The following is a 72,089-nucleotide window of genomic DNA, read 5'->3' as shown; positions in this document are numbered from 1 at the left end:
CATCATAAATAGCTTGTTATAATCTGTTTCCACTGGAAGTAGACTACTGAGCAAAGTTCAAGTGAAAAGTGATAAGCATATTTGCAAGAATTCCAATTGGTCATAAATCAACCTCCATCCTCTTGAAAATATGCCTTACGGCCTTCAGAACTGAAACTAGGACTGCCTTTTTGTTAGATAAGGATAAAATATAATATATTTTTATTATAAAATTTATTGCATAATGCATCCAGATCAGAAGAACCTTAAAATTCATGCCTTTCATATAATTCATGATGACTAATGAGAAATGATACCTGATACATCCATGGTTCACCTTTTTCTCTTTTGCTGCCTCTGCTAGCTAGTAAAATGTGCTTTGTGCAAGGAGACTAAATTTGTTTGGCCTCTAAAATTACTATTAACACATTTGCTAATTATTACTTATTGGTCAACAGGTGTAAATCACCAATGCACAACCAATGCACAATGTGTAAATCACAACTGCACACTGTGCAGTTTTCATTGCAAACAGAAGTGGAGGAAAATATGTTTTTATTTAGAAATAAAAGATATTTCTGTAAATAGGAGAATACTCAATTTAATTTATTCAGATGAAATACACTGAAGAGTTGAAATATCTTAGCATGTGCAGTATAAGATTTACATACAGATAGGAATTTTCTATGGCTGAAATTCTGGCTTTGAAAAAATGTGTCAGAACAATAAAGAGAAAATCCAGAGCTCAATAGTTTTCTGTCAGCCCTTTTCACTAAGGTGATGCTACTCTAAAGGAGCAAATGCCTTTCTTGAAACCAGTATCTTTTTCAGTAATTTTTAGTAGCTGTTGTGTAACGTTTGGATCTTATTAGAAAACAAGTCAAAATTATTGTCAGGGGTTTACAGTGGATTGTGTTCTAAATGACAGAAAAAGAAAAAAGTTGCAGAAAATAAGTACAGCATATGAACACAAATTATTTAATTGAGAATTAAATCCACAAATCTCTAATTTTAACCCTTCCATTTCTTTTAACAAAATAAGTAACCAGCTAGAGATGAGTCAGGAGCAAAGAAAACTTGTTTCTCAGTATGTCAAGGAAAAACTTCATAAATATAAGGCACTTCAACAACAGAACAAGAAATAGAAATGCTCTGAAATCACTGTCTTTGGAGTTGCTTATGGCAAGACAAGAAACCCCATCAGCAATACAGAAGAATTCACTAAAAAAACCAACCCGTTGTAAATCCTTTTAACCTGAATATTCTGTGACTCTAGAAAAATCTCAGAAGTTAAAATTATATATTGAAAAACAGGAGCTATACACACAGTTGGATAAATTTGATTTTTCAATTTTCTCAGTTTTGAAGTGAGTTCTGTTTAAGGAAAGCTTAAGTTAACAATAAACTCCCTTGACTTATTTCTCCCAGTCCTGCACAGAGGCCTGCAGAGTCCTGTTCAGATGAAACATGAAAAAATATATTTTCCTCTCATGATTTGGAATTAAATTGGACTTTAATGAAGATGAAAATTACAGATTAATGGAATCTTTTATAAGTTCAGTTTCATCCTTATTTCCCATTTTACTTACTGACAAAAAGACAAAAATAGCACAAAAATATATTTGGCTGTTAGTATTTGGCTAGTATTTTGGCTTAACTGATCAATAAAAGTCTGACAGCTGTGAAAGAGGTGTGAACATTCTGGGTAAATATCTTAGCTTATTTTATAACTGCATTACTTCTCCATGTCGAGGTAAAAATTCCACTGACTTCAGCACAGCTACAGTAGTGCAGAAACGGGCTAAAATAATCGGTCCATTGAAAGTCTGACTACTTATGCAACTAGACAATTTTACAGATTTCCATTCACCAGTTACAGGTACCTCTAAAACCTAAATCTGCAAATATGAATGGCTTTATTAATCTGAGCTTCCATTTCTAACTAGAATAGATTAGACACACATAAAAATATTGTGTCAGGACTTTTGAGTAATGTTTTCCAAATCTAATTTCTTCATTACAAGTGCTTCATTACAAGGAAAACCACTTTGATCAGTGGTGTGGACTACAAAGGATGGACTACAGAGGAGCTGGGAAAAAAAGAAATGTTTCAGAACAGACCCTCCTGTTCCTCCTCAAGATGTCTGATTCACACTGACCAGTTGTCGTGGTTCAGCCCCAGTCAGGAACTAAACACCACACAGCCACTCGCTCACTCCCCCCACCCCTGTAGAAGAGCAAAAGCAAAAAAAAACCCAACTTGTAGGTTAAGAACAGTTTAATAACTATAATAAAACAATAATGATAATAATATTGATTATGATAATAATAACAATAATGATAATATAATAAAAAGGAAAAGGGAAAAAGGGAAAAAAACAGAAAACACAAGCGATACAACCGCTCACCACCCACCGACTGACACTGCTGCTCCCCGAGCCGCAATTGCTGCTTCCCTCCCCCAGCCAGCTCTTCCCAGGTAACATACTGGGCATGACATTACATGATACGGAATATCCTTTTGGCCAGTTTAAATCCACTCTCTTGGCTGTGCCCCCTCCCCTCCCGGCTTCTTGTGCACCTGGCAGAGCATGGGAAGCTGGAAAAGCCCTTGACTAGTACAAGCACTACCCAGCAACAACCAAGACATCTGTGTTATCAACATTGTTTCATACTAAGTCCAGAACACAGCACTGTGCCGGCTGCAGTGAAATTAACTCTGTCCCAGCTAAAACCATGACACCAGTCAAAGCAGTACAGTTGTTGTCCACTTTTGGCTTCCATTTCATAGTCATTTCATTATTCAGGGCTGGAGGATGAGGAGAGGCACAGTTTCTTGCTAGTTTGTGATCTTCCATCAGGTTATAGGGCCATAGCCTAAAGATACTGGTGGTGTGACTATTTATTTGGGTTAAGAAATATTTTTTTTCCTACTGGGATCAAACTGGTTGTTGCGTTAATGGTAGGATTCTGAGGAGTGGCTAGTGAGATACTCTACCGTTGAGTCACGAGGTTCAGACAGGACACCCTGGCTTTCTAAACAGCTTCTCCAAGAGGAGTCTAGATATGTCTAAGTCCAGTCTTAGTTTCAGACTTGGTCAATGGTTTATTTTCTAAGTGTTGTAGAAGTAACCACTCATCAGAGTACTTGTTGTTAGTAACCAATCTGGCAGATGCCCAGGACGGTGGCGTTCAGTGAGAATGATCATGGCTAGATTAACAAATAGTACAATTTATTAAAGCAGCAGATACACAGGTTCTTTGGATTACCAGTGATAAGGTTGCTCGTTACAAGACACACATAAATACCAAAGATATGAGTACACTGCTAAGCTGCAAGTGTGCTAAACAAATATGAAGAGACTCTAATATGAAGCAAAGCAACTCTAATATGTTAGGAATTTAAAGTGACTCTATAGAGGTTTCCAATCTTACCCAAAGGCGTCCCAGTGGGGGAAGAGAGGCTCAACCCGTCAAGTGGTCCCAGGAGTCAGAGTGGTACGCGATGGTATCTTCCCCAACACCCTCTTTCTCTTCACACGTTTCATACTACTTTTTATCTTTCAGGTGGAGCTTGAGTGACTCTAGTCATACATACCTTTATTACAATTGGTGTAAAATTCCCTTGCTTTACTTTTACCAGTGTAGACTAGAAGAAATTCAAAGCGCATTACCAGTGAGGGGCGGTCGCACCTTAGAAATAGGTAACTTTTGGAATGGAGGTGTGTTTTGGTATTATAATGATATTATAATGAGCAAAGTTCAAGAAAAGGACAGCATTTTGTCAAAAGTATGACGGACTGTTGACCCAGAGTAGCAAATATGCATCGTACTAGCTTGATGGCACCTCAAGTTCCCATTTATCACAGAGCCTGGCTGCGATGCCTCCACACCGCTCCACCCTCCAGACAACTCCTCTTAGGGCCAGTACGCCAAGTTCTCCTGGCATTGCCGACATTTAAGGTTACTAGAGGACTTCGTGGAATGGATTCCTCACATAGCAGCTGCACTTCACCCTGAAAGCTTCAATGCTGTACTTTTTCTAAAAACATATGTTTAATTTCCAAGTCACCTCCAGCGGTTATTCTACACTGGTAAAAACTTAATAGTTTGTGTCTTTTCACCTCAATTTCATCACTATTTATTCAATTAGGATTAAAATTAGATAGGCTTGTTAGTCTTTATAATGTGTATCTAATGCTCTGTGTGGACAAAGGAGCTATGTCATATAAATGTAAGAGCCCTAAAGAATCAGCTAATGACACAGGAATGATACGACTAGAGACTGATAATCCCCTATAATGCACTTAAATGCCTTGTATGTGAAGGAGAGAAGAATGAAGAGCAGATCATTCTCTTCTCCATTGTTGAGTGCCGTAAAATAATTTTCCTAATTACCTCTCTTTGTCTATATAAATTCCCATGCACATCTTGATGCTAGCCTTTTAATTTCTGATTCTTGGAAATAGGTTATTGACTTCAGTCAAAAATGCACAAATAGAGCATGAAGACCAAAACAGTAGAAATAACAATCACTAGTGAGAACGTGCCACACAGCGATGCCCTTTCTACTGCAACATGACATGTTCTTAAGGTACCTCCAAGCCATCGCAGTCCCAGTCTCATTTCAGACTTCAGAGGATATTAGTGCAGATTGCACTTGCAAGTGAACTCTTTCCTAAGCTCTTCTACTTGTCTGCTTCATGCACTACTGCCTTCACCTTGTTGCAGTTCAAAAATAGCTCATAGCAGAGGTGGCACATTGCATTTTTCGCTATAATAGACTTAATTCTTGTAAGTTTGGATGAAGAATGAAGAATTAACATGCATTGTTTAAAATACAATTATAACACTCATGGAACATGCATTCCTGCTTACCGGAAGAAGCAAGGTTTATTCACCTATAAAGTATTTTTATTACAAATACCCACTCCTTCCTTCTTTATTTACTGTGACCATGAACACTTACTGCAGCAAACACATGCACACTTACTGCAACTAACTAAGAAGCAGTTCTGACACAGTGCAGTTCTGGCACAGAATATTGAGAAATAGCCGTGCCTTTCTTACGTGATCTTAATCCCCAGCTGTCATAATGACAGTGACAAATGTCATGGCTTAGTGGAATGGATTAAAAAAATGCCTTTTTGAGTTCTTTGCACAGAGATGTTTCACAATTGTGATATTTATAAAATGTCATTAAATAACTCTCAGTCTTTGCATGGATTGATCTTTTAAATTTAATAAACGGCACAAAGTATCACTGTTTCCTCATTATTTAAGGTTTTTATTTTACACTATATTTTCATGATTTTGGAACTCGGAGACTGCAAAGAATCCAGTTACTCAAAATTATTGCTCAGTTGACTAGATCTACTGTACTGCAAATATAACATAATGTATAATACACATTCATATATGTGTCATCCCTCCTCAGTAAGAAATTGTTTAAACTACTATGATTATATTGTCTAATGTAATCTTTATTTATCTAACAGCTGTAGATAGTACTTTTGCATTCTTGTCCCCACCTCTCTCTAACCCAAACATTAATATTGTTTACTGTATTTATTTCAGAAATATATTTCTGAGAATTATTTTTGTGGTGTTTTCCTATTTTTCAGCTAAACAATAAAAATATGCTCTTGTGTTTCAAAAGAGGTCTAAGGCTCAGAAATCTCTTTCTTGACTTTTCACTTTGACAACTTTATCAGGAAATTTAAGCTTCTTAGTTCTTTGATTCTGAAAGTTCATATAATACAAATTATATGCTCTGTTTTATAGTCTTACTTGGAGCTTGTAAATTATAATTCCTGAGAGACACATTAATGAATATTTTTTGTCAAAAAAGGAGAAAATTATTAATGTCAATAAAATAATAAACTAAACTTAAAAAAAAAAAAAAACAACACACCAAAATTAATCAGAAAATGTGAAGGTTTATTAAAGCTGAAAAAAAACCAACCAGAAAAAAAGAGGCATTTTCAACATAGAACATTTCTTTTTCATCAAAATACTAATGGGAATGACTCAAACACACTTGTAGTACATATATATATAACACAAATAAATAAGAAGTTCAAATATCTCAATCAGATGCATTCTTCCCATATATGTAAATTCCCCAGTCTCCTACTTCATCTTTGCAGTGAATATTTCAAGTGAAGGTACACCAGTCTTCCAGATATGAAGAGCCCTAAGGTGCTGCTCTGTTCATAGTTTGTTTTAAAACATCTCTTCACCTTTTGGTTCTTGTTTCATTCCCAGAGGTGGCTCCAGTTCTGTGCTTCTGTAAATATTTGAGCTGAATATTCCTGCAAAATTTGCCTAACTACAAAATGTGTTATTTTCAAAGTGAAAGTGACAAAATTGTATATGTTGAATGAGGTATATGATATAAACATAAGGGATGTGAGTACAACTGTGAAAGGACATTTACCTCCTGCTTTCAGGACAGCAATAACCATACTTTCTCTGAATCGGATAGTTTTATAATAAAACCTTTTTGAACTGGTTTTAGCACCATGTATCTAAGAAATGAGTTAGCTGTTAAACAGAGATGATGTAAAGTTTTGTAGTGAAGAACCTTTATTTGAGTGGTCCTGTTGGTTGGTTATGTGAAGCAAACTTGGGTTTTGACTTGTGACAGAAGTCAGAAAGTCAAAGACTTGTGACAGAAGTCAAAAAGAAGTGCTATTAGCTTAAACAAAGATAATATTAATATTGCTTAAACAAAAATTATATTAATATTTCCTTGCTATTTGGCTTATTAACCCTAGGTCCATAAAATGCTATTAGTTGTACAGCTCTTTTTTTAACAGAAATTAGAATAACAGTGTTTGAAACAAACACCAGCTCAAGAACAAAAGAAGAAAAGATTACAATCAAGTGCTGGGAAAACTGTTTCTCAGAAAAAGAAAAAAGCAGTGTCGCATTTAGATGAAAGTAATACAAAACATATATTTTTAAAAGTGTATTTCTGTGGAAGAGCATTCCCTGTGTTTATACCAAAACCAACTTTATACTTAGTTTTCATACTAAAGAAAAATATAACTTCAAATAATTAAATAACAGCATCACTATGAATCTGTGCATGTGTTCCATCTCACCTGACTTCAGATGCTTATATAGGGAGGAAAAAGGCAAAATTATGCATACATGGTTGTCTAGTATTATGTTTGGCTCGTTAGCATATTCTACCTGGGCTCAGTCCCATCCTGAAGTCTTTGGTACCAACGCTAAGCTCACAGGCTTAGGCTACAGAATCACTTCTTCAGATGCCTGCATCATAGGGATAGGATTCAACTTGAGAACAGACACCCCAATTTAAGCGTGTGTAGGAAGGTGTCAACTGATAAGCCAAGTGTCTAAGCTCTGTATCAATGTATATGTAGTTAAAACAGGTAATGTAATCTAGAGAGCTATCAGATAACACTAAAACAATTACCTACTACTCAATTTGACCTCCTAAACATAGGGTTTTAGTAATATTTGAAGTGACCTAATGCATCCTGTCTGACCTTGGTATTACTGGTCTCTCATACGTATTGTGTTACTTCTGCTATACTGATATCCTGGATACAACATGGTATTGCAAGAATCATTAGATTCTTCTGCTTTGGGAGTTGAACCAAACTTTGTAAGTTTATTAAGGTAATCTATCTGGATTGATAGCAGAACATCATGCCATTTAACCTGTGGATTCTTAACTCTACTCTCCCTTGTTTGGACAGTGAGGTAGTTAACAAAAGAAGGGATATGCTTCATAAGAAGATGAGCTATTACTTCAGGTGAGATACTTTGCTGTGCCCTCTTACTCTTAATATACAAGCATTATCTCTTATATGTTTGAGAATACTGAAGGACAGCTCACAGAGCTTTGAGCTTGCATTTACTGCATACATTATTGGTTATTAATAAACTATCCAAGACATTATTCAGTCATCATTGAAATACTAAACTCATTTCTGTACAGAAAACATTTCTGATTCATTCCATATCTTTTCCTTATTTTGTATAAACTATAGTTTCCACCTCACAGTGGACCTGTTTACAAATTGTTACCAGTAGTCACATTGTCTAGGTGTTGGCTCCTTTCAGCCAACCAAGTTGAAATTTCTGTTAATTAGCTGGCTGCGATTGACTATGACTCTCAGTTTGATCTGTTTAAATAATTAAGCTCACTGTCTTGCTCTCTCTAAAGACAAACATGGGAATGCCACAATGCAATTTATTCTACCTTATCTTAAAAAACCAGGGTAAATTAAATTAAGAGTAACATCATTCCCTATGTTTATCTTAAAATTGCAGAAATCAAGATACTATTTATTTCTGTAGTGCCTGACACATACTCTAGCTCTACTTGGTCTTAAAGTTCCAAAAATTTGCATCTAGGCAGAGGATAAATTAATTTTGGTTAAAAGGGAACCAAGGGAATAGCCTAAGTTGTAACTACAGAGGAACTTCTTACAGAAGACTTAAGTCAGGTGAATAAGATTTTACTCTGGAGATTCACGCAGGTATTTATTCCCCTGTTGTAACAGTGAAGAATACTCAGGCCTTTCCTTTAAAAGGTGTACTTCTGTGGAGATCCAGCATTTGAGTTCAGATATCTGCATAATAAAGATGCCTTATTAGTAAAAACTAAGCTAGATTAGACTGAGATGAATCACATTCTAAAAACCTTGGAGTTTGTAGGCCTGGTGTTTTTTTTGTAACTAACTAATTAAAATTAATACTTTTTGTTAGCTTCATATTTGTTTGCCCAATATAAAATGCTATTTCTGGTATTTTATATAGGTACATACCACAGATCATCAACTGCATAAACTTGTCTGTGGTCGTGTGGTCTACATATTTTCAAGGGTAATTGAGGACATACTCTTTGAAAGTCAGCATACATACCTTCAATTCCTGGCTACTTTTAAAATTTCACTGATAATACAGATGGAAACAAATGTTTCTTTCTGTCTTGAAGAGCTATGACACTTTACAGTGATGTTCAGCAAACTTTATAAAACCTTCAAATGACTAGTACAGATGCAACACCTTCAGAAAATTCAGAAGACACAGCGAAGCTCAGAATCTCCTAACTCCTAGCAGCTGCTCTTTATAAATTTTGAAAATTCCATTGCTGGAGACCACAGGGATCACAATCTCCAGATACTCTAGACATGGTTTAAGGAACATCATAGACGATGTGGGCAGAGCAAGCAAACTTTGTAGGCTAAATATCTGTGATTTAAGGAACTCCAAAGTTTTAGCCACCTTTCACTAAAAACCTCCATAAAATACATCATTTAAATAGCTTAAGGCTTCTGGGGAAATTCCACAGCCCAAACACTTTTGCTTTCAAGGAGCTACAGGTGATGAATGGGAACCATAGTTTCACCATTTGAAGTGTTCAGTGGCAACACTTTGTCACAGTGCCTACCACTTGGCTTCTCACTCCTACATTATTGTGTGACACCTCCCAGTTTTGCCAAAGCAACTGCTTCTGAGTTCAACTAGAGAGACAGGCAGGGGCTGATACATTTTAAAAAGAGATTTTCCACTTCAACCTCTCTTTCAAAAAGGTTTTCTTTTTTTTTTTTTTTTTAAGAAAAATCAGTTACTGGTGTCAGTATGACTGAGAAGTGGTGCTTCATGACTGGCAACAAGGAGACAAGGGTTGACAGGGGGGGTGGGAACCCCTTGCATGGGAACTTTAACAGGCATCCCTTGTTGTAGATAGAAGGTCTGAGACTGATGGTCCAAGGCCTTGCTCTTCTGGGACTTGGACCAATTGACCTGAAGGCAAAACTAACATTTCTTTCAAACCACAGACTGATCCACAAAACCTTCTGAAAAATGTCATTCAGATTTCCAGATCACTCAGAAATAACTCCAATACTTAATACTGTTCAAAGGATCTTATAGTGGTGAAATCTAGTCATAAGACATTCCCAAGGCTATATTGGCAAAAAATATACCTCCACCTGGCACTTGTAAGTGTTCTTGACTTGCTGAGGGGCAAAAAAAAGAAGATTCATGTCCATGCTCTTCAAGAATGCCCTAGTCACTGAAGACCAGACACACAGCAACTTAGACCCGCATGCAGCCGGTACTGCCTCCAGGTGGGCAGCAAACAGCCAGCAGCAAGGCTGAGGAACAGCATGCCCAAAGTGCACATGCCTGGGTGCAGGAGGGACAAGATCAAATCCAGGCTAAGGGTAAAACTTTAATCTTGTAGAGCCATGTAATGAACTCACAGCCAGGTATAAAGGCAAAAAAAAGTGACTGATCACTTTTGGTCAGAGAAGAATAGCACCCTGACAACTCCAGGCAGAGCTGCCAGATGGGAGAGCACGCCACTGCTGCCAGAGCCAGGCTGTCCTCAAGCAGCTGACAGGCTGAGAATTACTTACAGAAATTTCTGAATGAATAAAGCTCATCTACAAATGCATGGAATAAAGCAACAAATGGCAGCCCTTAGTTCAGGAAGATGGGTAGGATTGATTCTAGGAGGTTGTCATCACAAATTAGGCCCAAGGAAAATCCGTCAGTGTAAACACCTGAATCTCATTTCCACCCCTACTAAGCTTAGACTGTCAAGGCAAATATACTTCAGTGGAACATGCAGCTCAGAAAAGGGATCAATAGTAAACCAATATAGATTCACTTCCCTGTAAGGAAGTTATTAGGAACAATTTGTTGGATGAAATTCGGAAATATCTTAGGAGGAGTGATTTGGCTAGAAATAGTCAACAAGATTTTATGAGAAAATAGAGGGGCTGGATTTCTTTTACTTAACATGTAGGACTTCTCAGAGAAATTACTACTACCGTCAACACAGAAGATAGAATATATGTAAAGTTTTTATGTTTTTTAAAAATCATTTCAGCTGTCTGTGTGGAGAGGTGTACTGGTTCTGGCTGGGATGGAGTTAATTTTCTTCAGAGCAGTATTTATAGGCCTGTTTTAGATTGGTGACCAAAGCCAATGCTGATAACACACTCATGTTTAGCTGTCAGTGAGCAGAGCTTGCACAGGGTCAGTGCTTTCTCTGATTGTTACTCTGTTCCCCAGTGTATAAATGGGTGGGTGAGTGTGTGTGTGGGTGTGTGCACAGAGGCTGGGAGGGCACACAACCAGGCAGATGACTCAAACTAACCAAAGAGGTATTCCTTTACATATAACATCGTGCTCAGCAATAAAAAGGGAAAGAGGGGTTTTTAGGGAGGTTAGCCATCTTTTCCTTGGGAACTGGCTGGGCATCAGTCTGCCTGCTGGAGGTGGTGAGTGATTGCCTTTGCATTGCTTGTTTTGTTTTGTTTTCTTTCTCTCTTCTTCCATTTCTCTGATCAACCCACAAGTTTTCTTGCTTTTACTCTTCCTTTCTTCTTTAGGAAGACAATCCTGAAGGGCAATGGGATCCAGAAAGGGTGGTCATTCTTCAAGAAGGAAGTCTTAAAGGCGCAGGAGCAGGCCGTCCCTGTGTGCCATAAGACAAACTGGTGGGGAAGACGACTGGCTTGGCTGAACAGGGACCTTTGGCTGGGACTCAGGAAAAAAGGAGAGTCTACCACTTTTGGAAGAAGAGACAGGCAACTCAAGTACAGGGATCTCATTAGGTCATGCAGACAGAAAATTAGAAAGGCAAAAGCCCACCTAGAACTCAATCTGGACACTGTTGTAAGAGATAACAAAAAAGTTTTAACAAATACATTAACAACAAAAAGAGAACCAAAGAGAATCCCCATTCTTTACTGGATGCAGAGGGGAACATTGCCACCAAGGATGAGGAAAAGGTTGAGGTACTTAGTGACTTCTTTGCCTCAGTCTTTAATAGACAGACCAGTTGTCCCCAGGGTATTCAGCCCCCTGAGATGCAAAGCAGGGACAGGGGAAAGCATAAATGTCCCAAAATCCAGAATAAAGCAGTTTATGACCTGCTGAGCCACCTGGACACTCACAAGTGGACACTCCACCTGAAAGTACTGGGGGAGCTGGCAGAGGAGATTGCCAAGCCACTCTCCATCATGTATCAGCAGTCCTGGTTAACAGGGGAGGTGCCAAATGTGATGCCATCTACAAGAAGGGCTGGAAGGAGGATCCAGGGAACTACAGGCCAGTGAGCCTGACCTCAGTACCAGGGAAGATTATCGAGCTGTTTGTCTTGAGTGAGCTCACCAGGCATGTGCAGGATAACCAGGGGATTGGGCCCAGCCAGCGTGGCTTCATGAAAGGAAGGTCCTGCCTGACCAACCTGATCTCCTCCTATGACGAGGTCACCTGCCTAGTAGATGAGGGAAAGGCTGTGGATGTTATCTACCCAGGCTTTAGCAAAGCCTTTGACATTATGTCCCACTATCCTCCTAGAGAAGCTGGCAGCTCATAGCTTAGACAGGTGTACTCTTTGCTGGGTAAAAAATTGGCTGGATGGCTGAGCCCAGAGAGTTTGTGGTGAACGGAGCTAAATCCAGTTGGCAACTGGTCACAAGTGGCATTCCCCAGTGGGCTAGTTCTTTTGAACATCTTTATCAATGACCTGAATGAAGGGATGGAGTACACCCTCAGTAAGTTTCCAGATGACACCAAGTTGAGCGGGAGTGTCGATCTGCTTGAGGGTAGGAAGGCTCTGCAGAAAAACCTGGACAGGTTGGATCAATGGGCCGAGGCCAATTGTATGAGGTTTAACAAGGCCAAGTGCTGGGTCCTGCACTTTGGTCACAACAACCCCATGCAATGCTACAGGCCTGGGGAAGAGTGGCTGGAGAGCTGCCCAGTGGAAAAGGACCTGGGCATGTTGGTCGACAGCCAGCTGAACATGAGCCAGCAGTGTGCCCAGGTAGCCAAAAGGCCAATGACATCCTGGCTTGTATCAGGACTAGTGTGGCCAGCAGGAGCAGGGAGGTGATCATGCCCCTGTATTCAGCACTGGTGAGGCCACACCTTGAATATTGTGTTCAGTTTTGGGCCCCTCAGTACAAGAAGGACATCGAGGTGCTGGAGTGCGCCCAGAGAAGGGCAACAAAGCTGGTGAAGGGTCTGGAGAACAGCTCTTATGAGGAGAGGCTGAGGCAGCTGGGGTTGTTTAGCCTGGAGAAGAGAAGACTGAGGAGAGACCTCATTGCTCTCTACAACTAACCAAACACTGACCCACCATCGGTGAAGGAAGAGTTACTATATGAACTACTGCAGGAGATTGACCCCCACAAATCAATGGGCCCTGACACCATCCACCCGAGGGTGTTGAGAGAGCTTGCTGACATCATTGCAAGGCCGCTCTCCATAATCTTTGAGAAGTCATGGAGAACGGGGGATGTCCCTGAGGACTGGAGGAAGGCAAATGTTACCCTTATCTACAAGAAGGGCTTGAGGGAGGATCCAGGTAACTATAGGCCCATCAGCCTTACTTCAGTCCCTGGGAAAGTTATGGAATGAATCCTTCTGGGCGCCATCACAAGTCAAATGAAGCGCGTGATAGGGAAAAGCCAACATGGCTTTACTAAAGGCAGATCGTGCTTGACAAACCTGGTGGCCTTCTATGACAAAGTGACTTACCTGGTTGACATGGGGCGGGCGGTGGACATTGTCTACCTGGACTTCTTCAAGGCTTTTGATACGGTCCCCCATAGTCTCCTCCTGGAGAAATTGATGTATTATGGCCTAGACAAGTGGTCTGTGCAGTGGGTGGGGAACTGGCTGACAGGCCGCACCCAAAGGGTGGTGGTAAATAGCTCTTTTTCAAACTGGCAACCTGTCACTAGTGGAGGCCCCCAGGGATCGATATTGGGCCCAATGTTATTCAACATCTTTTTAAGTGATCTGGTTACTGACATCAAGTGTAGCCTGATGAAGTTTGCAGGTGACACCAAGTTGAGTGGGGAAGTAGACACTCCAGAAAGGAGAGCTGCCTGTAGGGAGATCTGGATAGGCTGGAGGAGTGGGCCAGCAAGACCTTATGAAGTTCAACAAGGAAAAGTGTAAGATCATGCACCTAGGAAAACATAATGCGGGAGTGCAGCACAGACTGGGATCCACCTGGCTGGAGAGCAGCTCTGTGGAAAGGGACCTGGGGTCCTGGTGGACAGGAAGCTCAACATCAGCAAACAGTGTGCTGCTGTGGCCAAGAAGGCCAACAGGATGCTGGGTTGCATCAAAAAGGGCATTGCCAGCAGAGATAAAGAAGTCATTTTCCCGCTCTACTCAGCGCTTGTCAGGCCACACCTGGAGTACTGCGTACAGTTCTGGTCCCCGCTATACAAAAAGGATGTGGACAGGCTGGAAGGGGTCCAGAGAAGGGCCACCAAGATGATCTAAGGACTGGGAAGCCTGCCATACGAGGATAGGCTGGGAGAACTGGGTTTGTTCAGCCTTGAGAAAAGGAGGCTCAGAGGGGATCTCATCACCGTGTACCAGTACTTAAGGGGTAGCTACAAAGAAGACGGAGACTCCCTTTTTACACGGAGTCCCATGGAGAGGACAAGGGGGAACGGACACAAGTTGCTCTTGGGGAGATTCCGATTGGACACCAGAGGGAAATATTTCATATTGAGGACAGTCACCATTGGAATAATATCCCACGGGAAGTGGTTGACTGGGCCACATTGGACACCTTCAGGAGTTGTCTGGACAGGGTGCTGGGCCATCTTGTCTAGACTGTGCTCTTCCTAGGAAGGTTGGACTAGATGATCGCTGAGGTCCCTTCCAACCTGTGTGATCCTGTGATTCTGTGATTCTGTGATTCTGTGAACTATCTGAAAGGAGGCTGTAACAAGGTGGGTGTTGGTCTTTTCTCCCAAGTAACTAGAGATAGGACGAGACAAAATGGCCTCAAGTTGTACCAGGGGAGGTTTAGACCAGACGTTTATTTAGCCTTGGAACAGGCTTCCTAGGGAAGTGGTTGATTCCCCATCCCTGGACGTGTTCAAAAAAATGTGTAGACGTGGTGCTTCGGGACATGGTTTAGGAGGCATGGTGGTGTTTGGTTGATGATTGGACTTGATCCTAGAGGTCTTTTCCAGCCTTAAAGTTTCTATGATTCTTCTCCCATCCCACTTGGGGTGGAGCAGTGTGCTGAAGTGACTGTGTGGTGCTTAGCTGCCTACTGGGGCTAATCCATAAGAAGAGCATAAGGGGACAGATAACTCACTGCATAGGTAAATGGCTAGCAAATAAAACTGTTGTGATATGCAGGGAATCAATACTCCTTTAGGCAGGAAAAGATCTCTGCCTGAGACCCAGGGCAGGATTTATAGCTGTAGCATCCATTCATTTATCTTTAGACCTATTTAATTTCCTATATGGATTCTGAAAAAAAAGTGAATGTGATTCCAATTTTTGTAGTAAAATTATGCCTTCAGTACATATATAACTCCCCAAAATTGTAAGTTTGTATATACATCATGGCCATGATTTTTTTTCTTTGCACTGTAGTGACAGAATATGTTAGGTATTTGAAAAAAAAAAAACCAACCCACATGAGACATGCATACATCAGTAGTGTAATGTATTTATCTCTAGCTTGTGCTAATTACAGAGCATTATTACACATTATTACACAGCTTAATATATCTTCATTTTCAATCTAATCCACTTCAGGAAAAAATTAGAATATCTAAACATTTCTGATTAAAAATTAAAGAGGAGATTCAGCTAGTGTTTTCGGAGCTTAGAGGGTTTTTTTTTCTTTTTAAAGATGAATATATTTAGTAGCACAGTAAAGAACAATGCCCTAGCTACTAAAAAAGGTGAAGTACTTGCATAATGTTTCCATCCCTTCATTTTCTGAAAGAAGTCTAATAATAATAATTACACTTTATAATAGAATTTAGCGGCTGCCTAACTGTGTTTTGATTTCTTAGGATTAGCAGTTGGTGTTGTAATTGTTATTCCTTCTGATTGCAAGAGGCACAGCACTTAACCAGTCAGTTCTCATTTAGCATTTCACATGCTGCATCCTTTCTGAGACTGATTTACAGGTAATGAAGTAATCTATATTTAGATATTTTTCAGGGGATGATTCTTTCAGTATTTTTAGTTGGAAGTTAAATATGTATTTTCCAGGTACTAAATGAATAACACTGTTGATATGCATAAAGTTATGGGATTTTTTTTAAGCTGGGATTTAAAGTCTTAGTTATTTTTAATTGTCTTAGAACAGGGAACAGAAAATAGACTTATGTATCTGTGTTCTATTTAGTTGGAAAATTCATTCCAACAACACACACAGTATGCAAGAACAGATCAACTATTAGATTCATAATATGGAATATTTCAATAGTGATTAGCTGCTGAATCAATATTTACTTATGTCAAACAAATCTACTAACTTGTTTTATTTCTTAGATTATATAGCACCTGTCTCTGACATTTATCAAAGTATGACTGAGTAAGGAAAAATGGCCATTATTAAGTTTTCCCATTTCGCTCTGGGTTTGTCTTTTCTATAGATAAGTTAAAGCACGGTTCTGCTCTTCCTCAGTAACAATAACATTATGTCTCATCCCCACAACAGTCAGGGACAAATTCCCACTGATCATCTGTGAGGCCAGGATTTCACCATCAGGACTGAATAATATAAATTAATAAATTTTATTTCTGCTTATCCAACATCAATATATACTGTTCTAAGAATCACAGAATGTGGAAATGTTGGCTGAAGGGAATCTTTGGACATCACTATCCCAATGCTCTGATAGAAGCAGGACTATTGCCATGAGCAGATCGGTTCATTCAGTGTGACTTGGTCTAATCTAATCTTGAAAGCTTCCAAGGAGGGAGGTTTCATAACCCCTCCAAGCAAGCCAATCCAGTGCTGCACAGTGCATAGAGAATTTTCTTTCCTGATGTTCACCTGACCCTCCCAAGCTGCAATGTGCAGCCATTGCTACTTCTATGAGTGCCCCTTGCACTAACCAGAACGGTTTAGCTCCATAACTTTGCAACTGCCTTTCAGGTAACTGCAGGCCTGTGCTAGACCACAGTTTAGACTCCTCTTTGCCAAACTAAACAAGCCCAGCCTTCTTGGCCTCCCCTTCTAGGTGATGCCAACTAGACTGTGAATACCCTAGTAACTTCCTCTGGGCAATCTCCAGTTTATCAATGTCTTTCTTGGACAGGAGAGCTCAAAACAGAACACAGTCTACCGGTGTAGCCTCACCAGTGCCCACTAGAGGGAGAAAACAACTTCTCTTGATCTTGTTAGAGCAAAGCACGTGGTTTGAAATTTTATCAGCCAAACTCAGATATCTATAATGTAGGCATCCACATCTGAGCCCATGCTACGTTCTTTTCCTGTAATCAATGCTAAATGAGTTGCTAAAGATTCCATCCACCTTCCCTGCTATAGTGTTATGCCATGTAATGAGTAATGCCTACTTCTATCCTTTGATAACAAAGGATCATCCTGAGGTTATACCTACTCCCTTCTTTGGTATTCCGAGGTTTCTAAGTCATATTCACAGGCTGGCACAGGACATTTCAGTTGTATCTATATCTTAGAATCAACACTAAAATTGTGATCCTGGAAGAGATATTATGTAAGAGATGCTGGATCTACTGGAGATACACATCCTATACACAAGCTGTATGTGGTAAGTATGGGGTGATCTTTTCGATAGGTATGCTAAAGGTCTAGCTGTATTTAGGTTGGGGTAAACATATTCTACACTTATAAATTCTGTATATAAATATACATTCTTATATAAATATAAATTTATAAATTGCCTGTATTATTCTTACCTTCTTTTCCTGTCCTACTGGATTACAGTGAAATAGATTTGATCTGTTACACTCTATTTACATTTCAGTGCCGCGCTAGTTGCATTTGATTTCCCTTATGGCACTTCAAATAGTATGAGATATAGAAAGCAACAAAAGAAAAGCTTTTTGTTCTCTGGAATAAAAGTCAAAGGACTCCAGTATTAGTAATAATAAACATGAATGGGGTCAGATGGAGACTCTATACCCTCTGCTTTTCTATTATGTATCCAAGAATACAATGTTATGGCTTTGAAGTACTTAAATTTCCAAATAATTATATCTACCAATCCTTTGATTCCTTATTACTTGCAGACTACTACTAATATCTGTGGAAATCTGTGTGGTTACAAAGGTCCATCTAGACAGAACAAAAGGTAGGACCAGATAATTACTTTTTCTAATATCCCTGTGTATTTTAGGACATGACACTTTCTAAGGCTATGGGAGCACCTAAAGCTACATGCACTGACATAAACAGTTTCACAGTAACCTCTAATGGATCAATGCTAGAAAAAATCTTCTGCTGAGGCTATACAAACAACTCACCCCTGTGTAATGATTTCAGGAAGAATATCTTCTAATACTAGAAGGTTGTCTAATGGGCATCTTTATTTTTCATTGACGGTGAATTCATCCTTTTCAAAGGGCAAGTACAAGGTCTATGGACATTTAGGTCCCATTTGAGTGCTCAGAGTAGAGTGAAATAGGAAGTAAATGGTCTTGTTATGGACTCAAGGTAAATTCTACACTGATTAAATAGGCCATAGTGTCTCAGTAAGAGACAACGGTTAACAGCAATAAGGGTGGAAAAAAGCTGTTCAAGTGATAATGTCTTCTTAAAAGTGCCCTCTTTGCCACTTCAGAAATGTAAAATTAAGCCTGATGAATTTAGGACCTTGATTATAGCCTCCATGAAGAATTTGCAGACATGCAAACTGCTATCAGGTAAATTGATGTTTAAGTGCTATCACCTAATTTCACAGAGTACACATATTTACCCTAACTCTTTCCAAACCTCTTTGCTGGTCTGTGTTTGTATATGCAGTTGCTTTCTCTGCCATCTATTAATCTACTCGAGAGGCTACTTTCTGTGCTACCTCCCACAGAGCCTGAATATCACACTCCTGAGAATTAACACTAACAACTCCAGTTCTTAGCCTTCTAACTGTAATTTTGAAATGAAAGGTAAAAATCTCATTTTAATAAAATAGGAAATAAAATAATTTCTAGATAGAAAACCTCTGTTGACTCTTTTATTTTCAAAATATTTTCAGATTTAGAGCTCTTCTGTTACAAAATAACTGAAAGATCTGTATCACCTTCTGTTGGGTTTGCATGGCAAGGTTTTGGTAGTGGGAGGGCTACAGGGGTGGCTTCTATGAGAAGCTGCTAGAAGCTTCCCCCATGTCTGACAGAGCCAGTGCCAGCCGGCTCCAAGACGGACCCACTGCTGGCCAAGACTGAGCCCATCAGTGATGGTGGTAGCACCTCTGGGATAACATCTTTAAGAAGGGGGAACAAAACAAAACACCTTGTGTAATTGCATCTGGAGAGAGGAGTGAGAATATGAGAGGAACAACTCTGCAGACACCAAGGTCAGTGAGCAAGGAGGAGGAGGAGGTGCTCCAGGCACCAGAGCAAAGATTCACCTACAGCCTGTGGTGAAGACCATGGTGAGGCAGGCTGTCCTGCTACAGCCCATGGAGGCTAACAGTGGAGCAGATATCCACCTGCAACTTGTGGAGGACCCCGTGCCAGAGCAGGTGGATGCCTGAAGGAGGCTGTGACCCCGTGAGAAGCCCATGCTGGAGCAGGCTCCTGGCAGGACCTGTCACCCCATGGGGGACCCACAATGGAGCAGTCTGTTCCTGAAGGGCTGCACCCTGTAGAAGGGACCCACGCTGGAGCAGTTCATGAAGAACTGCAGCCTGTGGGAAGGACTGACATTGGAGAAGTTGGTGGAGGACTGTCTCCTGTGGGTGGGACACCACACTGGAACAGTGGAAGAGCATGAGGAGTCCTCCTCCTGAGGAAGAAGGAGCAGCAGAAACAACATGTGATGAACTGACTGCAACCCCTATTCCCCATCCCCCTGCGCTGCTATGGTGGAGAAGGTAGAGAAAAGCAGGAGTAAAGTTAAGCCTGGGAAGAAGCGAGGGGTGGGGGGAAGGTGTTTTAAGATTTGAATTTATTTCTTATTACCTTACTCTGACTTGATTGTTAATAAATTAAGCTAATTTTTCCAAGTTGAGTCTGTTTTGCCTGTGACAGTAATTGGTGAATGATCTCTCACTGTCCTTATCTCAACCCACGAGCCTTTTGTTATGCTGCCCAGTTGAGGAGGGTGAGTGATAGAGCAGCCTTGGTGGACACCTGACACCCAGCCAGGGTCAACCCACCACACACCTGTATATAAACACAAGGTCTGAGCACATTCATAATTTATCACATAAATTTTCTGGAGATTTGAACAGATGATGAATGAAAAGTAGAAGAGAAGTGTCTGTGGATAATCCCAATGCTTCCCCTAAAATATCCAGGTAGTAATGATAATTTTTATTTCTTTAATTGTAAGTTGATTATCCATACTGCCTATCTGAATGGCATGATTTATACATGCTCCTTTTTGGTATTTGTATCATGAGATTGTTCTCAAAAGAAGGGACAAAAAAAAATTATAAGGATACATCTCTATGGTATCTATAGATCTGAAGACCTGTGCGTGCTCAGCTTTCTCATTTCTTTTTGTCATCCTCTGTTTAAAACCATGTGTGTCTTTTTTCCTAGTAAGATATCACAGTTCTGTGCTCAAGAATTGGTATTATTCTATGATTTTAGTTCGTTTACCCACTGGGAAAATAAAATGCTTCTGTGTGTACACAGAGAAGCAGTGAATTAAAATGGCATCCCATGGAGATTATCTAGCAAAAAAAATTTACATTTATTTTATGTAAACTTGGTGGCCAGTTTTTAATTCATGCAGTATTTAGTTTATAGTCATATTCATTTAGTGTATATTTCTTGAAACTGATAACGGCAAGAATCTAATGTTCAGAAAATGGTTGTCAGCATTATTGGTAAGTGTAGTTAGTCCATCTTTCCATGCATCTGTACACAATGTCAGCTAATATTGGTATACTAGTTATGAAATGTGAAAAGACATTGATAAAGTCATCATTCTAAATGTGAATAGCTTATCCAGCTTGAATGCTACTCTCTGGTAAGTAAAATACTATCCTAGAAAATAATAATTTGTCTGTGTTTAGCAAGATTTTAGAATAAACCATCAATCATGGACCACTTACCAGCTAAGTGTTGTCTGTTTTAGTTCCAATTCAGAGGTACTTATTTTTTCGCGAATATCCCACTGGGTCTTCCAGAAGTGGTAGGAGCAATATGTGTAATCCCACATACAGTACTACAAGTTGTTTCACTAGGTAGGAGTGTGACACCTTGCACAGTGAGATTTTGTCTAATATGAATAAGACATATCACCTAACTTCAGGTGGCCCATCATTTTTCAAGGAAGTTTTTTCTCACAGACTAACTAGATAATTAAATGAAAAGCATTTTATTAAGCTTATAATTAAATGAATATTGTTGTTAAGGTTATTCAGCTTAGGCATTTATTTTATAGACTGTTAATGGGAAGAGAGAAAGGCAGAATAAAAATATATTATACAGTAAAAAAAGTCATAAGGATTAAAAATAGCGATCACCTTCTGTTTAAGCTGTTTGTCTTCTCTGCTTTGGTCAGGTCATTGTATGAGCCTGTATCTTTTTCATGATAATGGCCTACTTCTGAGAGCTAGCCACCTGGATGAGTCATGTATTTAAAGATATGACTCACATATATTTAAAATAATATAAAAAGAAAAGATACAAGATTGTATTAGGGCTGAATGTTATTGTTGTTGTTTAGCCCCAGCTAGCAACTAAGTACCACCCAGCCGCTTGCTCACTCCCCCATCAGCAGGATGGGGGAGGGAATTAGAAGGGTGAAAGTGAGAAAACTCATGGGTTGAGATAAGAACAGTTTAATAATTAAACTAAAACACTAATAATAACAACACTAACAATATAATGAAAAGGAAAATAACAAGAACATAAGAGAGGCAAAACCTGGGGGCAAGGGGGAATAAAAACAAGTGACGCAACCTCTCACCACCTGCCAACTCAACACCACCAGTCCCTGAGTCATGATCACTCCCCAGCCCAGCCAACTCCCCCTGTTAATATACTGAGCATGACATCATATGATATGGAATATCCGATTGGCCAGTTTGGTCAGCTGACTTGGCTGTGATCCCTCCTCCCAGACTTCTTGTTCACGTGGCAGAGCATGGGAAGCTGGAAACCGGCTAACTAGTATAGGGACTACTTAGCAACTCTTAACCACTACTTAACAATGAAAACATCAATGTGTCATCAGCACTGAAGAAGCTACAGTGAAGAAATTTAACTCTATCCTAGCCAAAACCAGCAAAATTGTTCAGAGTTATGTAGCACCATCAAAGTATTGTTATAGCTAATATATTTTCTATGTGTACTTGTGCTAGATGTTACAGTTCTAGTGGTTGGAATTACTCTTAGGAAAAAAAAAAGATGGTAGGGGAGTTCAGTCTGACGTCTACATCTCCTGTTCATAAGAACACTGAAATTATATCTTGATTCATAAAGTATATATTAGATGTTTGACGTAAAACATTTCAAAGTATTGTAACTATATACATACAGACTGGGGAACAAGAGGCTGGAGAGCAGCTCAGCAGAGAGGGACCTGGGGGTTCTAGTGGATGGCATGCTGAACATGAGCCAACAGTGTGCCCTGGCAGCCAAGAGGGACAAAGGAGTCCTGGGGTGCATCAAGCACTGCATTGCTAGCCAGGAGGTGATTGTCCCGCTCTACCCTGCGTTGCTGTGGCCTCACCTTGAGTGCTGTGTGCAGTTCTCGGCACCACAGTACATTAATGATACAAAGCTCCTAGAGAGTGTCCAGAGAAGGGCCACAAAGTTGGTGAAGTGTTTACAGGAGAAACCATATGAGGAGTGGCTCAAGTCAGGTTTGTTCAGCCTGGAGAAGAGGAGACTGAGGGGAGACCTCATTGCAGTCTACAGCTTCCTCACAAGGGGACGAGGAGGGGCAGGCGCTGATCTCTTCTCTCTGGTGACCAATGACAGGACCTGAGGGAATGGCAGGAAGATGTGCCAGGGGAGGTTTAGGCTGGGTATTAGGAAAATGTTTTTCCCACAGAGGGTGGTGGAGCACTGGAACAGGCTCCCCAGGGAGGCAGTCACGGTGCCAAGCCTGATGCTATTCAAGAAGCACTTGGACAATGCCCTCAGAGATATGGTGTAAATTTGGGGTTGTCCTGTGCAGGAACAGGAGTTGGACATCATGATCCTTGTAGGTCCCTTCCAACTCAGGACATTCTATGATTCTGTGATACCGTGATTAAGATCTTATGCTAAAATACTACTAAATTCTTTTTACATGACTATGAATTTTTTTAAAAAAATCAATTCATTGTAATAAATTGGTCAAAATAGGAATACAATGTTGATCAAATGCAGTGAGGGCTTCTGTTTTCATGTGTAATGCCAACACAACCAGTTTGTAAAGAAATTCAAGCTGTTGTTCTTCATCACTGTGGGACATCCCCTATTTGACGATTTAAATGTGTGTAATTTCTGGTCAAAGGGTTAGTACAGGAGGTACCTGTCCATTTCAGTCACCATCTGAAAGGTTTTCAATTCTCAAAATAAACTAATTAAACACATGCTTATTTCAGTTCAGGTAGCCATCTTTTCCTAAACTTAAAAGGATGTAGACACCTGAGTACCCTTAAGGTAATATAAAAAAGTAACAGGACTAGTAAAAAGATAAATTTGTGTTGCTTAGAGATATTTTTTGTTTGAGGAAAAAAATATTAAAAAAATAACTGCCTTGCTCATTGGCAAGTTCAGGAATTGATTGAAGTTGTGCTTCATTATGCAAATTCCTTATTTAACACTAAAACAAAAATAGAAAAGTCAATGGAACTTAAGATTTTAATAATTGAAAGTTCAATGAACAGTTATGTTTACCAGACCAACATTAACACTGCTACACTGAGTTACATATTTTGCCTCTCATATTTTATATTAAAGCTTATCATTTTCCTTGTATATGATCCACTAAAGTTATTAATAAATGCTAAAAATGCTCCTCTGTTACACAACCGGGAAAGACTGAGAGACTATATGCTTTTGCCAAAGGTAACAATATCTGTATTTAAAATTAATAGGACTAGGATGACAACTCATTATTTAGTATTTGGTGGAGCTCATATGCTCATTTAGACACTACCATAGGGTTTCTGTTCATTGGTTAGCAGAAAGCTGTCAGAATATTTTTTGAATAATATCTTGGTTTCCATTTTGTCATTACAAAATATAGGTACAAATGTATCTGAACAGCTGCAGAATTATATTGGTTGGATAACATCTTAATCAGTAAGCTTTCTCAGATCCAAGACAGACAAAAGCGGCAGAATTACACTGGACTGGGAAATTGCCTCATAGTTAAAGCCTTCGCCTAAGAAAGTAGGCACACAGGCTTGGATTCTAGCTTTGGTTAGCAAATGCAGATTATTGTTGTAAGGACAGATAAATATCTTTTCTGCCAGCCTTCTCTCTCAAGAAATGTTTTAGAAAGAGCCTAATCCTCAGCCAGAGAGACAAGAGCCTGCATATTGCATGAAAATTCTCTCCAGCCACTAGATTATAACTATTTTGGGTGAGATCCATTCTTTGGGGATTTTCTTGCCTAGTTTTTCCAGACGAAAGAAGAAAAGGGATCACAATCTCATCCCAGTAAATTATTTAACCTAGGTCAGTAGAGAATACCTCACAACTGTTCGCTTGTCTGTGTAAGGCAATTAAATTAACGTAACTGTGGAAAGTCTGGGTCTAATGTAAGTGAGAACTGCACACCAATATTTGAGCTTCCTGACTTTTGGGCATTCAATTCATATCAATTAACTTTTTATTGAAAAAAATGGTAGTTCAGTACTAGTGGGCATCATTGGTTTGTTAACAGCAGAAGTACCATTTTGTTGGGGGGTGTGGCTGCAGGGGGGCCAGCATGTCTGGAGAAGCTCCTGCCCTGCTGCTTAGTGCTGGGTAGAGGAGCTCTCTGGCTGAGCACACTGGAGGACATAGCCTGAAAAGATGAAGAGCAGAAGTAAAACATAAAGTCACTCCCTGTGGAGTCAGGAAAAAATGAGTCAGAGAAAAAATCTCTGTGGAGAGACCTACCAGGGAGTCAGCTGGATAGTGCACCAAGAAAGCGGGGAGGAGGTTTCATGGCTGAGATGACCTGAGGCTGACTGGGGCAGAACAATCTGGGCACACGGACCACGAACTGCAACATATTTTGAGCAGACAACCAGGTTGGGATAGTACCTATAAGAAAGATCTGGTGAGTACTGTGAGAGGTAAATGTATTGAAGTGTCCTGGAGGGTGAATATAAGAATACCATTTCTGATGTCCATGAACTGTTATTGTAGTTTGTATTCTCAAATTCCTCAAAGTATGCCTGAAGTACCTCTTATCAAAATTTCTATAATGGGATTTAAGTGGTTTTATTTCACTTTCCTCACTTCTTAGTGTCTTTCTTATGACTTTCAGACTTTACAGGAGTTAAACATTTACTATTTATTCACTGTCTGTGCTAATATTGTTTACTTGACAAGTCAGCACTTTTAGTACTGGTGTTTGTTTTAAAATTTACATTGCAGTTCTGTTCCTGACTGAACTACCTTATGATGTGATACACTCTCTCCAAATCTCCCTTCACCACCCTGCAGAAAACCCACATAGGTTGAAGAAATAGTTACAATATCCTGGTAAGTATGTTATTCTATTGTTGCTTACAAAAAATGATTAGTTTTTTATATATATTAAAGAGTAAATAGTACAGAGAAGGCACTTATAGACTGAAAGGTTTGGAAACTGTTGCTCAAGTCAGAAAATGCTGCAGCAGGTGGGAAAGGTGGGCAATTGCTTAAGGGTTGTTGGAATTGTTTCCACAACTGTCCTGTGAAAGGGAGCTAGGAAAATCAGTCAGAAGGTGGGAAACACATGTTCTTGTCATTAGGGAAGAAACAAAGAAAGAAAGAGAGACATGTTTTTTTGGGGTTGGTGTTTTGGATTTTTTGTGGTACCCCCCCCCCCCCCCCCCCCCAAGGCTGGGTTCTCAACTTTTAACAAGCAAAAATAATATTTTGGCATTTGGGAAAGGGGCTAATTTTCATCCAGTGAAAGATTAAATTAAAAAGAAAATCTGGTACTTATTGCTAGAGAAAAGATTGGAAAAGAAGACAACAGTGAAGTTATATGATTTTGACATGAAAAATATTTCTCAAAGGATATAACATTAGGATATTGTTGACTAATAGAAAACATGGTGGTTGTCTGAATGACTTAGGTGTTTGCTGTCAGGGCACAGTAGTAGTAATAGGCCAGCCCCCATTTCATTCTGCTGTGCTGTTACCTGGCATCCAGCACCAAAGAAGAGCTGTCCCAGATCACACTTCCTCCAAAAGTTTTCCACAAAATGTCTGTGTGCCTTAGGATACAAACATGCACATTAAACGGTTGCAAGCAGAATAAACAAGTTGTTTCTTTTCTATTACTTTTTACTCACACTGGCAGGAGTTTTGCTAAGATTGAGCTTTAAAACAGTGAGGGTTTTTTTTGAATACTCAGAATGTTCTTGAAAATCTATGACTTTCTTTACTTTTCCCGGTAAAAATTAAATAGCACTTCTTTTTCCTTCTTTGACTTTTCACTTAAACTTTATTGAAAGTGAAACATGAAGGGAGGATTGATGGAATGATGTTCAGGATTTCCAGTCAGAATACTCTGTAAACTTTCTTTTAGAGTGTATGTATTACAGAAGAAAACTACATTTGAAAACATGTTTTCCTGTTACTCATGTTATTTCATGTTATTTGCCTTTAACGTTATTCATGTTTCCAATTATGTTTTAAGTGTTGTTTGGATCCACTATGTTTATGTTCTTTAATCTGTTGCATATGAAAATTAGTAGAAATATTTTTTATTATTCCACACCAACATCTGGAAATTCACTGAAAATTTTTCATTCATTCTTATAAAAACCTAGCTGTTAGAAAATTACCTTTCTTCTTTTGGTTATCAGAATATTAGTACTATGTCACTAGGCAAGAATAAGACATTTTTCTGGAATACTATTTACAGATATGGTCATTCATTTTCATAAAAGTGGTTAAACATTACTAGATTCAAAGGCAGTTACTAGGATATATAAAGTCTATATTACAAGAGTACCTAAAAAAGTGTTGCTGCTTTGGCTTGGTAAAAGAAAGCTTGGGGAAGAACATGATTGCTTTCCACAAATACTATTAGGTAGTTTACAACTAGCCTAAAGCTGGTTCTAAAAAGGGACTTTGTTATATTTATGAAGGGATTACATTATGCACAACTCTATTAAAGTAGGAAATGGGTCCAAGCTTCTTGTCTAATCCTTAATTTGTGTCAGTTTAATTCACCTCGATAGCAGCTGTGCCTTTACTTCTGCCGCTCTCTTCTGTACCTTGCCATTCCTTTCTGCCTGGGAGGAGCTATCCTTATTAGTTATTCTTCTCACACTTTGTGTACTAACTCTGCTACAACCCAGAACTAACAAATACCCCTAGGATTTACTTTATTTACATTGAATCTCGTGCAACAAATCTTCCTCTTTACAGTTCCATGGAAGCTGGACAAAGCTTTCTAGGATTATAATATTGTGCCTTTTCCCAAGTAGAAACTATAAGCATTTAAGTGATGGTAAGTATGTAAGGGATGTTCGGTAAATAAATCTTATGAACCAGTGTTCTTAGTAACCAAAAAACTGCTGTCTGGCCACTTTAAAAATGTGTGGTATTAATGTTATTCTTCTTATATTTTGAGATAATCAGTTCCATAGTCCCTAAAAATGTAAGATGGATAAGTATCCATTTGCCTCACCTGCAGGCTTGTTTGTTCATTAGCATGTGAACATCTGCTGCTTCATAATTATTAATGTAAAGAAGGTGGCATTTATGTACAATTCCATTTTACTTTGATGAGGCTTTTTTGTTTTAACTATGTGGTTTTTAGAGTCAGGACTTTCACTCTTGACAATACACATTAATTTTTTCTGTAGGCTGCAGTTTAAAGGTACCCAGGTTTGTTATACATAGTTATTGTAACTGAATTTTTGTAGTTATTTATATTAGATGATTTAGAAAAATTATTATAGTTGAATCACCCTTCAACTTTATGATAGGAATGAACTGAACTGTACTCAGAGCAGAATGTAATGCTTAGATAATTTCTAAAATGTGGATACAGAACTTTGGGGAGGAATCAGAATCTAGCACCTCAGGTTAATAAAGTGGTGTAGAGACCATGTTTTCCATGATATTTAAGCTCCCACCAACATAAAATTATTCTTCGTTAATACATTGAGAAGGTAGATTTTGTAATGCATGATGCTATCTGTATATGTCAGAAAAGTTTCAATGCGTGTAGCTCAATACAGATTTAACTACTCTTTTAACTTGATATTGACTTCATACTTCAAAATATCTATTTTTGGGGGGAACAGGCACTGTAGTTTTTTAATTAAAAATAAAATAATGTTGTATCAGCTTTAGTATTACTCAAGATAAACACTTTTATTTCAGTCAAGAGAAGGTCTGTCTTGAAAACATCTGCTGTGAACAAAGTGTTGAGAATTCCAGACAACTGCTCTGGCTCATTGGTGTTGGGATTTCAATTTGGACATCCACAGTGGTGCTAAAAAGAGAACAGGAACCCAAGACAACTGCTGACTGGCAAAGTAAACTCATCTTACAGTCTTGATATATTTTTCAAGTCACTTTATAGAAACCAAAATAAGAACTAATGAAAATGTAAGGTAACATTATTTATAGATCTTTTGTGTGTGTCAGTATCAGTGTTAAAAGGTTAATAAATTGAGGTACTACCGAAATCAAGTTCTTTGTGGTGCATCTGCTGCCAATGAGCATATCTTTTTTAAAGGAGCAATAAAAGGTTACAGGCCAAAATGAAATGCTTTAGTCTTTATATGCTTATTCAGTTTTGCACAGGGTAAAACTGCCTGTCCTGGATCAGAGAAAGAACTCTGGAAAACTTAAAACTTAAAAAAAAAAATCCCAGAGTATGTAGCTCTTTTTTTGTTGTTTTATTTTAATCTTCTTAATGACAAATGAATAATGGGAGAGGAAAGGGGAGCTTATCAGGCTACCAATATGTACTGATATATAAAAAAGTGCCAAAATTAGGCATTAACCCTGTTTACAGGAAGATATTCATTTTGAGACAAGAAAAGCAGATGAAAGATTGTTTCAATGCATTCCTAGAACTGAATGCAGATGCAGAACTGAATACAGAACACTGAAAGCCTTCCTGAAGTTTGTATTTAAGTAATCCTTGAGGAACAAGACCAGTTCATGGAAATGCCTTCATTATACAGAAAAGAATGGAAGAATAGAAACACTTGAAAAAGTTAGCGTTTTTATAAAGTCAAAATGGAAACTTAAGGTAAAAGATGAAAGTGACACTTAAAGTATCAAACCACAATACTACCAACAAGAGATTAATTTCTTTTTGCCATCATCTGCTACAGGAAGGAGAACAGGACCTCCAAAGACTTTGACTGGGCTGCATAGCTCCTGTCATATATTTTTCTATGTTTTTCTGTGGTTTTGCATCCATTAAGGATGCCAGAAATCAGGTGATGAGAACACAAAATTGTTGGGAACTGCTGTAAAAATGTGGCTGGGAGTTGGTGGGGGTCAGGAATTTGGAAACTCATGGTATGCTCCAGAACGCCGGCATCCTGATTAATGATAATTTTATATAATGGCCTGCAAAAGTGATTTTTCTGTTCCTGTTCTGAATTCTTTGCATCCCAAACTATTTGCAGTGACATTTCTTTTCCTCCCTGTGAACATACACTTTCTCTATCCTGTTCACACATTCACAGGAACTCTCCTATGGAAATGTAAAGAGAGAATGGCCTTTCTTTATGCATAGGTAATTCTTTCTGGCTTCTGTGTGATTATTACCTTGACGTGTACCATGCTGTTATATAAACAGGACTTCTAAATCGAAATTTTCTTAAAATGGTGGGGTTTTCTGATCACTTTTACTACTCTCTCTCTCTCACTTATCACAGGCTAAGCCTGCTGCACTAGGCTCTCCAAAGACATAACTAGAGTCCTTAGATAAGGTTTATGTGCTCAGTGCTAGTCTAGATACCAGTTTCTGCATATTGACTGTAAAGATATGCTTAGACAAATAGGTTTGGTGTGAAAATTTGAGATCAAGATAACTGTATTCGCTCTTCTTTCTAAGTCTCAACGGAGCTGAGCCTGCAGCTAAGTTGGGAGGATAAAGATACATATGGATACACATATACCTGTACACATACAGTCTCTTTTGTAGTTCTTGTAACATCAAATCTACTGAATTCCTGCATGGCTCCTGGACCATGACTTAACAGTCTCCAGAAGACTGATCTAGATGACTTGCTAATATCAAGAGGATTATGCCTCTCTGGAGCTCAATGCCAAAGCTTTCATTCATGTCAACAGGACTTAGGAGCAGGCATGATTTTTAAAAATAGGTATATTTTATTTACAATGTTATTTGTTTCTGCTACTGCATTTGCTCAAGGGCTGTAATCTATGTACATTTTCTGTTGTTCTCACTAAAGGCCACTGACATGGTGGTTAGTCTTCTTCTCTCTTTTACTTCATCTCTGACACAAATCAATGGACAATAGTCACTATTCATAAGTGAATAGCAGGTTTTTTCTAGCAGCTTTTTTTATGGTAGAAAAGAATTAGCATTGTTGGTGTGGTATCATAAAAAGGGCCATCCTTGAGCCTTAAACAAAAGGCTCTATTTCAACAAATATCAACTAGAAACTTGGATTTACAAGTTCCAAATGGAAAAGCCAGAATGCAAATCATAAATTTAAGTTACATGGTGTAAGAAAATCTAGAAATATCTTCTTGAAAGTCGTAGTTATAGTCACTTCAGCTCAACTGTATCTACACAGACATTGGCATCTACTGTTATTTTTATTTCTCTAGGTGTCCTGGTAGGCTACTAATCTATTGTTTCTTTGCCATATCTGTCACATGCAGGGGTTTGGGATATCCTGCAGCTTTTCAGATGGCACTCAGCATCTATAGACATGGCAACTATATTCAGCCTTGTAGTGTCAAACTGTACCCTACCTTCTGACTCCATAATGCTTGTGGTATTGGCAGCCCAGCTGGAAGGAAGGAAACTGGTGATGCTTTGTATCCTGAAGCTGGAAAGGAAAACAAATACAGGTGAGTACTCTATCTACTTATCTATTACAAAAATCCTTTATACCATGCTGAACACGTATAAAGTTTTCTATTTGCATCTATTGTGTGCAGAGCTAGCCTCCTGTTCTGGAATATCTAGGGACATAGAATGTGAACTAGTAAGAGAGTGAGATTAATGTGCTTTTTCACTCTTGATCTCAGTGTTTCTTTATTGATACTAAAGAAGAATCTAGACAAATAAGTTTGATGTGTAAGTCCATGGTATAGATGTCTGTATTTAGTCCTTCTTTTTAAATACCAGGAGAGTTCAGGGTAGAACTAAGTGCCTGAGTAGGCAGCAGGACGTTCTGCAGCCTGGGAACAGCACTTGACTTAGAAGTTGATACTCAGGCCAAGGAAGTTGCTGGTGTTTTAGGCATCTCCAGCATGAGGGTGTTGTTGAAGAGATCTTTCTAGATCCCTTTCCTGAAGTTAATTTTTACCTTGCACTTGTTGAAATTCTTATCCTACTTCATCTTAAGATCTTAATAAATGCCCTGTGTAGTGGAAATCATACCCATGGCCTTGTCATCCACTGCTGTAAATTGGAGTTTAAATTGTACTGAATGGATAGAAGTACTGTCACTTAAACCAGTTATAAGTCACTGTAATTGTACTTAAATTGGTGAAATATTTGCTGATTTACATCAGCATGCTGAATTTATTTAAAGTTTAGTGAGTTCTATAGAACTGGTAACAATAATGTAGTAATTGCTGTGATTTGTGTGATATGTTGAAGTTTTCAGTATACTTAGTGCCAGTGAAAATGCAATGTAATCCCAGATTTTTCTTACAAATGCACAAGAGATGCTGAATATTTGTCTGTTTGCTTTTTTAAGAAAACAAAGTATTTGTCACTGATTCTGGAATGTAAGCTAGTTGTTATTGTTTTATATCTGCTGAATAAAATCAAGGGTTCACTTCATACATTAAGCAGCATGGATCAGATTGCATATAACACCTCTCCTGTGTGACAAATGGGTTTGTAAAGTATTACTTGCACAGCATAATGGTAATTTGTCTACTCAGTGGATGTAAAAAATGCATTACATTTTTGTTTAACAGTTATAATTCATCATTTCAATACACAAAAATACATGCAGATACTTTGTTTCTCAACAGGGGATAAATAGGATGTCAACAATAAAGTTATGTTTGTTTCCCAAAAGCAGTACTACTAATTCATTCTTGTGTCTCCCCATAAGTAGGAGCCAGGTTGTGACTGTGGGACTGCATTTTTAAGAACAGTCAAAAATTATACTAAAGAAAGAACCATGCTGCATGAATGCTCCATGCTCATTTGAACAGGTGTAACACTATGTGGAGATGTCATAGGACACATTTATTTTCAAGTCTACTTGACACAGAAATCATGACTGCTTTATCTACATTTGTTAATATGAGCTTAGAGAATATCTAAATTTCTAAGTAAATCTAAATGATTAAATCTCTTTTTTTCCTATATAAATGCTTAGAAAGTTTTGCTTTCCCATGTCAGCTTAAAAAAAAAAATCCCTGGCCTTTTAAAGTACAATGGTGAATCTAGAGAGAAAAATACTCTCATATTGCGTAAGTATCTGCAATAGAAAGTCTCAGTTACAATATTTAAGATAAATAGAGATATACACACCCATTGCGGCTTTTCTGTGATGGACATGTAATAAATGTTTTCAGTCTATTATATAAACCAAATGTATGATAATCATTATTAATCTTATTTAGTGTTACTGTGAGATGATCTCAGCTGGGTTTTAAGGTCTCAACAGGTTTAGCACAGCAGTGGTCATTTTTATATGAGTGAATGGGTAATTAAGAGTTGCAGAATTCTGAAGAGGATTTCTTTTAGGTTAGAAAATGAGAAGTAGGATTAGTATTTCTTCAGATGCAGTTTATGTCTTTAATCTTAAAGGCAGAAATTTAGATTTTCCTCATGGGTTTGGAATGGAATGGAATGGAATGGAATGGAATGGAATGGAATAGAACAGAATAGAGCAGAACAGAATAGAGCAGAACAGAATATTTCAGTTGGAAGGGACCTAAAATGATCATCTAGTCCAACTGCCTGACCAGTTCAGGGCTGACCAAAAGTTGAAGTCTGTTATTAAGTGCATTGTCCAAATGCCTCTTAAGCACTGACAGGCTTGGAGCATCGACCACCTCTCTAGAAATCCTATTGCAGTGTTTGACCACCCTCTTGGTAAAAAAACTGCTTCCTAATGTCCAGTCTAAACCTCCCCTGGAGAAGCTTTGAACCATTCCCTGTCACTGGGTACCAGGGAGAAGAGATCAGCACCTCCCCCTCCACTTCCCCTCCTCAGGAAGCTGTAGAGAACAATGAGGTTGCCCCTCAGCCTCCTTTTCTCCAAACTAGATGAGACCAAAGTCTTCAGCCGCACCTCATAAGACATTCCTTCCAGCCCTTTCACTAGCTTTGTTGCCCTCATCTGGATGCATTCAAATAGCTTAACATCCTTTTTAAATTGTGCATCCTTTTAAAATTGTGCACCAATTCTGAATACAGCGGGATAATCACCTCTTTTGACCGGCTGGTTATGCTGTGTTTGATGCATGGCAGGATGTGGTTTGCCCTCGTGGCTGCCAGGACACACTGCTGACTCATATTGAACCTGCTGTCGACCAGGACCCCCAGATCCCTTTCTGCAGGGCTGCTCTCCAGCCACTCCTGTCCCAATTTATACTTGTGTCCAGCATTACTCAGTCCCAGGTGCAGAATACGGCATTTGGACTTGTTAAATTTCATCCCATTCATGATTGCCCAATGTTTCAACCTGTCTAGACCCCTCTGCAAGGCCTCCTGTCCCTGGAGAGAGTCAAAAGCACCTCCCAGTTTGGTATCATCAGCAAACTTGTTAGTGGTGCATTCAAGTCCTGCATCCAGATAATGGATATATTTATTAAAGAGAAGTGGTCCTAGGATTGAACCCTGAGGAACACAACTGGTGATCAGTCACCAGCCAGATGTGGCCCCATTCAGTACAACCCTTTGAGCCGTGCTGTTCAGCCAGTTCTTCACCCCAAGCACAGTCAGAAAACTTGTACAGAAGGATGCTGTGAGGGACAGTATCAAAAGCCTTACTAAAGTCCAGAAAACAACATCCACTGCCTTCCCCTCATCCACTAGGTGGGTGACCTTATAGAAGGATATCAAATTAGTTAAACAGAATTTTCCTTTTGTGAACCTTTGATGACTGTGCCTGATGATGGCATTACTCTTTAAATGCCTTTCAATAGTACTTAGTATGATCTTCGTTATAATTTTTCCAGGAACAGAGATTAGACTAACAGATCTGTAGTTCCCTGGGTCTTCTCTCATACCCTTCTTGTAAATTGGAATAACATTGTCTAGCTTCCAGTCAGCAAGGACCTCCCCAGACTCCCAAGACCTTTGATAGATGATTGAGAGGGGTCTTGTTGTAACATTCACTAGCTCCTTCAGAACTCTGGGATGAATCCTATCAGGCCTCATGGGGCTTGTGAACATTCAGCTGATACAACCAGTCCCTTATAGTTTCAGTGTCCACAGAAGGACAGTAACTGTTCCTGCATTTGTGGTCCTCAAACTCAGAGGACTGGGCAGCCCAAGGTCTGCCAGTATTACTAAAGACCGAGGCGAAAAACCACATTGAATGCCTCCACATTTTTCTTCAATCTTATTTGTCAGGTGACCTTTTTCATCAAGCATTGGTCCAATGTTTTCCTCGTACCTCTTGTTGCTATTAACGTACTTTAAAACACATTTCTTGTTGTCTGTCCCAACACTAACCAGTTTAACTCCAGTTCAGCTTTGGCCTTACATGTCTTCTCCCTGCATATGCAACCCACAGCTCTGTAATCTTCCTGCAAAGCCTGACCTTGCTTTCAGAGATCATACAATTTCTGTTTCTCTTGAGGTCCATGAAGCCCTGCTCTGTGAAGTCAGTAAAACCATCACCAATCTATTATCTATTATGTTATATTAACATATGATTCTGCAGAACTAAAGTTTAATATGCAGCAACCAGTATCAAGGGCAATAAAATTTCACATAGCAACTAATGTGAGGTTGGCAATGGCCTTCTATAAAATTCTTAAAAATACCAAACAAGAAAATATAAAACAATTTATTGTATATTTCTTCATTCCTTGATGTTTCTTGGGGAACAAAAAATAAATCTATTCCAGTTTGCACATGGCCAAAGGAGATGGAAAAAGGTCTTTAAGGAAAATAAACAACAATTTTGTCCTGATAGTACCTGTTACACCAGCTAAAGCAGAGAGACTTTCCAAAGAGACTTTCTCTACTTTTATAACTGTGTGTCTCAGTTTAAAAATTAGAAATGTTATGACTATGATTAAAAAATAAGGCATTCTTTCATTAAATTATATTTCAATTGAATGATGGAGAAAAATGACAATTTATAGCATCAAAGTAACTGATTTGTGAGAGATGATAGCAGTCAGAAAACCCACTGATTTTTCTAGCTAGAAAATAGGCTAAAGAATTTAATATTAGATCTGAAATTCTGCTTTGCTATGATGGAAATAACATGAAAATTATCAGGAAAAAAAGGAATTGCAGCGGAGAGTGAATGAACATGTATAGCTCCCTAGATGGGAAAACTAGAGAGCACTGATACACTGCTGGCTGTATATATAAGCTATGATGCTGAGTGCTTAGTTAAAAAGTATTGAAAAATTCCAAACTAGAAAAGGTATTTGGGGGAAAAAAAATCAGTGGAATGTAAATGCATAAAGCAAGATAGACACTATTTGCTGGTCAACAGAAGTAGTTACCAGACTTAAATTAACAGAAAACAATCAATATTCAAAAGCTCCTCCTCGCCAACTGTGTATCTTTTAAATTAATACTAGAAATACAGTTTAATATCTTTCTTTGAAGCAGATAGCTTACCCTGTCTTTGTGGACAACAGTTTGGAAACCTCTGATTTATACTGATGAACTTCTGGGAACTGAATAGGGAAATACATTCTTATACAATATATATTACGTAAAGATCTCTTAGGATAGCAAAATTGGTATTTTATATAGCACTCATTTTGATGTTTCTTCTGCAGGAGAAGTGGGATTTGGATTCGGGAAATAGAAATATTTTTCTTTATTCTTGTCTAGGTGTCTGAATTCTCGCAGCTCCTTAATTCACAAGGGCTACAAATACATTTTTGTCTCAGATGGCTCTGCAGAATTATGTAGGGAGGTAGACCCAGTAGCTAAGGTCTTGCCAGCATCCATGATGTAGCTCCTTAGGGGGCATCACAATCCATAATGCAAAATGAAAAATAGGAAACTGGAAACAGAGAACAGTTTTTAAAGCTGAATGTATCTTACAGTTTTCCATGGTAAAAATTATTTTTCATGTATCTGAAAAATTAGATGATGCATAATGTTTTAAGTTACCAATAAGGCAAGATGGTGTCACTGATACTTATATTTGATTATACAGAGAGAATGAGAAGACATACACACACAGAGGTCATGTGTAACTTTTCTTCTTTTTAGATAGGCATTACTATACTATATTGTTTATTCCTCAGGCATGAAAAAAAGCCATCTATAAGATATTTACGTCAATCCACATGAATAGCCACACTTTTACATCATAACTATACCATGGTTCACTTTTGCATGGGACTGCTGCCAATTACTTCATTTACGTGTGCAATATAACATTTGGAAATACTTAGGGGTTATTTTACTTGTGCACACAGTCTGGAACTTTAATTATAATAAGGCCAAATGCAGATTATTCAAATAAATTTTACAAGGCTTCAAAATATAAAAATTCTACGAATTCTCCATTTAGTAAAGAAAAATCTGATGTCTCAGAATTTATTGAGCTTTTAAGTAAATCTCCAGAGTCACGTATTCTAGATATGAAAGGTCATGGGATCATATGCCTTAAAAGTGTATCATGTTTCTAAATACAGAAAAGTTGTTTGTCCCAAGACTCTACATAGTGACCTGAGGCAGCACAGGGTTATGTTTAGGGTAAATTGGGCCATTTAGAGGAGGCAGAAAGGTGTCTTAGCAGAGTCACAAGAACAGAAAAGTCTATTTGTAGCCCTTCTGGGTCCTAAAACAGCTAATGAAAAAAGAATAGCAATTTGAAAAATGCAAGTATCTGTAGCTCTATTTTTCCTATGCATAATATAAAAATAATTTTTATACAGGTTATTGAATATCTATAATTAAAAATGAAGTCACTAGGAGGAATTCTTTCTTCACCACCTTCTTTCTCCTTGTCCTGGGATTTGGTAGTGTATGTGGAAAGGAGACTAGTACTTTCAGTCTACCTTCTCTGTTCCATACCAATGAAGAAGGGCCTGTTCAGTGGGATCAAAAAAAACCAGCAAGCTGAAAAATGGTTGTTTATAAGCAGCTAGTGGGCTAGCTGACTGGTAAAGGCAAGTTCTGTAATCTTGCATTTCCTCTATATTTCCTCTTCATTTCCTCTATATTTTGCTGATTATTGTGAAAATTTGCTTTTATTTACTTGAAATACACAATCTGCGATCCCTTTTCTCATGTAGGCTTCACTGACAGTATTTTTTTCAAAGACTGGATATTTGCGCTGTGGTAGAGAGCGCTGTTCTTGATGCTGTCCCTGTCTGAGAAACAGGAGACCCCAGATGAAGTTCCTGTTCAGGCTTAGTAGATTGAAAGTCAATATCTTGCTTCCTATGATAATTTGGATGAGGGAATTAGGAGTTATTTCCTCCCTTTGAAACTGTGACATTATATACATACACACATATATAATCTATATAAAACTGTGATTAACAAGGGCAAAGAAAAAATATATAAATAAAAATACATTTTTCAGGAACAGGTTGATTTGAGTTCTGCCCAATATTTTATATCACATTTATATTTAATAACTCAACACTTCCAGATGTACGATGGAGATAAGGAGTTTCTTTTGAATATGAGGAAGCTAATTAATAATTCTGCTGGTGGAAATATAAAGCAATGAAATATTGCTTGGGGAGTCTAAGGAGCTTTAACAAAAAAATTTAGAGAAATAAGATACTTGGTAGTTTGAAAAGGTGAAAATTGTTCAGGAAGATACATTCTGAAAGTAAAGTGAGGGTTTGGTTTTTTTTTTTTGTTTCTTCCTTGCTTCAGACAGTAGTGATAATATGGAGCTATTTTTCTACTAGTGCAAAAAATTATCTTCTCTGTATCTGGGTTGCATCCAATTTAAATAGCTACGTCTCCAAGTGGATGCGGGGACAAATTTATGCTAGATGGGCTTCTTTGCAATAGATATATGCTTATGGTTAATGTTCAATGATAAAACATTAATTAAAAGCTCTGTGTAAGACCCATGCCAACACAGTATCGTAGAGTGATGGAGATATGAATGCAATTTCTAGAAGAAATTCTTGCTAAATTTAACAGTTAAACTTGAAATAAAAGGATTATTATCTTTCTAGAGGATTTTTCTGGCCTATCTCTTCTACTTCAGCATGTATAATATAGGGACCTCTATTTGAGAGAGAAAAGCACCTGCCCAGCACAAGGTGCTGGATGAACATAGTATTTTTATACATGTGGTATTTATTCTTTGATCTAAGTGAGAATGAGAACATGTAATACCTGACAGATATTTTTGTTTACTTTCAGGAAAAAAATATCTAAGATTAATTAATACCTTTTATCTGACTTACCAAAAAATCACAGAATCACAGGTTGGAAGGGACCTCAGGGATCATCTAGTCCAACCTTTCTAGGAAGAGCACAGTCTAAACAAGATGGCCCAGCACCCTGTCCAGATGACTCCTGAAGGTGTCCAATGTGGCCCAGTCAACCACTTCCCGTGGGAGATTATTCCAATGGTGACTGTCCTCAATATGAAATGTTTCCCTCTGGTGTCCAATCGGAATCTCCCCAAGAGCAACTTGTGTCCGTTCCCCCTTGTCCTCTCCATGGGACTCCGTGTAAAAAGGGAGTCTCCGTCTTCTTTGTAGCTACCCCTTAAGTACTGGTACACGGTGATGAGATCCCCTCTGAGCCTCCTTTTCTCAAGGCTGAACAAACCCAGTTCTCCCAGCCTATCCTCATATGGCAGGCTTCCCCGTCCTTTGATCACCTTGGTGGCCCTTCTCTGGGCCCCTTGCAGCCTTTCCACATCCTTTTTGTATAGCGGGGACCAGAACTGTACGCAGTACTCCAGGTGTGGCCTGACAAGCGCTGAGTAGAGCGGGAAAATGACTTCTTTCTCTCTGCTGGTGATGCCCTTTTTGATGCAACCCAGCATCCTGTTGGCCTTCTTGGCCGCAGCAGCACACTGTTCGCTCATGTTGAGCTTCCTGTCCACCAGGACCCCAGGTCCCTTTCCACAGAGCTGCTCTCTAGCCAGGTGGATCCCAGTCTGTGCTGCACTCCCGGATTATGTTTTCCCAGGTGCATGATCTTACACTTTTCCATGTTGAACTTCATAAGGTCTTGCTGGCCCACTCCTCCAGCCTATCCAGATCTCCCTTCAGAGCAGCTCTCCCTTCTGAGAATGGTGGTGAATAAACAGAGGATTTCTTCTCTTAATTTTATTTCATCATTAATAAAGAAACGTAGTATTCTCTCTTCCCTTATAATAAAATATATATATTTGGAGCCTGTTACATCAAACTCATGAAAGTACCACACATTTATGCAAATAGCTTTGAAATAGTTCCTGTTAAATACAAGCAAAGAAATTACAAATCAGAATGAGTATAACAAAAATATGTTTAGAAGTGAGGTATTTTTGAGAAAACTTATCCCTCATGTAGATTTTATATAGCATGTTGATAAAGAATTGGCACAATCTTTGTGTAATTTCAAAACTATCTTTGCAAGGATAATTTTCTTTATTATGCATTTTTTATGTTAATACACATTATATTTATGTACTGCCAGTTCTAGTTTAGATGAGAAAGGTTTAAATCCCTCAGGCAGAGAAGGATTTTCAATCCTCTCATGTATTAGATGAATAGAGTAAACACAAGATGACTAATGTTAGAGGAACCAGATAACCAAAGTTCTGGCTGACAAAAAGCAAAGCTGCTTTACCTTCCCAGATGTTGTTTTCTGCTATCAAGGAATAGCTCCTGTACATTTCTCATGAAAGCCAATATCCTAAGTATCAGCAATCTGTAAATGAGAAAATGCAAGTGAGACTAAGTGACAGCATTTTTGCAAAACATGAGAAAATGCTATAATTCCTTTCCTTTCCCTTTCCCTTTCCCTTTCCCTTTCCCTTTCCCTTTCCCTCTCCCTCTCCCTCTCCCTCTCCCTCTCCCTTTCCCTGCCCTCTCCCTTCTCTCTCCACCTTCCCTTTTCTGAATTTAGAGGGCATTCTAATTAGTTTTGTGTGAGACACTAATAATTTAATCTTACTTTCTTTAACAACTAGATGAATCCAAAAAACTTTTTTTTAATTTCGTATCCTTGAATTTTACTGAAGGGGACTTAATCTCCCTGAATTAACAAAAATCAAAGCTAATTTTAAAAGTTTGACAGGATAAACTAAATTAGATTAAGAGATAAAAATTGTTATATAAAATCATTTTTCAGTTGATACTTGTGAGACCTATAAATTATGTATCACTGCTTTGAAAGTCTGTATAGAAATTCAAGTGAGAGGTCATTTCCTTATGGACAGAAGATAGCCTTTAAGATATTTTGGAATGAGGTAAAGGGAAAGCAGGATAGAAAAGACCTGAAAGGATTTTATGTTTATTTCACATAAAACTCAATGTGGTAAGTATTCATAAGCTTTCTTTTTTTTGTTAGATATGAGAAATCCTTACTTACAATAAATCTGATTTTCTTCTTTTCCTGTTTTTTATCAAATTTAAGATTTGGAGGTATACCAACCCAAAATAAGATTTTTCAGATGTTGGAAGTCAGATCTCTAATACCAAAACCAAAACAAAGTGCCCTGACTGTTACGGTATCAGGCATGAGGGTGGTATTCCTTCATTCCTAATCTGTTGTGAAATCTAGTTATGATGTTAATGACAGTTTGGGTCCACTAGTGAATTGAGGGGGAGAATGCTTAATTTTTGGCTGTCTTGGGATTGATTTCTTAGAATGAAGGCAGAAATATATTGACTGCCAATGAGAAATGTGATTCCTGTAAGCATATATCAGCAGGTAAATGGTAGTTAAAATATATTTATAGAGCAGGGAGAGCCTTAAAGAGCTGAATAGTTGCCTAAAGTATAACTATAAATATATTTTGGAAAAATAGCCCAATTCATTAACATTAGAGCAAGGGAACCAGGGAATCTAAATGAAAGAATTTGTTCCTGCACGCAGTTTTATCATTTCACATTTCTATTTAAGGAACATAGATGCTCTAATGTAAGATCTCCATACCTTAAAAAGATATATTTCAATAAAACTTTGGCAAATAACAAGTGTTAAATGATAAATACAGGTTTTACCTAAAAATTTTGTTTTCAGAAGTATAGACAAAATAAAGCTCCTCTTCTGACCGATCAGCATTTGCTATACTTCTGTTTACTCTTAATGTTGTATCCATACACTGTCAGTTATATCAAAGAATCATAGAATGTCCTGAGTTGGAAGGGACCTACAAGGATCATGATGTCCAACTCCTGTTCCTGCACAGGACAACCCCAAATTTACACCATATCTCTGAGGGCATTGTCCAAGTGCTTCTTGAAGAGCGTCAGGCTTGGTGCCATGACTGCCTCCCTGGGGAGCCTGTTCCAGTGCTCCACCACCCTCTGGGTGAAGAACATTTTCCTAATACCCAGCCTAAACCTCCCCTGGCACATCTTCCTGTCATTCCCTCGGGTCCTGTCATTGGTCACCAGAGAGAAGAGATCAGCGCCTGCCCTCCTCCTCCCCTTGTGAGGAAGCTGTAGACCGCGATGAGGTCTCCCCTCAGTCTCCTCTTCTCCAGGCTGAACAAACCAAGTGACTTGAGCCACTCCTCATACGGTTTCTCCTGTAAACACTTCACCAACTTTGTGGCCCTTCTCTGGACACTCTCTAGTAGCTTTATGTGCTTAATCTACTGTGGTGCCGAGAACTGCACACAGCACTCAAGGTGAGGCCACAGCAATGCAGGGTAGAGCGGGACAATCACCTCCTGGCTAGCAATGCAGTGCTTGATGCACCCCAGGACTCCTTTGTCCCTCTTGGCTGCCAGGGCACACTGTTGGCTCATGGTCAACTTGCTGTTGACCATAATCCCCAGGTCCCTCTCTGCTGAGCTGCTCTCCAGCCTCTTGTTCCCCAGTCTGTGTGTACATCCAGGGTTGCCATGCCCCAGGTGCAAAACTGGCACAATTAGTTCCAAGTTCATAATTAGTTCCAAGTTCAATAACTGAAAATATTGTTCTTCCTCCACATTGACATAACTTATATGAAATGGCAAAATCCTTCATCTCTGATGGATCAAAGGACAGCCCCGCATTCCTGTTTGTGTTCAAGCAAATTCTTGATTTTGAAGGGTTTTTGTTGCTTCTTTTTAATTCCCTTGGTATTTCTGTAATCACAAATTACAGAAATTGATTTAAGAGATACTAGTGATACTTTTAGAAAAAATAAAATCCTTTTACTGGACTTAAATTTATGGTCAAAATTCATACTTGACTCTGTAACCCAGAGATCTCTTTGTAACCAAGAGACCGTCTCATGAGAAGTCAGCTGCAGAACTAGTATCTTCACAGTATTTAAAGTGATTCTTTAACAACAAAGAACAGGAAGTTTCCTTTCAGAGTTTCAGATTATTGAAATATTTTTTCTATTCAATGTGGAAATGTCCTCATACCTGGACACAAATGGTCATGCTATGCTCTATGAAAAGATCATGTTACTTTTGAAAGCATCCTTCATCTGTTTTAAATGAACTTGGTTCCATTTGGCATGCATTTGCTGTACACATTTCAGAATAAAATGCAAGAACACCAACACATTGCATTCAGGCTCTGAAACACATGTAAACTTCTACTAAGCAAACTTCGTCATAGCACAGTTACCTTTATGGACAAATGCCTACTTGAGAGAGTCCTTCTGAAAACCCTTAATCATTACAAGTCTCTGCCTGAACATTGGTTCATTTTTATAGTCTTGACTTGCCTTTGTACCTGTTCATATATTATTTCTCTACCTTGCTGAGAGTACTACACTGTCTATTGGTTTAATGTGTGTACCTATTTGATTCAATAACTGTAACAGAGTTATCCTAATTTTACTCTAGGTTAGTTAAGAATACGTACTGTGTTCTTCCCATAGGAAATATAGTTAAAATGAATACCCCACGATATTTTACCTTTCTGTTCTTCTGGTTGCTTTCTGTTTGTGATTGAGTATTTATATTTTAAGTTTGCACAAGAAATAACCAAAGGTTGAGGAATTTTTTCCCCACCCCCAACTGGATGTGGTTAAAAAACTTAAGGAAATCTGCCAAGACAATTTTTCTCCCCACATATAATAGGTGTATTGAAGCCATCAAAAAAAAAGAAAGAATGTACAGACAAGCAGCTAATAATAATATTTGTTTCTTGGAGTGCAAATGTCACAACATTGCAATCATGTTCCATTAGAAGATCTTCAGTGGAGCTTTTGGATAGTGTGTCAACCACTGCCTTCTACTGGAAACTCTCTTGCTTCAGTCTAGCAAGAAGGCAAAAGTATTTATTGTCAGTCTACAGTACTTCAAACTCCATGAGAAAATTTGCAGCTCTTATTATGATTCACAATCTCTATCCCTTGGCCTTGTGCAGTGCAACATGTGATATGTTCACACGTAGAGCCTGTGTACCACTGGCACAGTCCATTTGCGTGTGTGTTATGGTTGGGTTTTTAGACTCATTTGCAAGAAACTAAACTGAACATTAAAGACAGAACTAATTTCCTATAAAATACAAATCTCAGTTCTTAAAACACAGCTCAGTTCTTAAAACAGAGATGAAGTAGAACCTACTGCAGAGTTATATATGATTTCAGCCTACTGCCAAATCTGACTGCATAGTGGTTATAAAAGGAGTATATTACGCACAGGTCATGGTGATATGCTGACCAACTGAAATGTATCGTGCGTGGGGGTTCTATTTCTCCCCAGATTATAAACTGAAAGCACAACGTACTGCTCTGTTTCTATCACTTTTATCCTTCACAGTGCTTCTTCAGACACAGCCGGTTACATGAAGCCACTCAGAGAAAATGCTTTTCTAGAATGACTTACAAGAGAACTTCAACTTTAGTAGCGATTTATTTCATAGACTTTTTATTTTTCAAGCCTTTAAAAGATAATGCCCTAGTTGGTAAAGACAGTGCTGAAATGCTTCACACTGTGACTTGTTCCATTTACCACTAGCTTCCTTCCTGCTCCCCCATGGATATTCAAGCATTTTCTCCTTGTCTTTGTAAAGTCCTACAGGATCATTACAAACAAATTTTAAGTCTTCACAGCTTTTACCCTCTTGTGGGAATGGTTTCACTGAGACATACTAAAGGTCCGCCTAGACTATAATTCTTTCTCTGCCAGCCCAAACTACTGATGTCTAGGCAATGTATAGGAGAAAGGGCTGATACAAAGTGATAGATCGGTATATTCTCCCAGCACCTCAAAATCCAGTTTGTATGGATTTTATGGGTAGAAGCAATATGAAGCTTGTTAAGCACTGACAGATTTTTTTGGTGAAACAAATCTTGCTTGTCTGATAGTACATTTTTTTCTCAGATAACATGTCTTTTGATATGGTCCCTGTAAACTGCATGTCTTTTGATACACACTGAAAGCTGCAAGAAGAGTGGGGCTAGATACTAAACATATCTAGGGCTTTTGGATTAGCCAGTGAAATGCTGAGTTTTCAGCTGATGCTTTCCTGTGGTATTAGAAGACTCTGTCTTGGAGATACTGTCTTCCAAATGAGGATGGGTGAACCTGGACCTGAGGCAGGTCGGGTAGAAGCTCTTTGCTTGTCCAAATTCTCTAGAAAATCTCCCACACTGACAAGTTAAAAATTATTCAGATAATGTTCTGGTAGACAGTTAGGCCCTTTGGAATGACTTGATCTCGGTTGTCACAGGGCAGCATGGGGATTATAGGTATTTGTAATATGGTGTTGTGTGCCAGAAAAGTACATGGTACTCTTCCAGGTAGAAGGCTAAGAGGTATATCATTCTCATTGCCATTTTCTATATTTTCTGTCATCAATATGACTAGTAAGCAATATGGAAGTCCCTTCTGTCTTACAGATAATATGTAAAAATACTGCAAATAATAAAGCAATTTTCACCTCTAGTCCATAATTTGATTTTTAGGATAATATTTTAAATATTGAATTTACAGTACTTTTATAACTACCGTAATTATGCCTTTTATATGGTTGTGTTTATTCTGTTTACTGTGTAGGTGTAGAAAAAAAAACGGATAAGTTAAAAGAAAGTAATGAACTCAGGAGCTGGTGAGGTACTCAAAACTACATTTTTTTATTTTTTTTAAGCTGGGTAAATTGATTCATATATCTAATAATGGACTTTCATGCTGTAATTCTCATATAAATGGTTATTTTGAGGCAGACAGATTTTGTTGTGGGGATTAGGACTATTTCAGGAAAAGGTGAAGGACGTATATTCATGGTCATTGAATGCATGGGTATATTACAATAACAAGGCAGTTTTAGCTACTAAAATTAGTTAAAATAAAGAAAATCTAAACAAATAAATCTGTGCTGCTTTTTTTTTAAGTTTTCTGAACTATACTGATTTCATACCTGAAATAAAAATCAATACTCTGACTTCATACTTCAGACTGCTTGCTGAAATGTCGTAATGTTCCAGGCCTCACTTTTAGGGCTCAGCAGCCTGGCAATGAACAAAGAAAAAAATACATGGAATGCAAAATCAATTTAAAGTAGCAAATGATTGCCACATTTGGGACTAGCATGTTTTCTTCCAAATACACTTTCACTGCATGTTGAGTAAAATGTGAATGAAATAAAATGTTTGAAATGTTTTATCAAGTATGCACTTTCTAGAATAATTTCAATACTTCAAGGTAGGCTGGAATTAGACGAAAATTTCTTTAAACAGGAGAGGACCTGTGCTTTAAAGAGCTACTGACAGGACTGGAGAAGCCCAGATGACTGTGAGAAAAATGCCTTAGAACTGGACAGTAGAACTGAACACAGAAACTGCCTTCCTTTAAGATCAGGGTTTAGGAAAGTTAAAGATTAACCAAAACTGAAAGGGAAACTATCCAGCATTCTTCAGACAATATACGGTGTTCAGCATCCACATAAAGTGAGACAAGGAACTAGGAACAAGTGAGCGAAATATTGCAGGTACTTCTTCCTCTTGCAGTTTTCTGAATGATTAAATCTGGACCTGTATTTTATGGACCAAAACTTCGTTTTCCAAAACCAACCTTTTCTTCAGGCAAACACGTGTATGTATGAACACAAAAGTCTATAGCTCGCATTTATGTAATGCATATAAAGAATGTAATGAATCTTTGAATTTAAAAATTCTATATAGAAATTGCTTCACCATTGGACTAGAAGAAAAAACCTGAAATATATTGTGAGAATACTAAGAGATTATAAAAAATTACTCAATATAAGATTGCTTTCTATTCCCAAGCCTTATTTTCTGAGGATGATTTTTTAGCCCAAATAGTTATGATAGACAAAATACATGGTATCGAATAAGATACAAAATTTGCCTAAGAAAATTCAGCTTTATGAGAAGAAATTTCAGGATCTATTTTCTGTTTGTTACAGATCTGCAGCTCTGCTTATGCCCAAAGCCATTCAAATATCAAAATATTTTTATAACCTCTCATTACTTTGTAACTGAAAGGTGAACCATCTATCAACTTTTCAAGGCAGTAATGAAATTGCATTATGAAGATTTGGAAAAATATTAAAGCATATGAAAGTGTAGTAAAATCAGATGTTTTGAACTTTGATGGTGTCCTTGTTTGAAGTTATCAGGGCTAATATAAACTTTGGGTGACATTGTTCTATCTTCATAATACCCGCAGTAAAATGAAAATAATTATTTGCTTTTTGATAATTGCTCAGATCATTTTTCACGATACAACAGAACAGACTATCTATAATTCCTTGCTTGGTCTTGAATTATGTGTAACAAAACTCGTACACAATTTTTTTGTATCTTTCAAAAAAAGACACCTGCAATCAGAGAACACCTTTCAGTATTTGGAAGACTTGAGGTGTTGTCACGCTAATATTTTTGGCTCAATGTGATCATGTTGGAAAGAAGTTTAAGTGCTCTGTTTATTAAAAGGTGTTGTCTTTTACACTATGTGTCTCTTATTAGCATTTATAAGTTTATCAGAAAAAGAGATAAGAGATATTTTCAGTCTTTTACTTATGATTTCTTACACTGTGTTAAGTTTGACTTTCTGTACAGAAAGTGCTAGCTATATTGCCCAATGCATTCGCTTTTATGACAAATCATTAGAATTCATCTGTCATCTACTATTTGATCAAAAATGTAGTTCTTATATAAAAATACATATAGTAAAGCAAAAAGCCTTTCAGAAAGAATTCATGTGTGCTACCTTTTAATTATTATACCCAACAACAAAATTTGTCTGAATATTAATTTTCTGCTTTATTTGTAGACATGCTAACTCATCAGAAAATCATATTAGTTTTTAAAAGAACAAAACCTGACAAAACAAATCACAGTAAAAAAAAGACTAGGGAAACTCTGGGCCCGCTGCTGAATGAGGTGTGTGCCATAGTGACACAGGATGCAGAGAAGGCAGAGTTACTGAATGCCTTCTTTTCTTCAGTCTTTACTGCTAAGGCTGGCCCTCAGGCATTCCAGTGCCCAGAGGTGAGAGAGAAAATCTGGAGAAACACTTTCACTTGGTCAAGGAGGATTAGGTTAGAGATCACCTAGGCAAACTAGATACTTGCAAATCCATGGGCCCCGATGGGATGCACCCACAAGTGCTGAAGGAGCTGGTGGATGTTCTTGCCAAGCCACTCTCTATCATCTTTGAAAGGTCATGGAGGGCAAGACTGGAGATTGGCCAATGTCACTCCAGTCTTCAAAAAGGGCAAGAAAGAGGACCTGGGAAACTATAGGCCAGTCAGCCTCACCTCCATTCCCAGGAAGGTGATGGAGCAGTTCATCCTGGAGGTCATCTCCAGGCATGTAGAGGTTATCAGAAGCAGTCAGCATGGATTCACCAAGGGAAGATCATGCTTGACCTACCTGATAGCCTTCTATGGTGGTGTGACTGGCTGGGTAGATGAAGGTAGAGCAGTGGGTGCTGTCTATCTTGACTTTAGTAAGGCATTTGACACTGTCTTCCATACCATCCTCATAGGCAAGCTAAGGACGTGTGGGTTAGATGAGAGGACAGTCTGATGGCCAGAGAACTGGTTCAACAACACAACTCAGAGGGTCGTGATCAATGGGCAGAGTCTAGACAGAGGCCCGTAACTAGTGATGTTCCCCAAGGGTCTGTGCTGGGTCCAGTCATGTTCAATATATTCATCAATGACCTGGACGAAGGGACAGAGTGTAACCCCAGCAAGTTTGCTGATGAAACATGTTGTGGTTCAGCCTCAGTTGGTAACTGAATATCACGCAGCCACTCGCTCACTCCCCCCACCCCTGTGGGATGGGGAAGAGAATCGGAAGAGCAAAAGAACTTGTGGGTTGAGATAAGCACAGTTTAATAACTACAATAAAATAATAATTATAATAATATTGATTATGATAATAATGACAATAATGATAATATAATAAAATGGAAAAGAAAAAAATAAAAGAAACACAAACAATACAGCCGCTCACCACCTGCTCACCGATGCTGCCCGTCCCCGAGCCGCGACGGCTGCCTCCCTCCCCTGGCCAGCCCCTCCACGATAACATACTGGGCATGATGTTACATGATAGGAATATCCTTTTGGTCAGTTTGAATCCACTTTCTCAGCTGTGCCCCCTCCCCTCCTGGCTTCTTGTGCACCCGGCAGAGCATGGGAAGCTGGAAAAGTCCTTGACTAGTACAAGCACTACCCAGCAAGATGCAAAACATCTGTGTGTTACCTCAACATTGTTTTCATGCTAAGTTCAAAGCACAGCACTATGCCAGCTGCAGTGAAGAAAATTAACTCTATCCCAGCTAAAACCATACAATATAGAACTGGGAGGAGTGGCTGATACACCAGAAGGCTGTGCTGCCATCCAGTGAGACCTGGACAGGCTGGAGAGCTGGGCCAAAGGGGAGCCTCCTGAAATTCAACAGGAGCAAGTGCAAGGTCCTGCACCTGGGGAGGAAAAGCCCCATGCACCAGTACAGGCTGGGAGCTGGACTACCGGAAAGTGGCTATGCTGAGAAGGACCTGGGAGTGCTGGTGGAGACCTGGCTGACCCTGAGCCAGCACTGTGCCCTTGGGGCCAAGAAGGCCAATGATATCCTTGGAGTGCATTAAAAGGAGTGTGGCCAGCACGTCGAGAGAGGTTATCCTCCCTGTCTACTCTGCCCTAGTGAGACCACATCTGGAGTACTGTGTCAATTTCTGGGCTCCCCAGTTTAAGAAAAACAGGGAACTACTGGATCAAGTCCAGTGGAGAGCTATGAAGATGATCAGGGGACTGAAGCATCTCCCTTATGAGGAAAGGCTGAGAGGCTTGGGTTGTTTAGCCTGGAGAAGAGAAGACTGAGGGGGGATCTTATCAATACTGATAAATATCTGAAGGGTGGGTGTCAAGAGGATGGGTCTAGACATTTTTCAATATTGCTCAATGACAGGCCAAGGGGCAATGGGCACAAGTTGGAACACAGGAAGTTCCACCTCAATATGAGAAAAAGTTTCTTTCCTGTGAGGGTGCCAGAGCAGTGGCACAGGCTGCCCAGGGAGGCTGTGGAGTCTCCTTCCCTGGAGACATTCAAAACCACCTGGATGTGTTCCTGTGCCCCCTCCTCTGGGTGTGCCTGCTCAAGCAGGGGGGTTGGACAAGATGACCTCTAGAGGTCCTTTCGAACCCCTGCCATTCTGTGATTCAGTGATTCTCTGAGAACACATGAAAAAACCTGTGAAATAAATTATTTGGCACAGCTTTTTTGCATGTATCAGGAATCCTGTCTTAGAAAATGATCTAGTGTTTTATCTTCAGATAATGTATTTCTCCATTTAAAAAAACTCAAGGAATTATTCACATCATAGGTGAATTACGAGAAATAATAATTTTCTTGAACAGGAAATTTGCCTGCAAGATATTGACTCTGTTGAGCTTGAGCTTCTAACTGACGTTTATTTTATCTATACATATAAGTAGTCATTATTTTGTTGAGAGTTATACTGAATACTATAAAACCCGGAATATTATTATAAATATTCCCTGCTTGATTTAGCCAACAGTGTCTTATTCGGGTTTATACTCTTTAATAGCTACTGATAACATAGCCATTGGTTATGGAAAACTTACATAGTTGTGCAATCAGTGACCATATGAGATTTATTAATGGTGGGCAAGTGGATACAGTTCTCTTTTCTTCCATCCAGCCACTGAATTTGTACTTTATTTGCTTTACCTGATGTCTGGGAATATACTTCTATAGACATCCAAGGGCTGTGGTTCTGTTCTGCTTTACAAAACAAAATGAATCAAAAGGGTCACCATCTGGAACATGCCTCTGTAAATCAGAGTTAATGTTCACTTTTCACGTTTCCCACTGGCACCTTGCATGACTGTCACATCTAAGTGTTTGTCACAGAGCACAGAAGCATCATTTTGAATACTTTGAAGAGGGATTGCTTTTGATTATCTGCTGCTATGAATGGCAGCTGAGGAATTAGACCTTTTTGTTAATTTTTCTTGCATGGTTGTCAGTACCTGCCTTAGTGCCTGGCCATGATGGGGCTACAGTTGATCATACATGTCACATTGTTTGGAGCTTCGCTGTATTCTCTTTCCTTCCATGCACAACCAGTGTTTTGTCTTGATGTACCAGGAGTGATTCCCAACTTTCTAGTAATGTACCTCTCCAATGATACTTGGGGAATGTTGAGAAGTATCTGTCACTCTCCTGATCATACATAAATACATATTTGAGGAAGGCCATTGTAAATAAAATGAAGGATTTCTATTGTCACTAGCAGTCTTTTCTAAAATTAAATACTGGGGTTTTTTTTGTAAATTGCATAATTTTGAGGTATTGCCAGGTGCATTGTCCTGTGCTGAAATGTAATACCATTGGCAATAGCCAAACAGTAACAGCCACATAGAAGCACAGAAACATTTTGGTAAAATAACGTTTCAGTCAGTCTGTAGGAGACATACTTTTTTGGGTGACCCGGGTTGTGTTATATCCATTGTTATATTATTTCATTAATTCATTCTGAGAAAAATTTAAAATGTTATTTTGTTTCCTTTCAGAAACAAGGAGCTGCTTTGAACTCCTTTGCATTCAAGACTGTATAAGTGCTTCTTTTTTGATTAATACCCAGTACTTACTCAAGTTAATGATGACCTAAAATGTATTGACCAACATGCAATTTTCACTGAAGCCTTAAGACAAAAATTTTATAACTGGATGTCCAACAAAGAATGACTTAAAATCTATCTTTCCCTCATGTACAAAACCACCAGCTTTTCTTTACCTTTCGCAGTGCTGGCAGTTCATAAGAAAAAAAAAAATATTTCAGAAAAGGTGTATTTTGAAAAGCATAAAGCACTGCAATCATAAGAGTAGAGTGGGCTTCAAAAGGTCACTTGATTCACTCTCCTTCCCCAAAACAAGATTAGCTATACTTTAATCATTCCTGACAAATATTGTCTAGCTTGTGGCTAAAGATACCAGTGATGAAGATTAGATAACTTGCCTTAGTAACAGATTCAGGCAATTTAGTATTATCAATAGTTTGATAGTGTCTAACCTGTGTATTGTGACAATCAAAAGCAGCATAGTATTTTCTTTGCAGAGAAGTATGGTTGTTATTTATTGCACGACTGAAATTTGGTACCCAAGATTTGTATGTCAATACACTGTCCTTTTCCTGCCTACCTTTCTATCTCCCATCCATGCCCTTCATTTCATGTCTAGTACCCTGCTTGTCCCTTTCACAGTATGTTAACAGATGGGATTTCAGGATCTAATGACGAGCTACGAGCTACTACCCTCTGATTTCTAGAAGTCAGCTCTATGGTGAGCTGAATCAGTTCATTGATTCAGCTGAAAATGAATAATCTTATATTAATTTTTGGTGTTCATTTTCAGCTGGAGCAGTAATGACATTTCTGTTGTTGATGCAAGAGATTGCCAAATAAAACACCAGACTGAATGCTGCTTACATCCCTCTTGGGAATCAGTTCTTTAACAACAACAACAAAAAAATCTGTCAGCTCCAGTGGAAGTTCTGTGTTATATTGGTTTTTAAATAAGGAAAACAGGGATAATTTATCTGAAATTGATAATTCATTTGAAAATTTTTATGTTTTCCATTAGAAATATAAGAAATACTCATCATTTGCTGTTTAAGAGTATTAAATACTATATCATAAGTACAAAAAGAAGAAATCTCATTAATAAATGCTACAAAATTAGTGGTAAAGGAGGAAATATTATGAAAACATTGAAACACAGGTGACTACAAAAATCTGCAGGTGAACATCTAAATCTTTTCCCATTTTCTCCTTTAAATTGTTTGAACCCTATGTTTTGTTATTTTATTTTTAGTTTGCTTTTTCTTTAAATCTTCTGCTCCATCACAGCTATACTGAATATTATTAGATAGCCTTGCTCAAAGAGTATAGCCTCTTGAAAGCCCAAAAGACAATAGTCAGGCAGAAGGTATCTCACTGGTGTAAAGAGATTCCTTAGTTCAGTTCTATATTATTGCTTTTTGTTTGATTTTTCTTTTCTATAGCTTCAGGGGGGTGAGTGTTGGGTTTGGTTTTTTTCGTTTGTTTGTATGTTTTTCTTTGGGGGGGTGGGTGCGTGTCTTTTTTTTTCTCCCTCATGATCTGGGAAGTATACTATAAGTACTAGAGTGCCTAGTATTATGTGAAGCTCTGAAATAGTTTCATTAATACAAAAATACCAGTCTCACTTCAGTGCCTGGTGAAATGACAGAGAAGGTTATTCTAGGAGTTATTGAAAAACACTTGAAAGACAATGCATTCATTGGTCAAAGCCAACACAGATTCGTGAAGGGAAATTCATGCCTTACTAACTTAATATTCTTTTATTACAAGGTTACCTACCTCCTATACAAAGCAAAGGCAGCAGGTGTGGGTTTTTGGACTTTAGCAAAGCTTTTGATACTGCCTGTCATAATATCTTTCTGGACAAAATGTCCAGCATACAGACAGGCATGTATACAATACAATCATGAATAATTGGCTGAAAAGTTTGGTTCCAAGAGTTGTAGTAAATGGGTTCACCTCTGGCTGGTGTCCAGTCACTAGTGGTGTTTCCCAAGGGTCAATTTTAAGAACAGTTCTCTTTAATATTTTTATTAATGATCTGGACACAAAAGTTGCGAGCAGACTAAGTAAATTTGCTTATGATACTAAACTAGGATGAGCCATTGATTCCCTTGAGGGTAGAGAGTTCTTATAGAGAGATCTTAATAGCTGAGAGTTCTAGGCAATCACCAACCATATGAAATTTAGCAAGGACAAAAGATTCTTCACCTGGGAGGGTGTGATCCTGGATGTATGTATAGATTGGAGGACAAGAGGCTGGAGTGCAGCCCTGCAGAAATGGCTCTGGGGGTTTATGTTGATGATAAGTTCAATATGAGTCAACAATATGCCCTCGTGGCCAAAAAGGCCAAAGATAGTCTGGGGTTCATTAAGCACAGTATAGTTTACTGATCAAAAGAAGTGGTTATCCTGATACACTCAGAATTGGTACTGACTCACCTCAAGTGAGCCATGGAATAGCTTAAAGCTGTGTCAGGGGAAGTTGGGACTGGATATTAGGAAAAGGTTCATCACTGAGAGTGTGGTCAAGCACTTAAACAAGCTCCCCAGGGAAGTGATCATGGCTCTAAACCTGTCAGTGTTCAAGAAGAGTTTGGACAACACTCTTAGATATATGGTTTAACTTTTAGGTGTGGAGTCAGGAGTTGCACTCGATGACCTTCCTGGGTCCCTTCCAACTCAGGATACTCTATGATTCTATGAAAAACTTTTAAAAGGATGTAATTACAGCTACTAGAACTGGTTTTAGAAAAGCATACTCTTCCATTTCTGTAGTTTAAGGAAAGATTTCCTTGTGTTTTATTTGCATAGAAACTTTTGTGGTAAGAACTATAATGTCCTGCTAGGTCAAAACAGCAGTCCACCTCAGCTGATAGTCTCCCTGCAACAATGTAATTTAGAAGGACCTATTTAGGAACACCAAAATTTTCCAGCCATTTTTTCAGCTACCCTGGGCTTACTATCAATAATTAGATAGAATAGACAATACATTCCTACATTCTCACTTTACTATCTATTTACAGATATCCAATTCAGAAATTTCATCCCTTTTGAACCCTCTCTTCCTGCTTCCACAATCTGCTGTAAAAGTAAATTTCAAAAGTTTAACACACACTGTATTAAAAATGTACTTTTTAAACAAAAAAAAAGTCCATTTTAGATAGATTTCCTACTAGGTTCAATGCACATCCTCTACTTCTAGTGCTGTGATATTTGATGAATAGCAGATCTGCATTAACTTTTTGGTTTTGTAAGCCTCAGTTATACCCTCTCTCACCCTTCTTTCTCTACAGAGAGTCACAGCCTTTTTATTCCCTTCATGAAAGGTAAATTCTTCTTCCCCTTATTCATTTTAGTTGCTCTTTTCTGTACTTTCTCTAGTTCCAATATTTCTTTCTTGAAAGGTGAACAACAGAGCTCTACATATCAAAGACCAGGAGAGATATTGGCAAACCAAAATTTTGCATAAACCTCTACCTTGTTCTTAGTCCCATTTCTGTTAATACCCAAGATTAGCTAATTATTGGGTTACTACTATATGTTAAGCTGATGATTTCAAAGAACTGCCAGTGACAACTACACATTCTTTTCTGAGATGTAACTGCCATAATAGCTTTCCTTCTCCAGTAGCACAGCCTTGATCTTTGCATATGATAAACAGAATATGTATTTTTTTTTAAAGAGTGACAGTTTTCTATTTTTGCTTTCTGGTGGAGAATCTGTCAATATAGGTAAAAGATACAGATATATAAATATAGAAATGATTGCAGATACTATTGTTTTTTTAAATCAGAAAACTTCTGCTGAAGACCTAGAAAAACTCAAAATTCTAATATTTAATCAAAGCTTTTACTACTCTTTCTGATCTGGAATGAAAAATAGGAATATTTAAGTGTTTAAAGATTTTTTCCTTTTACAGGAGTATTTCTAATGGATTTTTATTTTTCTGTTTGGAGTTACAAAGGCCTTCAACATATTATAAAAACCTTGAGGGCTATTTTATTTACTACAGTTTGCCCTGGAACAGAATCACTGTACCTGTGTTTGGTGTGTCCACTCTGCTTCTCTTAGTTTTAAGTGTGCAAGCTTCCTGTTCAGCCCATGGTGCAAGTTAGTAGGAATATCACAGATACCTGACACATGCCATGTAAGCAGGATTTGCTCAGAAGTTTGTGAAACTAATAAGTTTCCACAAAATATATTATTATGGTTAATCAGTATTTGAAAATCTGACCCCACAACTCAGGCTGACAGTGCCCAGATGAAAATCTACTTTCCAGTTAAATTATATTCATAACCCAGTTGTAAAATCTACAGGGACACATTCCAGTTCCTAACTTCCTCTTATGACTTGTCATGTTTTCTGGGGTATTTTTTCCTTCCTTTTTTTTTTTTTTTTTTTTTTTTTGCTTCTTCTAACACAAATGCCTCAAAACAATGTAAGTGATGTTTAATGTTGCACACAAGATATTTTTGTATTTTTTCAGTGACAATACTGGAATGTCAGTGTAGAATTTGATCACAAATTAACACAGATTAGACATCACTACTGCAGGTTGTCAGTAAGCTTTTCCTTTTACTGATGTCTGATTAGCACTTAAATTGTTTCACACCATTAGTTGCCTAGGATTTAGTGATCATTAGTGGGTCTGAAAATGAAAAAGATGAAAGGAAGCTTTGTTTTCAATTCAGGTGATGGTTTACTTTTTCCACACAAGGTCATTTACCACTAAAGAGGTGTGTGGTGTTGATTAAAGTTTAGTTTTATGCGTCATTATATTCTGTTATGAATATTAATGGAAGTTTAAGGTTATGGAGGATATTCTTCACTTTCTCCTCCAAACGTTGTGCATCTGCATCAGTGGTGTGCATCTGCATAAGTTGGATGTAGCTTGCTTTAGTGTTACTACTTACATTCATTTCCACCAACAGCTGCATTTCAGTACTGTGCTCTGGTTATATTTATGCCTACGCAGAACGTGCATCAACATAAACATGCACAAAATGGACAGTACAGTTTCACACTGGCTTGTATGACTGGTGCTACTGCCTCTGAGCTACGGTGTGGTATACCCTATGTGGGGCTGGATCACTGTGAGGTTGGATACTACTGATGCGAGGGATATCCTTAACTGTAATCAATATTTAGGTCTTCACTGTCAGTATGAAAGCATAATGATCCTGCAAAATGAAAATTAATATGCCAGTTTTTAATGCAAAAGCATGATACAAAGGGTAAATTACTTAAGGATGTTGTGATAAAATCACAAATAAAGGTATCTTGTCTTGAGTCTTGAGTTGGCGGGTTAGTCCATTAACATCTATTGCCTCCTTACTTGAATATGAACTGTATGACTAGTGTGGATTGTGTTTAACAGGTTTTATTTCTTTTGTTCTGAAACTAACAACAAACAACAACAATAAAAAAAAAATGTGATTAATTACCTCTTACAATGTATCCAAAAAGGAAGGAAAATGTTGGGCATTTTTTCCCGAATCTCTACTAGAAATCTTGCTGTTCCCACTGCGTAACATTACTAAAGAGAAAATCCAGACCTTGAAAGCTACAGGCTTTTCATTTATTCCTAGATGAAATATATTGACTATTGTATTTGCAGTTAGTTTGTGGTTTGGTGGTGACATGGAGGAGAGGTAGGGAGAATTTGTGATCTTTTTCCACAGCAGTTTGATCCAAGTGCTATGAAAAACTGTAATTGGGAAATTAGACAGACACATCAAACTTGCTCTAAGAAACAGTTTATTTGTGTTAACATTTTTTAAAAAAGAAATTTAGGAAGCGATTGTTCGGTAATTGGAAGAAATTGAAGAATCTGATAACAAGTAAAGTCTGTTGCAGACTGTTTATCTCGTGACGTTTTGGTTCAGTGACTCTAGTAATGTGCTACATCAAACAAAAAAATACACCTTGTAGTTTATGATATCGCTAGCACTGTGAGAGGCAAACAATGGCGCATAGGGACAGCTCACATGCAACAAAACGTTGTCTTTTCTTTGTTGCTTGAAGAAAGGTTTTCTGAGGTCCTGGCTCTCTGATAATATTCTGGAGTTATAAAATAAAGAAATGTTCTATATTATTCCTCTTCATCACCATCATACAAAAAAGGCATACCTTTCAATTTCACCTGAGATAATCTTTTTGGTAGTCTTTATTGTATGAACCCTGTAGGCACAGGAACCCCCTTTTATTCTTTCAGAGTACAATAGAACATAAAGATTAATTTGGATGTTGATAAAACACAGAAGCATGCAATTTTGCTGTATGATTGGTATGTGCCTTGCTGAGAGGTAAACTCTTGAAAGATTTTGAGATTGTACAGCAGCAACTAAAGCTAAAAGACTTTACTGAAGAACCCTGAATGTCTTTATAGAAAGGAAACATGACAGTTTGCTGAAATTGTGTAGGTGAGTATATGGATGTAGACAGCTGATATTTGAATTGAACTTGTTTCTGGGTTTGAATGAAACTCCAACAGAGTTCAATGTATAGAAAAAAAACCTGAGTCTCATACTGAGCATTTCCAAGAGAAGTTACTGCAGGTCTCAGTGGAAGCGTTGTGATATTAGAGTAGCAATCTCAAACTGTAACCACAGGGGTGATTAAAATATAACCACTCTCTTCTTGCAACAGAGCTCAAAAGAATTGTCTTAAAACAAATATAGTGTGCATATATTACAGTTGCTTTCCATTGTGAAAAGGATGCGTAATTTTGTCATTATGCGTTCACTTTTTCTTATCTGGGGTGATCATGAAACTATACCAGAGCCACTAAAGTTGCCTGTTGTTGGCTCTATTTTCAAAGCTTTTAGAGCAGAATATGGTTGTCAACGTACATATCTCCACAGGCATAAAACATCAGTGATGGAAAATGCCTGTGTATAAGCTAGAGTCTTAAGATTGTCTTATCATGCACCAGAGCACTGCTGCTAGGTTTCAAATGCATAAAAACATAGAGCTTTAATTAATTTTCTAGTCACATAAAGATTTGATTTGATTTAAGAAACTGCAAGTTGTCTGTGCTAAAGGTTAGGCACCTCTATTTAAAGACAATTTTCACTTCCTACGATTGCTTTGATCAGCATCATTATAAGAAAGAATTAGGAGCAAAAACACTATTGCAAAATGTATGTTTAATTTTGACATATGCCATAGTACCTCTTTTGCAATTCCCTTTTAATTGCTGAACAAGGTGCAATAATTAAGACTTGAACTTGAAGCCCTTCATTTAGATTGTACTGTTTGTTAAAGGAAAGAGGTTATAGCACTATAGTGAGAGTGAGATTTTCTGCACTCATGAACGTTATTTTGATTTTAATGACAATTTTGAAGAAGCACTAAATTTTCCCTGATTTTCTCTCTGGTGAAGACATGGAGAATTACTTTGATTTAACAGTGAATCCATCTCAAATTAACCCTATTTTCTGCAGGGTAAACAAATAATGGAGGAAAAAGAGAACACAGATAATAAAACATTTTGAAAGCCAGAAGTAGAGGGCAGGTCTCAATTCCTTCCACCCAACCTTCGTCACTAAATTCAGGAGCTGCATTTGGTAACCTTACTTGGTAAGGAAAGAGACAGGCTCATTCAGAGGTGGTTGAGATTGCCTGAGATCTGAATCATTCTGTAGAAACCTGCCACTCTTTAATCCACAATGAAGGGGTACTAATTTTCCAACTAGGACTTTTCAGCCTACTGTGATTTGCCACAGAGCCGTGCTGATCCAAAAGCAAATAATTGCTGAATGATTCAATTGGTCTGGCTCTTCTTCTCTGCACTCTTGGATGATGTTTCCTAACCCTTTCCACCTGCTGGCACTGGCAGTGGTTTGATTCTGAAGTGATTTAGGGCTCCAAATATTCAGGAAACTATTGACTCTTATTATATTATAATATTAGCTTTTGATGCCTTGTGTCTTTGAATGGCTTCAGTGCATAGTCAGAGGAGCACCAAAAGCCCCTTATGCCACCATCTAGTTGGTCAGCAAGCCCAGCTTTTTCATGAAACCTTATCCTTAGCTAAAAGATGAGGAGGATGGTATAGGAACAGAATGTTAGTTTGTATGAGAAGAATTTGAGTTTTAAACGTTTACATTTGAATCTGCAGAAGCTACCATAAATTAATATGCATATCAAAGAATTATTGAGGTATGGGAAGAGATAACATATTAATATCTAAGTTTCAGTGTCTCAGGTTAAAACTGACAGACATCATTCTCTGGTTATTTTAGATTCATATTTGTTCAGAGTGTCTTCTGCAACTATAAAGATGAGAAAATGGTTTCTTACTTTTAGATGAAGATAAAACTGCAAACTCCAACTTGTCATTTTCGTAAAAAAGTGCTAGTCAGTAGACTGACACAGGCAAATTATTGTGCCACATAATTCAAAGAAGAGTTTCACATCGGGCATGTAATTTGCTGCATGTTCTGTCACTTTACTAAGTGAACTGGCAATCTATATTAAATTATTTTTCTTTTTGTCTACCTTGGCCTTAAATATCAAAGTCAGGAGTTATACATTTGCAACAGTTTACCATAAAACCCTTATTACTGCAAACAATCAAGGATTACAGGAGCAGAGTACATATAGAAAACTATCAATTTAATATATTGTGTTGACATCTCTATCACATTTCCTCTGTGATTCCACTTTCAAGAACAACTTCCAAACAAATACAAATTAAAAGGAACATAATTCAAACTTTCCCTTACATTTAAAATTAGAGGCACCTTTTGCAATATTCAGGTGATTTAGGATAGTATATGTTAGAAGTACAGAGACTTTTGACAGAAGATATCATAAAAGAACCAAAGATGTTTTTCTGAGTTTATGAAAAAGTTGAAAATACTGCTTGTGTCACAAGGAACTCTTGTTTACAATATTTCCAGGCCAAATTTGAAAACTCATCAGATTTGAATGGCTTGTGTTGAGAAACTGGAATTGTAGTAGAATTGAATCTCAGCCTTTGATTTTGATATTGTTCTTCTCCCCCGTGTCAAACTCATTAAAATATCGATAGATTTCTCAATTGTGTTAGTGAATACAAATCTTTAAAGTGAAACGTAAGAGAGTGCTGAATATTATTTTACTCTGTAGAACCTTTCTTCATTATTATTTATTATTGGGCTTTGTTATTATGACTTTAAAAATCATCAGGAAGAAATATTTTGCTGTTAGTGCATCAGATCAAGCTAAATAATATTAATGTTTTTTTTAAAAAAAATTGCATTTGTACTTTAGAAAAGATGTTGTTTCTGACAGCATGTCTGAGAGTTCTTCAGTGTTAATGAAACATTGATGGTCTTCTTACGTTACCTCACTGAAAAATCACAATGAAATCCACTTGGTGTCTGGTATCCAAAGAATATTTTATTTTCTTCTGTGTTTGCAATTAAAAGTTTCAGTCCACAGAGGCATTTTGAAACAGGTTTACCAGATTAATCATGGCATAGTCCCTGTCATGATATACTCACCAGAGGGGTATTTGTGAGGATTAAAAGCTGACCAGTGTTGCTTTTGAACATGGACTATGAGAAACCTGCTAAGGAATGTATAGTATAGTATACATACAATCTCACACATAAAGGAAAGATATATAAATTAGCACTGACTATTCATAATAAACAGCATGTATGAGGATTACTGGTTTTCACTACTGGAATTATTTTGAAAAGAATGCAAGAGATTTGTGGATTTCGTTAATATCTTAAGTGTGCTCAGGAAAGTTCATCCTAGGCACCTTTGGCTTGAGAAGAGTTGGGTTGGTTTTGAAATTGAGAATGTAATTTAATAAAATGTCAAGATCTTTGATTCTCTCTCATGAGTTCTGCTCTGCTTAGTTGAACTACATAAATAATAGATCTATGGCTTAAACCTTGGGGTGAAGGAGGAACAAGCCATTAGGTGTGTTGAACTTTTCATTCTTAAAAAGGTTCCTGTTTTAAGAACAGCAGCACATTCCAACTCTATGTAGATTCAAAAAGTTCATACAGTAGTCATTCCAATCTGACATTATTTTATATATATATCTTCCAGAATGAGAAACTGCAGTAATGATTTTTCCTCCCCATCAACTGCTTTTGCGTGTCTTGTTTTCTTCCTGTTCCTCTTTTCACCTCTGAAAGATTCTCCTGTTTTATCTTCCCTTCTACGTCACCATTATGAGATGATGACAGTTGTTTTTATGAAAAACACAGACTGCATTAAGTCATAAATAGAGGATAATCTAGGAAATCAAAAGTGATTTTAATTAATCAGAAATACATCGTTGCATCTAAGAATGCAAAAACTGAGCTCCAAGCTACAGAATTGAAAACAATTTGTAAACATTTAAATTTTATTATTCCTCCAGCCTAGTTGTGAGACCCTGGCTTGGGCAAAAATTCTAGACTACAACAAAAGAAAACAGAATACTTGGGGGGAGGGGTGTTGGTTTTTTCCATATGTATATATAAATATAATTATTTTGTGTATATCTATATATGTTCTAAATGAAGTGCTTTAACTGAAATGATTGGTGTAAGAAGAGAAAAATTTCTTGGCAGTCACTGAACTCTGTTTTTCTAACGCGTCTAAGACAAGTGTATATAGCTCACATTTAGGTCAATGGTTTTCACAGCTTAGTTAATGAAAGGGTGTGAAACAGATGTCACAGATGTCAAAAAGATTAAAAACACTGGAGGCTTGCTTTCAATCACGCTTGTAGGATATCTTTCTAAGATTTTTTTGGGAGACTACAAAAGAGCTTGAATTTGCTGACAAAAGAACAAGTGTGGGAGAACAATCCAAATAGCTATAATGAAGAAATAAACTCTTTGCTATGGAGTGATTATCTTGAATTCTGCTTTACTAGATAAACAACATAATTTGTATCACTACTTCATAGCCTTCTTTCATGGATTATTAGATTAAAAAATATAAGGGTGAATATTATTTTACTTTAGCATGAACTGTTTATTAACAATCTCTTACCAAATGATTACTGTTTCAAGCTCATGACATCTGGTGAATCAAAACCACATTTTTAGAAATGTACCCTACCTTGATTCAGAATTTGCATCCCAAAAGAGAGGTGTGAGATATTGAAGATGATTATAATCACAGACTCACAGAATCACAGAATGGTAGGGGTTAGAAGGGACCTCCGGAGACCATCTTGTCCAACCCCCCTGCTTGAGCAGGCATACCCAGAGCAGGGGGCACAGGAACGCGTCCGGGTGGGTTTTGAATGTCTCCAGGGAAGGAGACTCCACAACCTCCCTGGGCAGCCTGTGCCACTGCTCTGGCACCCTCACAGGAAAGAAGTTTTTTCTCATATTGAGGTGGAACTTCCTGTATTCCAACTTGTGCCCATTGCCCCTTGGCCTGTCATTGGGTGCTATTGAAAAGAGCCTCGTCCCATCATCCTGACACCCACTCTTTAGATATTTAAAGGTATTGATGAATCCCCCCTCAGTCTTCTCTTCTCCAGGCTGAACAAACCCAAGTCTCTCAGCCTTTCCTCATAAGGGAGATGCTCCAGCCTCCTGATCATCTTCGTAGCTCTCCACTGGACTTGCTCAAACAGTTAATGGTTTATTACTGCACCACACTTATTCAGGTATACTACAATTTCCTAATGGAAATCTGCTATTTCAGTAGCTGGCTGTAGGTTTAGCAAATTGTGAATTGCCTACATACACAGCGAAGCTTTCTACATAGCTTCTCTTCATTGTCTCAGTGGTCTGCATCACTTTGCTAGGGCGTGTTCATTTCAGTAATTTCAAAACAATTACAGACTAAATTAGATTGTTTTATTATGGTCCCATCCTCCTCATGCAATTTATCACAATAATCATGTCTTTCTTCCTGATATCTGAAATGTAGTTCCACTTTCTACAGGTGAGATGTTTTTTTAGTTCCCAGATATATGGGTTTTTTTATTAACTGTACTGAAACACATGCATGAATATGCCTCAGCCAAAGGAAATAACCTATCTTTTTTGTTACCACTCCAGCAACTTCTGTAAACTTTATATGTTTTGCCAGTGTTCCTGTTTTCTTTCAGATTGTTGATAAGGTTTTCAGCAGACACAGTCAAAAACAGCTTACTACATATTGTTACAGTGGGAAGTTCTGTTTATGGGGGTTTTTTTAGATTTATCATGTAGGTAGAGTTTAAGCTATTGAAATTCTATTTTGATTTGCACACTGGCAATTGTTTTAATAAAAAGACTGGGTTGTGTCTTCCACACCTTGAATAAGTTTTGTGATATCTGAATAGTGAAGCAGATCTACTGAAAATCCCCAGTTCTAAGAGGCTGCAAAGCAATGTACATTTCTGAAGAGCTGTGAAAAGAAAGTGTTGCCAAGAAAAGTTACAGACAGAAACAAAGAAAAATTAATTTGCCTCTTGTGGTCTTAGTGCAGCAAGTTAACTTCATTAATTAAGTAAGTTTATTTCAAAATAGTAAAGCTCAAAGGTTTTATGACCAAAATTCCCATTATAAACAAAAAAACGGTTACTCTGACAACTTAAAGTCCTTTAGACCCCACTGCCTGGTGTAACTTTCTAAACTTAATCACTTTCGCAGATTGTTGATGGCCAACAGCATCCTGGCTTGTATCAGGACTAATGTGGCCAGCAGGGCAAAGGAAGTGATTGTTCCCCTGTCCTTGGCACTGGTGAGGCCACACCTTGAATACTGTGTTCAGTTTTGGGCCCCTCAGTACAAGAAGGACATTGAGTTGCTGGAGAGTGTCCAGAGAAGGGCAACGAAGCTGGTGAAGTGTCTGGAGAGCAGGTCTTATGAGGAGTGGCTGAGGGAGCTGGGGTTGTTTAGCCTGGAGAAGAGAAGACTGAGGAGAGACCTCATCGCTCTCTACAACTACCTGACAGAAGGTTGTAGCGAGGTGGGTGTCAGTCTCTTCTCCCAGGTTACCAGTAATAGGACAAGAGGTAACAGTCTTAAGTTGCACCAGGGGAGGTCCAGATTGGATATTAGGAAATATTTCTTATTGAAGGGGTTATTAAGCACTAGAACAGGCTGCCCAGGGAAGTGGTTGAGTCCCCATCCCTGGAGGTATTTAAAAGACGTGTACATGTGGTGTTTAGGGACATTGTTTAGTGGTGGACTTGGCAGTGCTAGGTTAACTGCTGGACTTAAAGGTCCTATCCAGCGTATACAATTCTATGATTCTATGATAGATTTACACATTCCCTGTGAGACATTTTTTACATCCGTATGGACAGTCTCTACTCCAAGGGACAGTGATTTTTGTTTGAATTTGCAGACAAGAAGGAATTTATTTGCAAGAACTAAGAAAAAAAATCTCATCACAAAATTTCTAATGCAGCTCCCAATGATGTCTAACAATGACTGTAGATGCTATCATCAGACAAGGTACTCTAAATAAAAAATAATATTTTACTGAACTCGTGTAGGTTTTCACAGAGACTGAGTGAAACCAACAAAAACACCAAGTAATTTTCATGGAAAATTCTAAAAGTAAATCTCTTAAAAAAAAAAAAATCTTGTATGATTGCAAACCTCCCATAAGGTTCTGATAACTGAATTTGGTTTTGCATGCCTTTTATTGTTGTTATGGTTGTCACTGTTAATAAACCTGGCTCAATCTAGTAGATAATACTGTGACTGTACTGTAATGCTTTACGCATTTTCCAAGCTGGCACATTAAGCTAATAATGTCATACTTCATGCTCTCACACAATGGAGAAGGTTACTAAGAATATTTGCGAAGCTCATAGTTATCTAAAAGACTAACTGGATTATCCAGGATGGGGAGTCTTTTGTTCGTTCAATTGGTTTCTCCATATAAGTATTTACAATAGGAGATTCCTGCAGCTGCAAGCATGATTTTACCACTGTGTGAGAGAAAGAGAGAGGCTTGGGTGGCCAATTAAGAGATGTAGTGTAGTGATTGCTTTAGGTTCGAAGAATGTCAACATCAATTTCAGGTTCCTCACATTAAACCAGTCAGCAATAGACTTTGTTTCAGCCTCTGCTCTCTTGCAGGTTTTTGGTTAAATTAAATTTTATAAACAGGCAAATTGAAATGAGCCCTTCACCGTTTTGAAGAAGGTTTTGTGTTTGTGCAAATGAAGGTCAATAAGAAATGCAAATATCATAAGCACACCAATTATTCTTTTTAAATATTTTACCTTCTGCACCCCCCTTCAAGTCAATTTCCTTCCACATAGAAGTGCTTCACAGTAAGTTCCCTAGAGTTTAGCCATTTGAAAATATATAGGCACCATGAATATAGATTGTATTAAATATTCCTGTTTTTTAAGTGATACCCAAATGAGATGTGTTGTCCAATTTCATTTAACTACAGTGGTTTGATGATTTCTGTAATTTAATCTTGTTACAGAGCAACTCCTCCTCCAACACAGAGAAGTGATGCTTTCCAGCTCTTCTATTAAATTCATGGTTGCTACAGTAAAACATCTGAGGAAGTGTTCCGCTCAAAAAGTGGTACGGACATTCCCCTTCTCCCAATATGCATGTATAGGGTATAGATATGGGCTTTGAGGGCAACCTTTGTTTTTTTCAGATGAGTATTAACTCCCAAGTGCTTCTGTTTGAAGTTTCAAGTGCCTTGTGTGCTTTCTTTAGCCCTAATGGTGCTTTTCTGAGGAAACTGTCAGATTCTGGTCCTTCCTAGCTCAGACTTCTTTCATGGTATCATGCAAGCATGACTCTAACTTTTCAGTGTGGAAAAACTCAGGGGCAGATAGTACATTCTTCCCACAACTGAGCCCTCAGATAAAATTTTCCTTCCCTACTAAAGAGACAAGCCTTTCAGGTTGATCTAAAGAATAAATCATTCAGATGAATCTGATCCAGCCATGCAGCAAGGCTGTTCTAGCCTTGTAAAGAAAAGGGAAATACTTATCTGTTATATAGTATGACAGTTTCAGGTCTTTGGACTATAATCATCACAACTGCTCTGATCAGCCCACGGAAGGGTGTCCTCCTGAATTGTCCCACTAAAATTACAAATGTGATTTATGAGTACTTTTGCATGCGATGGGTGCATCAGAGAAATTGTCCGTATAAACATAGACAGCATTTTCCTCATCACAGAGACCTTAAAAACTGTCCAAACTTCCTGATGCTATTGGAGATATCATAGGGGTGGAATGTGAAGTTTTTATGTGAAAAATGCTGAGCGCAGATTACTTCTCCTTTATACACTTCTTTGTCATGGTCATTTAAAAGCAATTGATACAAAACTTGTTCTTCTACAATCATCTTTTTTTTTTTTCCTGAAAACATTTTAGTACCTAGTCTTATCCTTTCCTTGCTCCTGTAGCTGTAAACAGTTATAGACAATGGAGTTGTAGACAGTCTGGCAGGATATAGATATCCTCTGCAAACAGATGATTATGTGATCCTTTCAAAATCACAACTTTTAAAGATTTATTTAGATTCTTCATTGAGATATGATCAAACATGCCATTTGATCACAAGATCATTTCTAGAGGAGACCTTGAAGATTAGACACGTATGTTCTTCAGCTGTTAAGGGTGGGTCTACCTAAGGCTGTCTGAAATTTATGCCAGCAAAGTATTCTTAAATGTATGATCACGTAATTTGTGTATGAATGTCAGTCACATTCTCAGCTTGCTCCTGCTTCTCATGAAGCTTCTGGTGCTATATGCAGTCTGTAGCAGCTCAATGCAAGCTTAAAGATAGCTTTGCCATTGTTTGTAGTATCATGATTTATCTGGTACCAAACCCACCAAGATCGCACATTTGCTTGAGAAAAAATAGCCTTTTGTGAGTGTGCTGTTTTCTTGTTTGCAATATGAAAGTAAATGAAAAAAATCCAAGTAAAATTATATTTATAATCAATTTTATGAGTTATATGTTTTTTCACAGAAAGCAATATACCTGCGCTTTAAGGAGCCTTGTCAGGTGGTTATATGATACTTTGCCGATACTTTGCCGATACTTTGCCAATACTTTGGAATAGACAGCCTCTCTCCTCTGTTCATATTTTAACATCTGGGTATGAATGCAATGCAAATGTTGCTCTTCTTTGGCTGTCTTAATAATTTCTGGAGTCTAAAGATGCTGTATTTCTCCATGTGTATTAGCTGCTGGTTGCAGTGACCGAATGCTTTGCCTGTCAAAATTACCTTATACCTTTCTACCAGCAGGATATATCAAGGCTTAGAGATACTCATTGGAGAGTTACCTACTTCTGAATATAATAAAGATGTTCTATCAGAAGATACAGACACACTTACTTCAGAAAGAAATTCTTGCTTCTTATTTTGTTTTTCTTTTCTGAGTTAAAACCTTTTATAATTTCTTAAGAAAAAAAAAAAAGGACAGCAGAGCTTTAAAGAACTTTTCTCATACTGAGTTTCTTTTCTAGGGAAAGGACCTGCATGCACTCCAATTAGTGTGAGCTACCCAAGTTCATGACAAATGGAATAAGTAGAAATTCAGGGCAAATTAACATAATGAAACTTTTTGTCATGAATATTTAAGAGTATCTTGATTGGTCTGAGAATAAGACCACCCTGTCTGGCTTGATGTTTCTGACTGTAAACAGTGTGAGATGGTTATGGTTTAGTTAAGGAAAAAGTAGTCCTGTGATATTACTCAGCTTCTGGGAATCAACAGTTTGAAGCCTTTTAAGTTGGAGGCTGCATCTAGACGATTATGCTTAAATATGATGTCCAGCAATAGATATTCCCCTTTAATATCTGAATTATTTTGTTTTCTTTGGTATACTTCAGCAATGCATTGCACAATGCAGTAATTTTCTGTATTAAAAAAAAAAAATTCAAAAAATCTTTCCCTTTTTGCTGTCTTGAGATTTACTACCTTTTAACATGACTTCCCAGTTCTGTTCTGAGAGTAAATATTTCCTGTTCATTCTCACCATATGCTTGGGATATGTAGACTTCTTTGGCTCTTGGGCTCTTCAGTTAGGGCATCTGATTTCTAAAATATTTAGTCTGCCTACTAAATTTAAAGTAATTCACTTGTACAGAATGCCTTGTCATCCTTAATGATTTCTCTATACCTTTCTAGTTAAAGGATTTTCTTTTTGAGATGGAGTAGCCAGAGCTGTGCATAGTATTCAAGATGTAGACTCAGCAGCTACTGTTAACATCACAAAGTTTTTTTTCTAATTTATTCTCAGTTTCTTTCCTAACGATTTTTCACACTGTGTTGTTTTTTTGACTGCTGGGGAAAACTGAGCTGACATTTTGAGAGATAAGCAACTGTGGCTTTGAATTCTCTTCTATAAATGGCAATATCTATTCTAGGGTCCATTGCTGTCTATAGGTACAGTGATGATTAACCAGGTTTTTAATGTTGACCCCTTTTAGTGAAAAATAAGCACACCCCCTCAAATAAAGTTTCTCTCCACACCATCATATGATGCCTTACCTTACACAGAAACATACAATATGTTTGGTTCGGCATTTCTAAATTAAAGTTATCTTAAACACTGTTTATGTTTTTTCAAGGGTATAGAATATAAACTGCTCATTTTTACTGCTTCAGGGTTTCACAATTTTATCTTACTTACATTCCCTGAATTATAACATTGCAATAAAAACATTATGCATTCAACATTATTTTATAGTAATTTGCAGAGAAGAAATATTAGGTATTATTTTGCCATTATCAATCAATAGGACAATAATTTTCATTTTATAATTTAGTAAAATTGCAGAGTGATGTATGATCTAACTGCCTTCTTTGATCTGTTTAAGAAAGAGAACAGACAATTTCAGGAAACGGAAATGAACTGCATAGAATCACTGCACAATGAAGAACGGTGGTTTTTCAAGCTCTACATACCTAAATATCTAGAAGTATTGAGTCATTATATAATATTAAGAACCATATCTGTAAAAAATCCAACCTATAAGAACCTGTGGGAAGAGGAATTTCTGTACTATAGGAGATAACTTTTAAGAAATTATTAACTCAGATCTGGTGAATCTCATAACCTGAGAAGATGATTTGGCCAAAGATGAAAAACAATCTTCACATAAAGAATAGTATGCATGCAAACCTTAGCTGAGTTTAGACTGTCTTATTCCCTGCTTTTACATCAAAGGTGAGGTCTTGAATACTCAGGCAGAAAAGGAATATAAATAAAAAGAACAAGTCTATGATACTGAAGCTGATTACCCTACTCAACAGGATTTTAAACAGAAGAACAATTGCAAAGACACTTGAGCTGTTTTAAAGAAAATAAACACCCTTAGCTGCCTTGGAAGGAACAGGAAAATATCAGCCAGGAGAAGGACACTTCTGAACACAGAAATGAAGTTCAGGGTTTGACAGGTAAATGAATATTGCTGATGATACACAGTAGCAATGTGGACATTACTCTCATTGCACATTTCACAGAGGAATTCAGGAACCTGTGCAGGGAGCTGAAGGTGAATAATGCCTCTTGAACTTTCTCGCAAATAAAGGTAAAAAGAAAAACAGCAGAGCCCTTGGTCAAGTGATAGAGAGATAAAAGCCTGAATTTAACAAACACAGGGCATCTGTTTCAGAACATTTGTTGGTTCTAATGGATTCTTCTTGTCTTTAACAGCAATTTTGTCTTGAACAGCAAGTTCGTCTTGAGTTAGCTCACCAAGCATGTGCAGGATAACCAGCCAGCATGGCTTCATGAAAGGCAGGTTGTGCCTGACCAACCTGACCTCCTTCTATGACAGGGTGACTCACCTAGTGGATGAGGGAGAGCCTCTGGATGTTGTCTACCTGGACTTTAGCAAAACCTTTGATACTGTCTCCCACAGTATCCTCCCAGAGAAGCTGGTGGCTCATGGCTTGGATGGGTGTACTCTTTGTTGGGTAGAAAATTGGCTGGATGGCTGAGCCCAGAGAGTTGTGGTGAACGGAGCTAAATCCAATTGGCAGCCGGTCATGAGCGGGGTTCCCCAGGGCTCAGTGTTGGGGCCAGCCTAGTATCTTTACCAATTATCTGGATGAGTGCACCCTCAGTAAATTTGCAGATGACACCAAGCTGGGTGGGAGCGTGAATCTGTACAAGGGTAGGAAGGCTCTGCAGCGGGATCTGGACAGGCCAATTGTATGAGTTTTAAAAAGGCCAAGTGCCGGGTCCTGTACTTTGATCACAAAAACCCCATGCAACGCTACAGGCTTGGGGTAAAGTGGCTGGAAATCTGCCCGGTGGAGAAGGACCTGGCGGTGCTGGTTGACAGCCGGCTGAGTATGAGCCAGCAGTGTGCCCAGGTGGCCAGGAAGGCCAACAGCCTCCTGGCTTGTATCAGGACTAGTGTGGCCAGCAGGAGCAGGGAGGTGATTGTGCCCCTGTACTCAGCACTGGTGAGGCTGCACCTTGAATATTGTGTTCAGTTTTGGGCCCCTCAGTACAAGAAGGACATCGAGGTGCTGGAGCGTGTCCAGAGAAGGGCAACAAAGCTGGTGAAGGGTCTGGAGAGCAGGTCTGATGAGGAGAGGTTGAGGGAGCTGGGGTTGTTTAGCCTGGAGAAGAGAAGACTGAGGAGAGACCTCATTGCTCTCTACAACCACCTGAAAGGAGGTTGTAATAAGGTGGGTGTTAGTCTCTTCTCCCAGGTCACTAACGATAGAACGAGAGGAAATGGCCTGAAGCTGCATCAGGGGAGGTTTATATCTGATATTAGGAAAAATGTCTTTACTTAAAGAGTGGTCAGGCACTAGAACAGGCTGCCCAGAGAGGTGGTAGAATCGCCACCCCTGGAGGTATTTAAAAGACGTGTAGATGTTCCACTTCAGGGCATGGTTTAGGAGACATGGTAGTGTTAGGTTGACAGTTGGACTTGATCCTAGAGGTCTTTTCCAACGTTAATGATTCTATGATTCTATGACATATACATATAATCTTTCTCATGTGTATATATGCTTTTAGGGACAATTGGTGCTGATATACTTGACTGGAAATAATTAAAATTAAAAATTATTTAATAGAAATGATGTATAAAACCTCATGGATTTATAAATTATGTGTTTAAAATGTACATTATCATTTGGGGAAACAGTTAAAGCTAAGAATCTTAAATATGTATTAAGAACAAAAAAAAATCACAAGTTACATATTCATCGCTAGATACTGAAAACATTTCAGATACTTTTGATAAATGCTTCTATGTTGCATCTGAATCAAACACAGGCATGTATAGACTCTATATGATGCTGTAGCAAAGAAGATGCATCAGGCTAAAATTACACATTTGCAAACTAGCTTGTGCATATAATATATGCTAAAGAATCTTAAAAGGGCATCTGAGAATTCTCTGACCACTAATGTGAGTTATTAACACAGAGTGGAAATCTTAGGAAATGCTACAGAATAAGGCACAGAGGATGACCCTGGGAATTATGTACCAGCTGGAATGTATGTTAGCCCTTAAAATATACCAACAGCCATGTGTTTTAAATAGTG

General features: G+C 38.1%; 1 long non-coding RNA gene across 1 annotated transcript; it reads left to right on the top strand.

Moving 5' to 3' along the window:
* Positions 1-25,522: 25,522 nt before the first annotated feature.
* On the top strand, positions 25,523-67,600 carry LOC142052116 (uncharacterized). Its single transcript, XR_012658719.1, has 4 exons — positions 25,523-25,617; positions 30,958-31,149; positions 66,021-66,124; positions 67,535-67,600. It is a non-coding gene; the product is annotated as an uncharacterized LOC142052116 (long non-coding RNA).
* The last annotated feature ends 4,489 nt before the right edge of the window (positions 67,601-72,089 follow it).

This window comes from Phalacrocorax aristotelis, chromosome 1, assembly GCF_949628215.1.
Source record: "Phalacrocorax aristotelis chromosome 1, bGulAri2.1, whole genome shotgun sequence".
NCBI lineage: Eukaryota > Metazoa > Chordata > Aves > Suliformes > Phalacrocoracidae > Phalacrocorax > Phalacrocorax aristotelis.
The sequence above is the reverse complement of the archived record's forward strand: the minus strand, read 5'-3'. Positions and strand labels throughout refer to the sequence as shown.